This window comes from Mauremys mutica, chromosome 4 (assembly GCF_020497125.1).
Source record: "Mauremys mutica isolate MM-2020 ecotype Southern chromosome 4, ASM2049712v1, whole genome shotgun sequence".
Lineage (NCBI taxonomy): Eukaryota > Metazoa > Chordata > Testudines > Geoemydidae > Mauremys > Mauremys mutica.
The window spans coordinates 158,625,441-158,696,491 of record NC_059075.1 but is presented as its reverse complement, the minus strand read 5'-3'; the positions used below and the strand labels follow the sequence as shown (position 1 = coordinate 158,696,491).

At 53.2% G+C, this 71,051-nt stretch overlaps 1 protein-coding gene and 1 long non-coding RNA gene across 9 annotated transcripts; both read right to left on the bottom strand.

Annotated features, from left to right (window-relative positions):
- Positions 1 to 29,702: 29,702 nt before the first annotated feature.
- On the bottom strand, positions 29,703 to 56,739 carry LOC123368523. 7 transcript variants are annotated; one of them, XM_045013376.1, is made up of 8 exons: positions 56,261 to 56,739; positions 55,704 to 55,865; positions 54,977 to 55,069; positions 54,197 to 54,376; positions 54,028 to 54,114; positions 52,987 to 53,120; positions 47,378 to 47,519; positions 29,703 to 29,725 (listed from the first exon to the last, which is right to left on the bottom strand). In XM_045013376.1, the coding sequence occupies exons 1-6, from the start codon at positions 56,404 to 56,406 to the stop codon at positions 53,060 to 53,062; spliced, it is 729 nt and encodes a 242-aa protein (XP_044869311.1). In that variant the 5' UTR covers positions 56,407 to 56,739; the 3' UTR covers positions 29,703 to 29,725; positions 47,378 to 47,519; positions 52,987 to 53,059. The 7 variants fall into 7 exon arrangements, 4 of the variants coding, with proteins under 4 accessions (XP_044869311.1, XP_044869312.1, XP_044869310.1 ...); XM_045013377.1 differs by lacking the exons at positions 29,703 to 29,725; positions 47,378 to 47,519 and adding an exon at positions 35,927 to 35,939; XM_045013375.1 differs by lacking the exon at positions 29,703 to 29,725 and having other exon boundaries at positions 47,232 to 47,519.
- Positions 56,740 to 57,165: 426 nt separating this feature from the next.
- LOC123368550 lies at positions 57,166 to 59,071 on the bottom strand. 2 transcript variants are annotated; one of them, XR_006578818.1, is made up of 3 exons: positions 59,038 to 59,071; positions 57,674 to 57,810; positions 57,166 to 57,378 (listed from the first exon to the last, which is right to left on the bottom strand). It is a non-coding gene; the product is annotated as an uncharacterized LOC123368550 (long non-coding RNA). The 2 variants fall into 2 exon arrangements; XR_006578817.1 differs by lacking the exon at positions 59,038 to 59,071 and adding an exon at positions 58,369 to 58,460.
- Positions 59,072 to 71,051: the final 11,980 nt, after the last annotated feature.

The following is a 71,051-nucleotide window of genomic DNA, read 5'->3' as shown; positions in this document are numbered from 1 at the left end:
GAAATGTCTCTTAGGATCTTCTTTTCTCCCTCTCACGCACGGCGGGGTTCCGCCCTCTACCCATTACACCTTTAGGACTAAAACTACAAAGCACCTCTTACAACAACACCCAACACAGTCACTCTGCACAGCTGACTCTGGCCCCTCCTCACCCTTAATCCCACAGAGCCCTGTACCCAACAAGAAACCACACCGTCAATGAAGAATACTACAGTGAGTACAGATGACTCTGAGTTCAAAGCACTGAGCCCTTACTCACAGTCAGTTATGCAGAAGGCAGAAACCTGAGGACTATTCTTGTTTCCCTAGCAGGATGTCCAGGCTGCTCAGGTCCACTTCTGACATTCTCATCCGGCTGGGGCTCCTGGACGATTCCTCTGCAAACTAATAAAGCCAAGCAAGAACTGTCACTACACAGAGCTCTATGAATGCCCTCATCCCTGCCTCCCTCTCCCATCTCATCTACATCATCCCGACTCGATTAACAGAGACTGAGTCAACACTGACGGTCACCGCTCCACTCTAGCGCCCATTACCCTGCATGATTTTCATCCCCTCCTACTTCTTCATAGCTCCTGAGACCTAGCCTGTGGGGATGCACACCTAGCACTCCTACCCGTGTCCTATGAAGGGAGACAGCACAAGGAGAGGCAAGGACAGAGACAGAGAGTGTTGGCCAACACACTAGAGAAGAGAGTAAGAGAGAGAGAGAGAGAAACAGAGAAAGGCAAGAAACTCATATGGGCCGTGAGCAGAACCCTCAGCAAAACAGACACTTATCTCACTGACAGGGGCGTCTGCTCGACCCCCACATTGACGGCTGTTGCCTGGCATGAACAATGCTCACAGGCTCGCTGCTCTCACTCACTTTCCATCGCATGAGGGCAGTAGACCTGATGTGTGACTGCTGGGTTTAGTACCAAGGAAGAAGTAAAAGGAAGAAAAAAAAATAAAATTACCATCTCCGTCTCCAATGTCACAGTCTCTTAATTTCACATCTCCCGTATCCCACAGCTCTGACCTCAACCCATCTCCCATTACTTCTTTACAGCTGCAACTAGAAGAGACCCATTTTAACTGCACCCAAAATAGTCACTTTGCTCAGGAGACTCTTGTCCCTTCCCCAGCCTTAATCCCAAAGACCCTCGTACCCAACGAGGAAGCACACGGCCTATGAAGGAAACAAGAGTGAGTACAGATAAGGAATTGAAAACACTGACTTCTTACTCATAGCCAGTTATCCAGAATGCAGAAAGCTGAGGACTGTTCATGTCTCCTTAGAAGGATGTCCAGGCAGTTCAGGTCCACTTCTGCCAGCTTCTTCTCCAGCTGAGACTCCTGGACAATTCCTCTGCAAACTAATAGAGGCAAGCAAGAACTATCACTACACCAGTGGTTCTCAACATTTTGTACTGATGGTCCCTTTTACATAGCAAGCTTCTGAGTGTGACCCTCCCCTTATAAATTAAAAACACTTTTTGTATATTCAACACCATTATAAATGCTGGAAGCCAAGTGATGTTTAGGATGGAGGATGACATTTCACAACCCCCCAAACAACAACCTTGCGGCCCCCTGACAGGACCTAAACCCCAGTTTGAGAACTCCTGCACTACATAGAGCCCAATTAAGGCCCTTTTCCCTGTGTCACTTTCAATCTGTCTTAGCCCCACAACACCCACAGTCACCGCTCCACTCTAGCGCCCACTGCCCTGCATCATTTCGGCCCCCCTACTTGTTCATAGCTCACAAGACCTAGCCTGTGGGGATGCACACGTAACACACCTGCCCGTGTCCTACGAAGAAAGACAGCACAAGAAGAGGCAAGGACAGAGAGAGAGAGAAAGAAAGGCAGACAGACAGAGTGTGTGTTGGCCAACACATTAGAGGAGAGAGAGAGAGAGAGAGAGAGAGAAACGTGGGAGGGAGTCAAGAAACTCACCAGCTGGAGTCATCCCCCTGGATTTAATATGCTGCGGAGGACACACTGGTCCTGGCCAGAGACATGAGCAGCCTCTGAAAATGGGGCTATCGTCTCCTTGTAACCGCAAATAGTCAGGAACCTTTTCTTACAAACCCAGCCCCAGCTAACGGGGCGTCCCTACCGGGAGCAAGATGGGCTTTGAGCAGAGCGATCACCAAAGAAGACACTTATCTCATTGAGAGTGGTGGCGGTTCCGCTCCCAGATGGACGCCTTCTGCCTCGCATCAACAACGCTTGCAGACTCATTGCTCTTGCTCTCTTTCCATTGCACGAGGGCAGTAGACTCTGGCCTGTGACTTCTTTTCTCTTGCTACTAAACCCAGCACAAGGGGGAAAAACAAATCAGTTACCCTTTCAGTCAGCAACTTTGGGTAGGCTCTTATTTTCCCCTCCCGCACACAGTGGGGCTCCGCCCTCAACCCTATTCCCATTACACCGGTAGGATAACAAGTAGAAAGCACCCCTTGCAACGACACCCGAAATAGTCACTTTGCACAGCAGACTTTGGTCACAGAAACCAAATCTCAAGGGGGAAAATAAAACATAGAAATTGGGCTTGTTTTTGGCCTGTAGCTTATTGCTCGTTGTAGCTTGCTGCTTCCGGCAAGCAGGGGCAAAGGGGGGAGAGAGTCAGGGGTGCACAGCGGACCCACCACAGTCCCAGACTGCACGCCAGGAGAGATCTAGTCATTGAGTGCTGGGGTTGTTAGGAATTGGCTTGTTTTGGCCTTATTGGAAATAGGATTAGCTTGATTTTTTGGAATACTGTGAATTCAGGGTTCTTATCTACCCAGTGAAAGTTGGCAAGTATGACTCTGGTCTCTTCCCCAGCCTTAATCCCACAGTGCCCCATACCAAACAAGGAAGGAAACGGCCTATGAAGAAAATTACAGTGAGTACAGATGAGGAATTCCAAGCACTCACCGCTTACTCACAGCCAGTTAGGCAGAAGGCAGAAACCTGAAGACTGTTGAGATCTCCTCAGAAGGATGCCCAGGCTGCTCACGTCCACTTCTGCATATTCTCGTCCGGCGAGAGCTCCTGGATGATTCCTCTGCAAACTAATAAAGTCAGGCAAATACAATCACTACACATAGCACTACTGGCGCATTTAATCTTGCCCTCATCCCTGCCTCCCTCTCCCATCCCATCTACATCTGCTCAACTCGATGAACAGAGACTGAGTCAACATCCACAGACACTGCTCCACTCTAGAGCCCAATACCCTGCATGATTTTCATCCCCTCCTATTTGTTCATAGCTCCCGAGATCTAGCCTGTGGGGATGCACACCTAGCACTCCTATCCGTGTCCTATGAAGGGAGACGGCACAAGAAGCAGCAAGGACAGAGACAGAGTGAGAGAGAGACAGACAGACAGTGTGTGTTGGCCAACACATTAGAGGAGAGAGAGAGAGAGAGTAAAAACACAGGAGGGAGTCAAGAAACTCATAAGCTGGAGTCATCCCCCTGGATCCAACCTTCTGCTGCAGAGGACACACCCCTCCTGGCCAGAGAAATGACCAGCCCCTGAAAATGGGGACCTTGTCTCCTTCATAACCACTAGTTAGGAACCTTTTCTTACAAACCCAGACCTTGCTAATGGGGCGTCCCTACCAGGAGCTGAGCCGTGAGCAGAACCCTCAGCAAAACAGACACTTATCTCAGTGACAGTAGCATCTCCTCGGCTCCCAGATGGACGGCTCTTGCCTGGCCTGAACAATGCTCACAGGCTCGCTGCTCTCACTCACTGTCCATCGCATGAGGACAGTAGACTCTGATGTGTGACTTCTTTTTCCTAGCTACTAAACCCAGCAGAGGGGAGAAAAAGAAAAAAAAAAAGCATCTCGGTCTGCAATGTCGCGTAGTCTCTTCATTTCACGTCTCCTGTATCCCACAGCTCCGCCCTCAAACCATCTCCCGTTACTACTTTACACCTGCAACTAGACAGGACCCATTGTAACTGCACCCAAAATGGTCACTTTGCTCAGGACTCTCCTGTCCCTTCCCCAGCCTTAATACCACTGTGCCCTGTACCCAACGAGGAAGCACATGGCCTGTGAAGAAAACTATAGCAAGTGCAGATAAGGAATTGAAACCACTGACCGCTTACTCACAGCCAGTTGTTCAGAAGGCAGGAAGCTGAGGACTGTTCATGTCTCCTTAGAAGGATGTCTATGTTGCTCAGATCCACTTCTGCCAGTTTCTCCTTGGGCTGGGGCTCCTGGACAATTCCTCTGCAAGCGCAGCTGCAAAAGCCAAGCATGAGCCATAACTACATGCAGCTCTATTGGTGCATGAAATCTTGGCATCATCCCTGCCTCCCTCTTCCATCCCACCTACATCGGCCCCACTCGACGAACAGAGACCGAGTTAACACCAACAGTCACCGCTCCACTTTAGCGCCTACTGCCCAACATGGTTTTCGTCCCCTCCTACTACTCCAGGGCTTCCAAGACCTAACCTGTGGGGATGCACACCTAGCACACCTGCCCATATCCTAAGAAGGGAGACAGCATAAGGAAAGGCAAGGATAGAGAGAGGGTGTGTGTTGGCCAACATACTAGAGAACAGAGAGAGACAGAGAGAGAGAAACACAGGAGGAAGGCAAGCAACTCTCCACCTGCAGCCATTCTCCTGGATCTAACCTTCTGCTGCAGAGGACACACTGCTCCTGGCCAGAGAACTGACCAGCCCCTGAAAATGGGGACCTTGTCTCCCTCATAACCACTAGTCGGGAACCTTTTCCTACAAACCCAGCCCCAGCTAACGGAGCATCGCTACCAGAAGCGAGGGGGCCATGAGCAGAGCAATCACCAAAATAGACACTTATCATTGAGAGTAGCAGCTGTTCCACTCCCAGTTGGACGGCTTTTCCGTAGCATCAATAGCTCTCGCGGTCCGATCACTTTTGCTCACTTTCCAAAGTATGAAGGGAGTAGACTCTGACGCCTGATTTATTTTCCCTTGGTACTAAAGCCAGCACCAGGGGAAAAAACAAGTAAGTTACCATCTCCGTGGGCAATGTTGGGGAGCTCTACTTTTCGCCTCTCCCACACAGTGAGGCTCTGCCCTGAACCCTCATCCCATCACACCTTTAGGACTACAAATAGAAAGCAACCCTTGGAATGACACCTTAAACAGTCACTCTGCACAGCACACTCTGGTCACACACACCACACTTGTGGGGAAAAGCATGTTTTTGGCTTGTAACTTATTGCTTCTTGTAGCTTGTTGCTTCCAGCAAGCAGAGGAAAAGGGGGCGAGAGTCAGGGGTGCACAGCGGGCCCACCACAGTCCCAGACTGCAGACGCCAGGAGAGATCTAGAGACTCTGGTCCCTTCAAGCCTTAATCACACAGAGCGCCATAGACAACGAGGAAGCAAACAGAGTGTGAAGAAAATTGCAGTGAGTACAGATGAATTCCAAGCCCTGACCTCTTACTCACCGGCAGTTATGTGGGAGGCAGAAAGCTGAGGACTGTTAATCTCCACTTAAGAGGATTTCCAGGCGGCTCAGGTCCACTTCTGCCAATTTCTCCTCCGGCTGCTGCTCCTGGATGATTCCTCTGCAAACGCAGGAAGTAACCCAAGAAAAAGCCATCACTACACAAAATTCAACCGGTGCATGAAATCTTGCCCTCATCCCTACCTCCCCGTCCCATGCCATCCACATCAGCCCCACTAGAGCAGAGACTCAGTCAACACCCACAGTCACCGCTGCACTCTAGCGCCCACCACCCTGTGTGATTTTGGTCCCCTCCTACTTGTTCATCGCTCCCAAGACCTAGCCTGTGGGGACGCACAGCTACCACACCTGCCCATGTCCTACGAAAGGAGACAGGACAAGGAGAGGCAAGGACAGAGAGAGAGAGAGACAGACAGAGAGTGTGTTGGCCAACACATTAGAGGAGAGAGAGAGAGAGAGAGAGAGAGAGAAAAACGTGGGAGGAAGTCAAGAAACTCACCAGCTGGAGTCATCCCCCTGGATCCAACCTTCTGCTGTAGAGAACACACTGCTTGTGGACAGAGAAATGACCAGACCCTGAAAACGGGGACCTTGTCTCCCTCGTAACTACAGCTATTCAGGAACCTTTTCCTACAAACTCAGCCCCAGCTAATGACAAGTCCTGGCCTGGAAGCAGGTGGGCCGTTACCAGAGTCCTCCCCAAACCAGACACTTATCTCACTGATGGTGACATCTGCTCCACTCCCAGCTTCATGGCATCTGCATAGCCTGGAATCAACAACGCTCACTGTCTCACAGCTCTTGGGCGCCTTCCATCTCACACGCTCCTGTGTGATAAGAGGACCGGGGGGGGGGGGGGTGAAGGGAACCCAAACCCCGACCAGCCCCAGCCTGAATCCCAGGCCCAGCAGGCGTCTGTGTGAGCCTGTCCGTGAACACACAGCCCTGTTTATACCCCAAACACAGACTGTAATAATGTGATTCCCTCCCGGCCCCACCCCTGCCGGTGCCCCTCACTCTTACCCTTCACTTCTTTCTCCGTTGTACTAAGCACAACACAAGAGGGAAAAACAGAAGTTATCAGCGGAATCTGGTATCAGAGGGGGAGCCGTGTTAGTCTGGATCTGTAAAAGCAGCAAAGAATCCTGTGGCACCTTATAGACTAACAGACGTTTTGCAGCATGAGCTTTCGTGGGTGAATCTGCAGTCTTGTGTAGGTTCTTCTTCTCCCATCTCCCATTACACCTTTATAGATACAATTAAAAAGCACGCAACGCACACTCAGCCTTTGGAGCTCCTGGCCAGAGAATGCTGTGAGAGCCAAGACTATAATGGGGTTCAAGTAAGAACTAGGTACAGTAACTCCTCACTTAACGTTCTTGTTATGTTCTTGAAAAATGCGACTTTAAGTGAAACGATGTTAAGCAAGTCCAATTTCCCCATAAGCATGAATGTAAATGGGGGGTTACGATGCAGGGGATTATTTTTTGCCATACAGTACAGTACTATAGTTGGGGGGGTGCCCCCGCCTTACCCCACACGGGCACAGCCCACTGGCACTGGCGACAATGAGGCAGGCAAGGAGGCTGAAGGTGCTGTAGGCTAGGAGAAGCACGTTGCACAGGAGCAGCGGCAGCTTCCCCTCCCTGCAAGCACCAGGGTCGGGGGCCTCAACCCTCTGCCGCCTCTTCCCCCAAGCCCCGACCCTTAACCTGCCTCTTCTTCCCCCTCCTTCCCCTTTACTTCATACACCGCGTCCTCGCTCCTGCCCGCAGCCATCAGCTGGCTTGCGGTGTTTGGAAGCAGGGGAGGGAGGGGGAGCCTGCACAACGAGTCTTCACTCCCAGTCCCCGGACGCCACAAGCCAGCTGATTGCCACAGGCAGGAGGCCGTGGGGGAAGGCACTGATCCACGGGGTCTGCTGGCGGGCGGGAAGTGCTGGGGTGGGCATAGGAGAGCTGATGGGGGGCTGCCGACTGTGGACAAAGTAGGCAGCCAGATGCCGTTATAGCGAAGCATTGCACAACTTTAAATACAGCATGTTCTGTAACTGAGCGGGGACCTAAGATTGAAACAATGTTAAGCGAGAGGATGTTAAGTGGAGAGTTACTGTCAATTCATGGAGGACGAGTCCATCAACGGCTATGAGTCACGATGAGCAGGGATCGTGTCCCTGGCCTCTGTTTGCCAGGACCTGGGAATGGGTGACAGTGGATGGATCACTTGGTAATTTCCTGTTCTGTTCATTCCTTCTGGGGCACCTGACATTAGCCACTGTTGGTAGACAGGATACTAGGCTAGATGGACCTCTGATCTGACCCAGTCTGGCCATTCTTACGTTCATATGTTAAGCAGCCTGTTGCACCTGCATCCAAGACAGTCACTGAGCAGAGGAGACTGTTGTCCCTTCCCTTGGTCATAATCCCACAGAGCTCCATGGCCAACAAGGAGGCTCACAGCCTCTGAAGAAAACTTTGAGTGGTACGGATGAGGAATAGAGGCCATAATTGTTCACTCACAGCCAGTCATGGAGAAGGCAGAAAGCTGAGGACTCTTCATCTCTGCTTACAAGGATGTCCAGGCTGCTCAGGTTCACTTCTTCCAGTTTCTCCTCCGGCTCCAGCTCCTGGACAATTCCTCTGCAAACTAATAAAGACAAGCAGGAACTATCACTACACAGAGCTCTATTAACACCCTCATCCCTGCCTCCCTCTCCCATCCCATCTCCAGCCGCCCCAGTCGTGGAACAGAGACTGAGCCCACACTATCAGTCACCGCTCCACTCTACAATCCACTGCTCCCCACGGGTTTCATCCCCTAGCTCGCCTGCCCGTGTGCTATGAAGGGAGCGTGTTGGGGAGGAAGGAGAGAAGGGCTGAGGGGCCCCATGGGTGGAGGGAGGAATGGGGGTGCAGGTTGGGGAATGTTGGACAAAGGAGAAAAGGGCACTGGGGGCCCACAGATCTAGGGACAGAGTGGGGTGCAGGCTGCGGTGGGAGGGAGGAAAAAAGGGGACTGAGGGGCCCAATGGATGGGGGAATGAACTGGGGGGCTGTTGGGGAGGAAGGGGCGCTGAGCAGTCCCTACAGGTGGGGGCATGGATGGAGGCGCAGGTTGTGGTGAGCTGGGAGGATGTTGGAGAGAGATGGGGTCTGAGGAGTCCCTTGAATGGAGGAATGAACTGGGGGATACAGATGTGTAGGTTGGGGACAGTTGTTGCAGGCTGGGGGTGTTGGGAAGGGAGGGAGGGAGGGGGGGCGGAAGGGGGCTATGGGAGAAGGCATGTAAGGGGGAAAGTAGGGATGGGGTGCAGGTTGGGGTGGCCTAGGAGGTGTTGGAGGGAGAAGAAAGGACGGAGGGGCCCAACGGATGGGGGGATAGACAGGGGCGGGTTGGTTTCGGCTAGAGGAACGGGCGTTCAGATTGGAGAAGGCTGCAGGCATAGGGGGCGGGGTGGGTGGGTTGGGGACCGGGGAAGCGGGTTGGGGAAGGCTGGGGCGGGCTGGGGGTTACAGGGGGGACGAGGAAAGTCAGGGCGGGCTGGGGGGTGCGGGAGGGAAGAGGAAGGTTGTGGGGGGCTGAGGGGGACTAGAGAATGTCACGGGGAGCTGGGGGGGGTTGGGGGTGTGGAGAGGGAAGGTCACGGTGTGCTAGCAGTGCGGGGACACCGGGGGGGCTGGGGAAGGTCGCGGCGCACTAGGTATAGAGGGGGGCTGGGGGTGCGGGGGCACCAAGGGGGCTTGGGAAATTCGCAGTGTGCTGGGGGCCCTGGGGGGGCCCGTGGGGGGAGGGAAGCCTGTGGCCCATGAGGAGCTGGGGAAGCTCACAGCAGTGCGGAGGCACCGGGGGGGGGGGTCTATGGGGGGTTGGGGAAGGTCGCAGGGGCTGTGGCTGGGCAGGGGGGGAGGAAAGGCACTGGGGGGAGGCGGGGGAGCTGTGGGAGCACTTGGGGGGGTGCTTATCACGGGCGGCCTCCAGCCCGCTGACGTCACTTCCGCTCCCGGCCCCGCCCTGCAAGCGGAGCCTGTCGCGCCCAAAGCGCCGCCCGCTGGGTCCGCGGGGGCTGATGGGAGTTGTAGGCCGGGGCGCACTACAACTCCCACAAGCCCCTGCGTCATCCCACCCTGCGCCCCTCCCCGCAGCGGGGGCTGGGGGCTCTGGCTGGGACCCAGGGCCGTCCTTAGGCATAGGCAGAATAGGCAGCCGCCTAGGGCACCACTAGGTCTGGGGGCACCATTCTGCCGGGAGCCGGGAAGCAGTGGAGCATGTAAGAGCAGGGCTGCTGGGTCCTAGAGCGAGCCGAATGCAGCACAGTCTGAGGGAGGGGATTGGCTGCTGGGGTCTCTGGGAAGGGGAGGGGGTTGGGGTTGGGGTTGGGGAAGGAGCTCACCTGTGAGTGTGACTCTTCCTCCCCCCCCCCGGCTGAGGCAGGCTCTGCGGCTCTGGAACCAGTATCCTTTGTTGTCCCCCATAACATCCATTCTTCTCCCCCCCTGCCCCATGGAGCACCCCCTCCTTTCTCCCTCCTCCCCAGGAGCATCCCTCTCTCTCTCCTCTCTCCCCTCCGTCAGGGCTGGGTTGGGTGAGGTGCTGGGGGGTAGGTGGGGGGAGGAGGCTGGCTGCCTGCCTGCTGAGGAATGAAAGTGAAAGTAACTCACTTCCTCGGCCAGGATTGGAATGTCACACAGGGCTGGGCTGGGGTTAGCCAGATGTGTGAAAAATCAGGACAGGGGATTGGGGTAGGGTGAGCAGATATCCCTATTTTATAGGGCCAGTCCCAATTTTGGGGTCTTTTTCTTATATAGGTTCCTTTTACCCCCCACCCCCTGTCCTGATTTTTCACACTTGCTGTCTGGTCACTCTAGGTGGGGGTAATTGGTGCCTATATAAGACAAAGCACCAAATATCGGGACTGGCCCTATAAAATCAGGACATCTGGATCTGGTCACCCTAGCTGGGGAGCGCCTCTCCCCTGGGCTGGCAGCTGCCAGCGATCCATCTCATCCGGGGGGAGCTGCACTGGGCAGGATTAGCTGCTGTGGCTCCATGGGTGACCTGTCTCTGAGATCAGATGCTGTGCTAACTTCACCATGGTCCGTAAGGCTGGTGGTGGTGCCCATTGGCGTGTGATTGGACCTGAGGGTTTGCTGCTGCTGTTGCCACTCTGCACCCCAAGAGGTGAATTTTGGGGTCTACTGCAGCTGTTGGACCAGCAGGCTGCGGGGTGAGCCAAGCATGAAAGCAGTACTGTGTTGCCATTTAGATTGTCATTTAACAACTTTGTTTGCCAAAAATTCTTGCTAACAATCCTGAATCCAATTTCAATATTTTTTTTAATTAATATCTTAGCCAAAAACAGAAAATTAAGTTGTTGACAATTATTAGTGACAGGTTTGGTTTGAGGCAGGGAGTGGGCCAGTTTTCATCAGAGAAACAAAAAATGTTGACTGACTTTCCTATAGCCTGTTACTCCTGATAAGAGCCCTCCAACAACTGTAATATGCTCATCTCCTTACTAGTGTATAAAGCAGGGGTCGGCAACCTACGGCACACGTGCCAAAGGTGGCAGGTGAGCTGATTTTTGATGGCACGCAGCGGCAGGCTGAGCGGCTCAGCCCATCACTGCTCTGGGGTTCCGGATGCTGCCCTATTGCCAGCTGGGATACCAGCCGCCGGCCCCACTCAGCACCTGCTGCTGGCCTGGGGACCCCCAAGGAACCCCAGACTGGCAGAGGGCTGAGCAGGCCAGCTGAACCACTCAACCTGCTGTCAGCCTGGGGTTCCATTCATTCAGCCGGCAGCGGGCTGGGGGGTTGAGTGGCTCAGTCTGCTGCCAGTCTGGGGTGCCGGCAGCACTCAGCCTACTGCTACTCTGGGGTTCTGGCTGCCGGCCCCTTGCCAATCAGGAGCCCAGCTGCCGGCCCCACTCTGCCTCCTGCCAGCCTGGGTGAGCAGAATCCCAGGCTGGTAGCAGGCTGAGGGGGGTTGGCGGCCGGGATCCTGGGTGGCAGGAGTTGGTAGTCAGAACCCCAGACCAGCAGCGGGCTGAGCAGGGCCTGGGATCCTTGTCTAGGGTTCCAGTCACCAGTCCCGCTCAGCCCGCTGCCGGTCTGGGGTTTCATTTACTCAGCTGGTAGTGGCCTGAGCAGGACCTCAGATAATAACAATAGTTTATTTATATAATATAGACATAGAGAGAGACCTTCTACAAACATTAAAATGTATTACTGGCACGAGAAACCTTAAATTACAGTGAACTTGGCACACCACTTCTGAAAGGTTGCCGACCCCTGCTATAGACTGACCATATGTTGTACTAAGATTCTCCTGCTTTTTTTTTTTTCCTGTGAGTCAGTATAGCTTTTGCCAGCCCAGAAGTTGGGCAGCCAATGTTTTACATTTTCACAATGTTTTCTCCAACTTTCATAAAGTAAATACATAGTTAATATGAGTTAAAAAGGCCAGGGACACTTCCTTGTGAAGAATCTGTGCAGCAGATCATGCTAGAGCTGTGAAAATGTCAGTTTTTGATGGAACTTTAGAGACAGTGATTTATCATGTATTTTATCATGTGAATGTGCTGCTAGTGCCAATGTCTTTCCAAACAAAAATAACGTACAATAGGACTTCTGTAACATTTCTGTGCTACCTTAATCTAGATGAGATGATTCGGTGCTGACTTCATTTTGGTCACTTTGTGCTTTACCTAGCAGTAAAACTAGAGTTATATTTTCCCACTGTTTGGAAACCCAGCATATTAAACTGATTTTGCAGCCAAAAAAGCCAGAAAAATTGCTTTTAATTAAAAACAAATCTTTGTTTCAATACCTCTTCATATAAATTTCCAATAAAATTTTGACAAATTAAAAAAATTATATTATTTGCATCATTCTGTCAAATCAGAATTTTTTCTATAGGGCTACTTCTTTAGTGCTAGTGCATCAGCATTACAGTGTGCTTAATTAAGTTAAACTGGTTTTAATAACGTGAATGTGGCAAGTTTTCCAATACTGTATGCTTATATTTGTGTTGCTAAGAGCAGATTAGGCTCAGGGGCACCAGTTTAATAATCTCGCCTAGGGCACCATAAATCCTAAGGACGGCCCTGCTGGGACCCCCACTATTAACCCCCCGGTGAAGGATTGAACAGCTGGAGACTGGGGCCGTGTGCAGAACAGATGCAGAACTGTGTAATAACAGAGAGAGATGGACATGGATCGATCATATCGGCTTTAAAAACAGAACTAGAGACTGGAGCCAAGGAGGCAACACTGGAAAGGGAACGTAGAGGGGAGGGTTTTGCTAGGGGAACAGCTGCTATTACTTAGAACATACAGACAGGGAACTCACTCCCCCCCCGCGGGATCCCATCCCTCTCCCAGCCTCATCACCCCCCAATTCCTCCCCGCCACGAGCCACGTCATCCCCCGATTCCTTCCCCCTAACCCTCCCCTCCCCGTCTTACCTGGGGCTCCGCAGGCTGCCAGGTCTGATTCCCCTGCAGCGGGGGCGGCGGCTGCTGCTGGGAGACAGCTGCAGAGCCCAGCGTCCTTTGCCCCAGTGCTACCTTCCCCCGCAGCCCCCCGAACCTCATCACCCCCAATTCCTCTCACCCCACGAGCCTCCTCAACCTTGGATTCTCCCCTCCCAGTCTCGTCTTACCTTGGGCTCCTGCAGGCTGATTGAATCAGCTCCAGCAGGCTAAGAGCTGCAGCCTGATTCAATCAGCCGGCCACAAAACCCTCCGAAGTGCCCGGGACCCTACAGCCCGGACGTAGGTATCTGTGCACCCCACGAACCCCCTAAGCCCTCCAGGGACCTCTACAGCCTGGAGGTTGGTATCTTTGCCCCTAATAAAACCCCTAAGCCCTCCGGGACCCTTCCAGCCTAGATGTAGGTATCTGTGCCCCCCACAAACTCCCTAAGCCCCCCAGGTACCCCTACAGCCTGGAAATCAGTATCTCTGCACCCCAAAAACCCCATAAGCCACCCAGGGACCTCTACAGCCTGGACATTGGTATCTATGCCCCCCATAAACCCCTTAAGCCCCCCGGGACCCCTACAGTCTGTACGTAGGTATATGTGCCCCTCAGAAACCCCTTTATCCCCCAGAAACCCTAACAGCTTGGACGTAGGTATCTCTCCCCACCACAAACTCCCTAAGCATCCCATTGACCCTTCCAGCCGGGACGAAGGTATCTGTGCCCCCCATGAACACCCTAACCCCCCTAGCGACCCCTACAACCTGGACATAGGAATATGTGCTCCCCACAAACCCCCTAAGCCCCTGAGGGACTTCTACAGCCTGGAAGTAGGTATCTGTGCCCCCCACGAACCCCGTAAGTTCCCATGGGACCCCTAAAGCCTGGACGTAGGAATATGTGCTCCCCACAAACCTCCTAAGCCCCCGAGGGACCCCTACACCCTGGATGTAGGTATCTGGGACCCCACAAACCATCTAAGCCCCCCAGGGACCCCTACATTCTAAACGTAAGTATGTGTGGCCCCCATAAACCCTGAAAGCCCCCCAGGGACCTCTATAGCCTGGACCTTGGTATTTGTGACCCCCATAAACCCCCTAAGCCCCCTGGGACTCCTCCAATCTGTTCATAAGTATCTGTACCTCCCGCAAACACCCTAAGCCCACCAGGGACCCCTACATCCTGGATGCAGGTATATGTGCCTCCCACAAATCCCCTAAGCCCCCGAGGGAACACTCCAGCCTGGATGTAGGTATCTGGGCCCCCCACAAACCATCTAAGCCCCCCAGGGACCTCTACAGCCTGGACGTAGGTATCTGTGCCCCCAACGAACCCCCTAATCTCCCCGGGACCCCTAAGGCCTGGACCTAGGTATCTGTGCCCCCCACAAAACCCGTAAGCCCCTGAGGGATCCCTACAGCCTGGAGATAGTTATCTGTGCCCTTCCCCGAACCTCATAAATACCCCCAGGTCCACTCCAGGGTGGACGTAGGTATCTGTGCCCCTCACAAACCCCCTAAGCCCCCCAGGGTCACCGAAACCCTGGAAGTTGGTATCTGTGCCCTCAAAAAACCTTGTAAGCCCTCCAGGGGCCCCTACAGACTGGATGTAGGTATTGGTGCCCCCCACAAATCACCTAAGCCTCCCAGGACCCCTCCAGCCTGGACGAAGGTATCTCTGCCCCCCGCAACCACCATAAGCCCCTCAGGGACCACTCCAGCTTAGCCTTAGGTATCTGGGCCCCCCACAAAGCCCCTAAGCCCCCAAGGGACCCCTGCAGCCTGGATGTAGGAATATGTGCTCCCCACGAACACCCTAAACCCCAGAGGAAACCCTACAGCTTGGATGTAGATATGTGTGCCCCCCACGAACCCCCTAAGCCTCCCAGGGACGTCTAAAGCCCAGAGATAGGAATCTGTGCCCCCCCCCTGAAATCCATAAGCTGCTCTGGGACCCCTACAGCCTGGACAGAGGTACCTGTGCCCCCCACGACACCCTAAGCCCCCACCCTGGGGCCCCTACACCCTGGACATAGCTATCTGTGCACCCCCGAACTCCATAAGCACACCCGGGACCCCTACAACCAGGACGCAGGTATCTGTGCCCCCCCAAAACCCCCTAAGCACCCTGGGGGTCCTCCAGTTGGTACATAGGTATCTGTGCCTCCCACAAACCCTCTAAGCTCCCCAAGGACCGCTCCAGCCTGGACGTAGTTATAACCCTTCTGCCAGGCTGAATTGAGAGCAGCAAGGGCCGGGTTCAATACATAGGGGACCCTTCCCTACAACATAATGCAAACCAGCTCGAGCCCCCACCCAGTGACCTGGAAAATCTTACACACACACCCCTGGGTGCCTCAAAGAGGCAATAGCTCCCCTCTCCCAAGCACAGAGTCTGGTGTAGCAGAAAATGTTTAATAACATGAGATAAACAACATAGCATTAAATTGGGAAAACACCTCAACTAGGCCGAGTCCTTTTCTCTGGGCTCTTGAGTCCAGCAACCCCCAAATCACCCCAAGACTCCAAAGTCCAATGCCTCAAATATCCCGAGTCCAGCAACCCAAAAATCAACCACAGTCCCACAGCCCCAGAGTTCATGAGTCTCTCTGCAAGTGTTTCCCCCCTGCCAGCCTGGGTAGAAAGGGGAACCTTACGTGGTCCAGGGCTGACTGGCCTACCTCTCCCTGGGATTCTGCTTCCGCCTTCCCCACGAACTGCTCACCTCTGCTCCACCAGCCTTCCTGTGATCTGCTCCAGCCGTCCCCACAAACTGCTCTGCTCTGGCAGCTGCTCTGCTCCACCAGCCGTCCCTCGATCCGCTCCAGCCGTCCCACAAACTGCTCCGCTCTGCCAGCTGCTCTGCTCCACCAGCCATCCTGTGATCTGCTCCAACTGTCCCACAAACTGCTCCACTCTGCCAGCTGCTCTGCTCTGCAATATAGCTTCAGGCTCCCCCACTACTTAGAACAGCTCTTTAGGAATTTCAGCTCTTTAGTGATTTCAGTTCAGGAACCTAGAACTTAGATTCTTAAGAGAATCCAAAATCAGCTCTGGTATTCAACACCAGGGAGAAAAAACAGGTGCAATTGGTGTTTCTGGCTCACCCAAGGAGCCCACTCCCTTGTCTAGCGAGTGCCACTCCACTGATGGTGAGATTCCCTGTCACAAAGCAGTTTCACAGTTCCTCATCCACACAGTCAGGGTGACAACACTCCCCTTCTGCCGCCCTAACAACAAAGAAACTGGGGATCCCACAGCTGCCAAAGGAACCATCCCAGGATGCCGTGGGCTGTGCCTATGCAAACACCATCAGCCCCTGAAATTATTTTCCACACTCGCCATAATTCACCACCAGATGTCAGGGTAGAGCTCATCCTGACTCTGCTTACATAGGTATCTGTGCCTCCCACAAACCCCTAATCCCCGCGGGACCCATCTAGCCTGGACGAAGGTATTTCTGCCACCCACAACCCCCTAAGCCTCCCAGGGACCACACCACCATGGACATAGGTATCTGTGCCCCCCACAAACCCCGTAAACCCCCAGGGAACACTGCACACTGGATGTAGGTATCTGTGCCCCCACTAAACCCCTAATCCCCCCAGGAATGTCTACAGCCTGGATATAGGTATCTGGGCCCAGACCCAAACCCACTAATCCCCTCGGGACCCATCCAGCCTAGACGTAGGTATCTCTGCACCCCACGAATCCCCTAAGACCACCTGAGACCCCTAAAGCCTGGAGGCTGGTATCTGTACACCTCAGAAACCCCCTAAACCCCAAGGGACGCCTCCAGCCTAGACGTAGTTATCTGTGCCTCCCACGAACCCCCTAAGCTCCCCAGGAACCCTACAGCCTAGAGAGAGGTATCTGTGCCCCCCACGAACCCCCTAAATCCCTTCTGGACCCCTACAGCCTGGAGGGAGGACTGGGGGCCCCCCCGGAATGCCCTAAGCTACCCCGTGACCCATACAGCCTGGAAAGAGGACTGGGGACCCCCCTGGAATCCCCTAAGCCCCCCGGGACCCCTACAGCCTGGAGAGAGGGCTGCGGGGTCCCCCCGAACTCCCTAAGCTCCCCGGGACCCCTACAGCCTGGACAGAGATCTAGGGGGCCCCCCTGAACCCCTGATCCCCCCGGGACCCCTACAGCCTGGAGAGACATCTGGGGGGACTCCCGGAACACCCTAAACCACCCCGGGACCCCTACAGCCTGGAGAGAGGGCTGGGGGTCACCCCCAGAACCCCCTAAGCCCCCCCAGGACTCTACAGCCTGGAAAGAGGGCTGGGGGGCCCCCAGAAAACCCTAAGCCCCCCTGGGATCCCTACAGCCTGGAGAGGGCGCTGGGGCCCCCCCGATGCCCGAAGCCCCACCGGGACCCCTACAGATTGGAGAGATGGCTGGGGGCCCGCCTGGGACCCCTACAGCCTGGAGAGGGGGCTGGGAGCCCCCCCAGAACCCCCTCAGCCCCCTGGGACCCCTACAGCCAGGAGAGAGGACTGGGGAGTCCCCCAGAACCCCCTAAGCACCCCCAGGACACCTACAGCCTAGAGAGTGGGCTGGAGGCCCCCCCAGAACCCCATAATACCCCCTGGAACCCCTACAGCCTGGAGAGAGGCCTGGGGGCCCCTCCGGAACCCCCTCATGCCCCCCGGGACACTTGCAGCAGCGGAGAGAGTGCTGGGGGGCCCCTCCAAACCCCCTAAGCACCATCGGGACGCCTACATTCTGGAAACAGGGCTGCGAGGGCCCCTGGAACCTCCTAAGACACAGTGACGGCTGCACTGACACCATGTGGCCACGAAGGGTAATGCACAGAGCATTTCTCTCAGTGGAACAGTGACACCGTGTGGCCACGAAGGGAAATGCACAGAGCAGTTCCTGCATGGAGCAACAGTGACACCATGTGGCCACGAAGGCTAATGCACAGAACAGTTCCTGCATTTAGCTACAGTGACACCGTGTGCCCACGCAGGGTAATGAACAGAACGGTTCCTGCATGAAGCTACAGTGACATCATGTGGCCACGCAGGGTAATGCACAGAGCATTTATCTCAGTGGAACAGTGACACCGTGTGGCCACGAAGGGTAATGCACAGTACAGTTCCTGCATAGAGCCACAGTGACACCATGTGGCCACGCAGGGTAATACAGAGCATTTCTCTCAGTGGAACAGTGACACCGTGTGGTCACGAAGGGTAATGCACAGAGCAGTTCCTGCGTGCAGCTACAGTGACACCGTGTGGCCACGCTCGGTAATGCACAGGCCATTTCTCATGGAGCAACAGTGACACCGTGTGGCCACGCAGGGTAATGCACAGAACAGTTCCTGCATAGAGCCACAGTGACACCATGTGGCCACGCAGGGTAATACAGAGCATTTCTCTCAGTGGAACAGTGACACCGTGTGGTCTCGGAGGGTAATGCACAGAGCAGTTCCTGCGTGCAGCTACAGTGACACCATGTGGCCACGCAGGGTAATGCACAGAGTATTTCTCATGGAGCAGCAGTGACACCATGTGGCCACCCAGAGTAATGCACAGAGCGGTTCCTGCATGGAGCAACAGTGACATCGTGTGGCCATGACGGGTAATGCACAGAGCAGTTCCTGCGTGCTGCTACAGTGACACCGTGTGGCAATGCACGGTAATGCACTGAGCACTTCCTGCATGGAGCAACAGTGACATCGTGTGGCCACGACGGGTAATGCACAGAGCAGGTCCTGCGTGCATTTACAGTGACACCGTGTGGCCACGCAGGGTAATGCATACAGCAGTCCTATACGGAGCTACAGTGACACCATGTGGCCAGGAAGGGTAATGCACAGAGCAGTTACTGCGTGCAGCTACAGTGACACCGTGTGGCCATGACGGGTAATGCACAGTGCAGTTCCTGCGTGCAGCTACAGTGACACCGTGTGGTCACGCAGGGTAATGCATAGAGCAGTTCCTATACGGAGCAACAGTGACACCATGTGGCCACCCAGAGTAATGCACAGAGCGGTTCCTGCATGGAGCAACAGTGACATCGTGTGGCCACGACGGGTAATGCACAGAGCAGTTCCTGCGTGCAGCTACAGTGACACCGTGTGGCTATGCAGGGTAATGCACAGAACATTTCTCTCAGAGGAACAGTGACACCGTGTGGCCATGCAGGGTAATGCACAGAGCAGTTCCTGCGTGCAGCTACAGTGACACCGTGTGGCCACGCAGGGTAATGCACAGAACATTTCTCTCAGAGGAACAGTGACACCGTGTGGCCATGCAGGGTAATGCACAGAGCAGTTCCTGCATGGAGCAAAAGGGACACCATGTGGCCACGCAGGGTAATGCATAGAGCAGTTCCTATATGGAGCTACAGTGACACCATGTGGCCATGAAGGGTAATACACAGAGCAGTTCCTGCGTGCAGCTACAGTGACACCGTGTGGCCACGCAGGGTAATGCACAGAGTATTTCTCATGGAGCAACAGTGACACCATGTGGCCACGACGGGTAATGCACAGAGCAGTTCCTGCGTGCAGCTACAGTGACACCGTGTGGCCACGCAGGGTAATGCACAGAGCGGTTCCTGCATGGAGCAACAGTGATATCGTGTGGCCACGACGGGTAATGCACAGAGCAGTTCCTGCATGGAGCAAGCGTGACACCGTGTGGCCACGCAGGGTAATGCATAGAGCATTTCTCTCAGAGGAACAGTGACACCGTGTGGCCATGAAGGGTAATGCACAGTACAGTTCCTGAATGGAGCAAAAGGGACACCATGTGGCCACGCAGGGTAATGCACAGAGTATTTCTCACGGAGCAAGAGTGACACTGTGTGGCCACGCAGGGAAATTCACAGACCATTTCTCATGGAGCAACAGTGACACCGTGTGGCCACGCACGGTGATGCACAGAACAGTTCCTGCATGGAGCAACAGTGACACCATGTGGCCATGAAGGGTAATGCACAGAGCATTTCTCACGGAGCAATAGTGACACTGTGTGGCCACGCAGGGTAATGCACAGAACATTTCTCTCACAGGAACAGTGACACCGTGTGGCCATGCAGAGTAATGCACAGAGCGGTTCCTGCATGGAGCAACAGTGACATCGTGTGGCCACGCAGGGTAATGCACAGAGCAGTTCCTATACGGAGCTACAGTGACACCATGTGGCCATGAAGGGTAATGCACAGAGCAGTTCCTGCATGCAGCTACAGTGACACCGTGTGGCCACGCAGGGTAATGCACAGAGTATTTCTCATGGAGCAACAGTGACACCATGTGGCCACCCAGAGTAATGCACAGAGCGGTTCCTGCATGGAGCAACAGTGACATCGTGTGGCCACGACGGGTAATGCACAGAGCAGTTCCTGCGTGCAGCTACAGTGACACCGTCTGGCCACACACGGTAATGCACTGAGCAGTTCCTGCATGGAGCAACAGTGACATCGTGTGGCCACGACGGGTAATGCACAGAGCAGTTCCTGCGTGCAGCTACAGTGACACCGTGTGGCTATGCAGGGTAATGCATAGAGCAGTTCCTATACGGAGCTACAGTGACACCATGTGGCCATGAAGGGTAATGCACAGAGCAGTTCCTGCGTGCAGCTTCAGTGACACCGTGTGGCCACGCAGGGTAATGCTCAGATTATTTCTCATGGAGCAACAGTGACACCATGTGGCCACCCAGAGTAATGCACAGAGCGGTTCCTGCATGGACCAACAGTGACATCGTGTGGCCACGATGGGTAATGCACAGAGCAGTTCCTGCATGGAGCAACAGTTCCACCGTGTGGCCACGCAGGGTAATGCACAGAGTAGTTCCTGCATGGAGGAATAGTGACACTGTGTGGCCACGCAGGGTAATGCACAGAGTATTTCTCACAGAGCAAGAGTGACACCGTGTGGCCACGCAGGGAAATTCACAGACCATTTCTCATGGAGCAACAGTGACACCATGTGGCCATGACAGGTAATGCACAGAGCAGTTCCTGCGTGCAGCTACAGTGACAACGTGTGGCCACGCAGGGTAATGCATAGAGCAGTTCCTATATGGAGCTACAGTGACACCATGTGGCCACGCAGGGTAATGCACAGAGCGGTTCCTGCATGGAGCAACAGTGACACCATGTGGCCACGCACGGTAATGCACAGAACAGTTCCTGCATGGAGCAACAGTGACACCATGTGGCCACGCAGGGTAATGCATAGAGCAGTTCCTATACGGAGCTACAGTGACACCATGTGGCCACCCAGGGTAATGCACAGAGCATTTCTCACGGAGGAATAGTGACACCGTGTGGCCACGCAGGGTAATGCACAGAACATTTCTCTCACAGGAACAGTGACACCGTGTGGCCACGCAGGGTAATGCACAGAGTATTTCTCATGGATCAAGCGGGACACCGTGTGGCCACGAGGGTAATGCACATGGGATTTCTCATGGCGCTACAGTGACTCCATGTGGCCACGCAGGGTAATGCACAGAGCATTTCTCTCAGAGGAACAGTGACACCGTGTGGCCAAGTAGGGTAATGCATAGAGCATTTCCTATATGGAGCAACAGTGACACCATGTGCCCATGAAGGGTAATGCACAGATCATATCTCTCAGAGCAACAGAGACAGCGTGTGGCCACGAAAGGTAATACACAGAGCAGTTCCTTCATGGAGCTACAGTGACACTGTGTGCCCACGCAGGGTAATGGTGTCACTGTTCCTCTGAGAGAAATGCTCTGTGCATTTCCCTGCGTGGCCACACAATGTCACTGTTGCTCCATGAGAAATGGTCTGTGCATTATCCTGCGTGGCCACACGGTGTCATTATTGCTCCATGCAGGAACTGCTCAGTGCATTACCCCACATGGCCACACGGTCTCACTAGTTATTTCCCTCATGGAGCCACAGAGACACTAGGTCAGGGGTCAGCAACCTCTGGCAGCCGCGTGCCAAAGACGTCACGGGAGCCAATTTTCAATGGCACGCGGCTGCCTGCCAGGACTCCAGGGTGCCATTAACAATCCTGCCAGCACGGCAAGCCACAGGGTCCGCGCTCCCAGGCTGGAGCACCGGGTCGAGCACAGCAAGCCCCCAGCCCCTCCCCCAGATCCCTGCCGCCACGCGCAGAGCTCTGGGTCCGGGGCTGCGCGCTCCCGTGGGGCAGCATAGGCTGGCTCTGCTTGGAGGCTCATGGTAAGGGGATCTGGTGCTGGGGGGCTTTGGTAAGGGGTGGGGGCAGTTAGGGAACAGGGAGCAGGGTTGGTTGGATAGGGGGTGGGATCCTGGGGGGTGGCTAGGGTTGGGGGTCTCTGGAGGCAGCAGACAGGGAACAGGGGGGTGGATGGGGGTCAGGGGACAGTTAGTGGGGGGGTCTCTGGAGGAGGTGGTCAGGGGACAAGGAGCTGGGGGGTTGGATGAGTCAGGAGTTTGGGTGGGCTGTCAGGAGGCAGGGGGGTGGAGGGGGTTGCGGCAGGCAGGGAGCAGGGGGAGGGTTGTACGGGTTGGGAGTGCTGGGGGTCCTGTCGGGGGTGGGGAGTGGTTGGATGGGGCATGGAAGTCCAGGGGTCTATCTTGGGGTGTGGATAAGGGTTGGGGCAGTCAGGGGACAGGTAGGGGGTAGACTCCTAGGGGGGCAGTGAGGGGACAAGGAGCTCGGGGGGTTGGATAAGTCAGGAGTTTGGGGAGGGGCTGTCAGGAGAAGGGTTGTATGGCTCAGGAGTTCTGGGGGTCCTGTCAGGGGGTGGGGGTGTGGATAAGGGTTGGGGCAGTCAGGGGACAGGTAGGGGGTAGGCTCCTAGGGGGGCAGTCAGGGGACAAGAACAGGGAGGCTTAGATAGGGGATAGGGTTCTGGGGGACAGTTAGGGGCAGGGGTCCCAGGAGGGGGTAGTCAGGGGACAAGGAGCAGAGGGGGTTGGAGGTTCTGAGGGGGGCAGTCACCCAGCCCTCTGCCCTGAGCCCTGACACCCCCCCAACACACACACAGGCCCCTGCCCTGAGCCCTGTACCTCCCTCATACACACCCAGCCCTCTGTTGACTCCTTCACCCTCCCCCAACCCCAGCCCTGACTCTGGCACCCCCACACATACCCAGCCCTGATACCTGCACCCCCCTCACATGGCCCCAGTCCTCTGCCCTGAATCTTGCACCCCTGCACATCCCCACCCCCACCCTGAGCACCAAACAGGAGCGCCTGCACCCCCACTCACATTCCCACCTGCACCCCTCACACCAAATGGGAGCTGCCCAGCTAAGTGTCCCCACACCCAGACCTCCTGCCCCAACCCTGAGCCCCCTCCCTCATTCTAGCTCCTGGGCCAGACCCTTCAGCCCCAGCCTTGTGCTCGGTCCACTCCCACCCTCATCTCAGTGCAGAGAGAGCAAGAGAATGGGCCAGAACCAGGGAGAAGGTAGCTACCCGCTGTATGTGGGCAGGGCCCCGCACAGCCTGCTGGCAGCCTAATGGAACAGAACCCCAGACCAGCAGCAGGTTGAGCAGGCCAGCGGTGTAAGATCAACATTTTAATTTAGCTTCATTTAAAATTACTTAAACATTTTGGAAACCTTGTTTATTTTACAATACAACACTAGTTATATAATATATAGACATAGAAACTAAAGAGACCTTCTGAAAAACATTAAGGTTTCGCGTGCCAGTAATAAATTTTAGAGTGACTAAATGAAGACTCCGCACACCACTTGTGAAAGGTTGCCGTCCCCGATGTAGACAATAACGCTATCTCACTCCAGTGTCTTCCGAAATGTTAATATTGCTTTTTTGATCTTTGAATCACAGCTATAGCAATAGACAAGACCCGAGCTAACATTTACCCTTCTATCTCTAACAATGCAGGCTGCATTTCAAACCTCTATTCCTTTACAGATCTTCCTAACCAGTCTTTAAAGTTCGGCCATGGGTCAGGTCAGTTTGTGAGTTAATTAACTCTTGCTGGCCTCGTCACCTTACAATGAGATATTACATTACACGCAGATCACCACAAGGTCTCTGTGGCTTTGAGCTCCTTAGGACCTAGCCTTTAAAACGCTCTTTGCCACTGACCAATCCCTGTGAGAAGGGTGCAGGTCTCCCCTTTCTAGCTCCTCTTGGGCTGCTGGCACTTGCTGGGCAATGAGACCACGCTCTCCTGAGGGAAGGGAGGTCTCTCCTTTACAATGCTTTTCTCTCTGCCCCATTCAAACGCCCCTGGCTTAAGGACCACCGTGTAAGGAAGGTTTGGGTCTCCTTTGCCAAGCAAATTAAACCACAGGTCACTTTGACACGCCTGGCAAAATGACTGCCCTGTAACCAGGCTGTAACGTCTTATCCCTCGCACGCTTAAACTAGGGGAGCCTTTTTGTGCCTGTGGCTGAGCGACACCCCACCCCTTGAGAAGGCTTGAGCTTCCGTTTCTCTTAGTGACAGGAAATTCCCCCACAATTATTTCTACTGGACTTTTTTGAGATTTGAAATGAAATCTTACTTGCGACCTATCTAGGTCAGATGCAACATAGTGTGGCGAAGGGGCAGCTGTAAGGGGATGGTGGAAGCCGTGGGAAAATGCGCCCCTTTTCTCAAAAAAGCCAAGAAATGGCCCAACCATGCAAATGTCACTCCGTCTGGAAATGAACAGGTGAGGTGGGGGGCTCCTTTCAGACCCTCACTTCCACCTCATCCTTCCTCAAGTCCTTTTGTCCTGCCCAATTTACACCGCTCAACCAATCACAACTTTAACCCTTTGTTTTCTTGTGCACAAGAAAGACACCGTCGCACTGATGAGTGCTCAACTGTACAGATTCGGACAGCTCCCTCAGCTGTGTTCAAATTCCAGGCCTTGTGTCTCTTTGGAGATAGACAGAGGAGATTCCTAGGGCTACGTCCGAAGGGATTGATGTGGCGGTCCTTTCTGAAATGTTTTGATGTTCAGGTGTTGTAAGCACATGCGGTGGTATTCAGAGCCAGCACGTGGGTGCACCTAACCCTACTAACAGGACTGCGTCACAAGGAAGAGGGGTCTTTTCTGGTAAAGGTTAGGGAGCACCAAGTTATTTTCTTGGTGAGGTAGGAAGGTAAGTCCGGAAGGGTGTCGCTGAGAGATGGAGGATTGATCGGAAAGGAGACACTCAGCAGGATCCCTCCCTTACCTGTTCATTTCCAGATCTTTTCACATTGGGGACTTCCCCCCCGCACCGAGTTTAAAGGAGGAGTATTTTACTAAAGAAAGGGTGACCGCCCTGTAATCAGGGTTCAGGCCCCTTTTCTCCTCTCTGCATTGGCCCTCTTAATGGCACCCAACAGTCACTCCGCAGATCAGATTCTGGGCCCTCCCCAGCCACAGAGCCCCGTACCCAAGGAGGAAGCACACAGCCTGTGAAGAAAACTACAGCAAGTACAGATGAGGAACAGCCAGTTATGCAGAAACCCGAGGACTATTCATGTCTCCTTAGAAAGATGTCCAGGCTTCTCAGATCCACTTCTGAATATTCTCCTCCGGCGAGGGCTCCTGGACGATTCCTCTGCAAACTAATAAAGCCAAGCAAGGACCATCATTACACAGAGCTCTATGAATGTTCTCATCCCTGCCTCCCTCTCCCATTCCATCTATATCCGCCGGACTCAATGAACAGAGACTGAGTCAACATCCACAGACACTGCCTCACTCTAGTGCCCACTATCCTGCATGATTTTCATCCCCTCCTACTTCTTCATATCTCCCGAGACCAAGCCTGTGGGGATGCACACCTAGCACTCCTGCCCCTGTTCTATGAAGGGAGACGGCACAAGGAGAGGCAAGGACAGAGACAGAGAGAAAGAGAGTGTTGGCCAACACACTAGAGGAGAGAGAGAGACAGACAAACACAGGAGAAAGGCAATTAACTCACCATCTGGAGTCATCCTGGATCCAACCTTCTCCTGCGGAGGACACACTGCTTGTGAACAGAGCAATGACAAGCCCCTGAAAATGGGGACCTTGTCTCCCTTGTATCCCCAGCTAGTCAGGAAACTCTTCTGACAAACCAGCCCCAGCTAACAGGGCGTCTGTACCTGGAGTCAGATGGGCTGTTAATAGAACCCTCAGCAAAACAGACACTTATCTCACTGACAGTGGCATCTGCTTGGCTCCCAAATGAACGGCTCTTGCCTGGCATGAACAATGCTCACAGGCTCGCTGCTCTCCCTCACTTTCCATTGCATGAGGGCAGTAGACTCTGACATGTGACTTATTTTTCCTTGGTACTAAACCCAGCAGAGGAGAGAAAAAACAAACAAATTAGCATCTCCATCGGCAATGTCACGTAGTTTCTTCATCTCCCATATTCCACGGCTCCGCCATCAAACCATCTTTTATTACTACTATACATCTGCAACTAGAAGGGATCCATTGTAACTGCACCCAAAATAGTCACTTTGCTCAGGAGACTCTTGTCCCTTCCCCAGCCTTAATACCACAGTGTCCTGTACCCAGCAAGGAAGCACAAGGCCTGTGAAGTAAACTACAGCGAGTACAGATAAGGAATTGAAAGCACTGAACGCTTACTCACAGGCAGTTGTTCAGAAGGCAGAAAGCTGAGGACTGTTCCTGTCTGGTTAGAACCGTGTCCAAGCTGCTCAGATCCACCTCTGCCAGTTTCTCCTCCGGCTCGAGCTCCTGGACAATTCCTCTGGAAATGCAGCTGCAAAAGCCAAGCATGCGCCATCTCTACACACAGTTCTAATGGTGCTTGAAATGTTGCCCTCAATCCTGCCTCCCTCTTCCACCCATCTACATCAGCCCCACTTGAACAGAGACCGATTCAACACTGACAGTCACTGCTCCACTCTCGCACCCACTACCCCTCATGGTTTTCGTCCCCTCCTACTACTTCAGGGCTTTCAAGACCTAACCTGTGGAGATGCACATCTCGCAGGCCTGCCTGTGTCCTAAGAAGGGAGATGGCACAAGGAAAGGACAGATTAAGAGAGAGCGTTGGCCAACACACTAAAGAGACAGAGCGAGAAAATGAGAAACACGGGAGGAAGGCAAGCAACTTGTCACCTGGAGTCATCCTCCTAGATCCAACCTTCCGCTGCAGAGGACACACCGGTACTGGCCAGAGGACTGAGCAGCCCCTGAAAATAGGGACCTTGTCTCCCTCGTAACCACAGCAGAGCCTTCACCTAACAAGACACTTATCTCACTGACAGTGGTCCTTGCTCCACTCCCAGCTGGATGGCTCTTCCCTGGCATCAACAATGCTTAGAATCTCCCAGCTCTCGCTCCCTTTCCATGGCATGTGCGGAGTGGACTCTGACTCTCCACTTGGTACTAAACCCAGCACTAGGGGGAAAAACAAATCAGTTAGCATCTCAGTCTGCAACGTGCATAGGTTCTTCTTCTCCCATCTACCACACCTCAGGGCTCCGCCCTCAACCCTCCTCCCATTACAGCTTTAGCACTACAACTAAAAAGCACCCCACTGCACCTACATCCAAGATACTCACTCTGCACAGGAGACTTGTGCCTTTGCCTCGTCTGAATCCCACAGAGCACCGTGTCCAATGAAGAAATTCAGAGCCTCTGAACAAAACCGGAGCCAGTACAGATGAGGGATTCCAAGCACTGACCGCTTACTCACAGCCAGTTGTGCGGGAGGCAGAAATCTGAGGACCATTAATGTCTGCTTAGAAGGATGTCCAGGCTCCTCAGGTCCGCATCTGCCATTTTCTCCTTCAGCTGCTGCTCCTGGACAATTCCTCTGCAAGCGCAGGAAATGAGCGAAGCAAGAGCCATCACTACACAAAATTCAATTGGTGCAGGTAATCTTGCCCTCATCCCTGCCTATCTACATCAGGCCCACTTGAAGAGAGACAGTCAACATCCACAGTCACCCCTCCACTCTAGCGCCCACTACGATGCTCCCCTCCTACTTGTTCATAGCTCCCGAGACCTAGCCTGAGGGGATGCACACATAGCACTCCTGCCCGTGCCCTATGAAGGGAGACAGCCGAGAGAGAGAGTGTGTGTTGGCCAACACAGTAGAGTAGACTAGAGAAGAAAGAGAGAGAAACAGAGGAGGAAGGCAAGCAACTCACCACCTGGAGTCATCCCTCATGGATCTAACCTTCTCCTGCCGAGGACACACTGATCCTGGCCAGAGAAATCAGCCCCTGAAAATGGGGACCGTGTCTCCCTCAAAACCACAGCTAGTCAGGAACCTTTTCTTACAAACCCACTCCACCTAACGGGGTGTGTATACCTGTAGCCAGGTGGGCCGTGAGCAGAACCCTCAGCAAAACAGATACTTATCTCAGTGATAGTAGCAGCTGTTCTGCTCCCAGATGGATGGCTCCTGCCTGGCACCAACAACGCTCGCAGTCTCGTCACTCTCACTCATAAGGGCAGTAGACTTTGACATGTGACGTCTTTTTCCTTGGTACTAAAACCAGGGGATAAAACAAGTAAGCTACCGTCTCAGTCAGAAATGTCTCGTAGGCTCTTCTTTTCCCCTCTCACGCACGGCGGGGTTCCGCCCTCTACCCATTACACCTTTAGGACTAAAAGTACAAAGCACCTCTTACAACAACACCCCACAGAGTCACTCTGCACAGCAGACTCTGGCCCCTTCCCACCCTTAATCCCACAGAGCCCTGTACCCAACAAGAAACCACATGGTCAGTGAAGAATACTACAGTGAGTACAGATGACTGAGTTCAAAGCACTGAGCCCTTACTCACAGCCAGTTATGCAGAAGGCAGAAACCTGAGGACTATTCTTATTTCCTTAGAAGGATGTCCAGGCTGCTCAGGTCCACTTCTGACATTCTCATCCGGCTGGGGCTCCTGGACGATTCCTCTGCAAACTAATAAAGCCAAGCAAGAACTGTCACTACACAGAGCTCTATGAATGCCCTCATCCCTGCTTCCCTCTCCCATCCCATCTACATCCGCTCGACTCGATGAACAGAGACTGAGTCAACATCCACAGACACTGCTCCACTCTAGCGCCCAATATCCTGAATGATTTTCATCTCCTCCTATTTGTTCATAGCTCCTGAGACCTAGCCTGTGGGGATGCACACCTAGCACTCCTGCCCGTGTCCTATGAAGGGAGACAGCACAAGGAGAGGCAAGGACAGAGACAGATTGTTGGCCAACACACTAGAGAAGAGAGAGAGAGAGAGAGAGAGAGAGAGAGAGAAACACAGAGAAAGGTAAGAAACTGATATGGGTCGTGAGCAGAACCCTCAGCAAAACAGACACTTATCTCACTGACAGTGGCGTCTGCTCGACCCCCACATTGACGGCTGTTGCCTGGCATGAACAATGCTCACAGGCTCGCTGCTCTCACTCACTTTCCATCGCATGAGGACAGTAGACTCTGATGTGTGACTGCTGGGTTTAGTACCAAGGAAGAAAAAAAATAAAATTACCATCTCCGTCTGCAATATCACGTAGTCTCTTCATTTCACATCTCCCGTATCCCACAGCTCCGCCCTCAACCCATCTCCCATTACTACTTTACAGCTGCAACTAGAAGAGACCCATTTTAACTGCACCCAAAATAGTCACTTTGCTCAGGAGACTCTTGTCCCTTCCCCAGCCTTAATCCCAAAGACCCTCGTACCCAACGAGGAAGCACACGGCCTATGAAGGAAACAAGAGTGAGTACAGATAAGGAATTGAAAACACTGACTTCTTACTCATAGCCAGTTATCCAGAATGCAGAAAGCTGAGGACTGTTCATGTCTCCTTAGAAGGATGTCCAGGCAGTTCAGGTCCACTTCTGCCAGCTTCTTCTCCAGCTGAGACTCCTGGACAATTCCTCTGCAAACTAATAAAGGCAAGCAAGAACTATCACTATGCCAGTGGTTCTCAACCTTTTGTACTGATGATCCCTTTTACATAGAAAGCTTCTGAGTGTGACCCTCCTCTTATAAATTAAAAACACTTTTTGTATATTCAACACCATTATAAATGCTGGAAGCAAAGTGATGTTTAGGATGGAGGATGACATTTCACAACCCCCCAAATAACAACCTTGCGGCCCCCTGATGGGACCTAAACCCCAGTTTGAGAACTCCTGCACTACATAGAGCCCAATTAAGGCCCTCTTCCCTGCGTCGCTTTCGATCTGTCTTAGCCCCACAACACCAACAGTCATCGCTCCAGTCTCGCACCGACTGCCCCGCATGATTTTCGTCCCCTCCTACTTCTTTATGGCTCCCAAGACACAACCTGTGGGGGTGCACACCTAGCTCGCCTGCCGATATCCTAAGAAGGGAGACAGCACAAGGAAAAGCAAGGACAGATTGAGAAAGAGTGTTGGGCCAACACACTAGAGGAGAGAGAGAGAAACATGAGACAAAGGCAAGCAATTCACCACCTGGACTCATTCTCCTAGATGCAACTTTCTGCTGCGTAGGACACACTGCTCCTGGCCAGAAAACTGAGCAGCCCCTAAAAATGGGGATCATCTCTCTCTGTCAAAACCACAGCTAGTCAGGAACCTTTTCTTACAAACACAGCCTCAGCAAACGGGGCATCCCTTTCAGGAGCAAGGTGGGCCGTGAGCAGAGCAATCACCCAAACAGACACTTATCTCATTGACAGTGATGACTGTTCCATTCCCAGTTGGACGGCTTTTTCAAGGCATCAATAATTCTTGCAGTCCCATCACTCTCGCTCGCTTTCCATCGCATGAGGGCAGTAGACTCTGACTTGTCACTTCTTTTCCCTTGGTACTAAATCCAGCGGAAAAACAAGTCAGTCACCATCTCAATTGGCAATGTTGGGTAGCCGCTTCTTTTTGCCTCTCCCACATGGTGGGGCTCTGCCCTGAACCCTCCTCCCATCACGCCTTTCTGACTACAAGTAGAAAGCACCCCTTGCTACGACACCTGAAATAGTCACTCTGCACAGACGACTCTGGTCAGACACACCAAACCTGTGGGGAAAACACGAAGAAATTGTGCTTCTTTTTGCCTTGTAACTTATTGCTTCTTGTAGCTTTTTGCTTCCAGCAAACACGGACAAGGAGGAGCAAAGGGGACGGCTAGTTGAGGTGCACAGCGGGCCCACCACAGTCCCAGACTGCACGCCAGGGGAGATCTACTCATTGAGTGTTGGGGTTCTTAGGGATTGGCTTGTTTTGGCCTTGTTTTCAAATGGGTTTATCTTGATTTTTGGCTTATTGTCAAAGTCGGGGTGCTTATTTCCCCAGTGAAAGTTAGCAATTGTGACTCTGGTCCCTTCCCCAGCCTTAATCCCAAAGAGCCCCACACCCAACAAGGAAGCAAACAAAGAGTGAAGAAAATCACAGCAAGTACAGATGAGGAATTCCAAGCACTGACCACTTACCCACAGCCAGTTATGCACGAGGCAGAAAGCTGAGGACTGTTCATGTCTCCTTAGAAGAATGTCCAGGCTCCTCAGGCCCATGTCTGCCAATTTCTCCTCCGGCTGCTGCTCCTGGACAATTCCTCTACAAGTGCAGCAAATACGCCAACCAAGAGCCCTCACTACAAAAAATTCAATTGGTGCGTGAAATCTTGCCCTCATCCCTGCCTCCCACATCAGCCCCACTAGAGCAGAGACTCAGTCAACACTCACAGTCACCGCTTCACTCTAGCGCCCACTGCCCTGCATCATTTCGGTCCCCTACTTGTTCATAGCTCACAAGACCTAGCCTGTGGGGATGCACACCTAACACCTGCCCGTGTCCTACGAAGGAAGACAGCACAAGAAGAGGCAAGGACAGAGAGAGAGAGTGAGACAGACAGACAGAGTGTGTGTTGGCCAACACATTAGAGGAGAGAGAGAGAAAAACGTGGGAGGGAGTCAAGAAACTCACCAGCTGGAGTCATCCCCCTGGATCTAATATGCTGCGGAGGACACACTGGTCCTAGCCAGAGACATGAGCAGCCCCTGAAAATGGGGACATCGTCTCCCTTGTAACCACAACTAGTCAGGAACCTTTTCTTACAAACCCAGCCCCAGCTAACGGGGCGTCCCTACCGGGAGCAAGATGGGCCTTGAGCAGAGCGATCACCAAAGAAGACACTTATCTCATTGAGAGTGGTGGCGGTTCCGCTCCCAGATGGACGCCTTCTGTGTCGCATCAACAACGCTTGCAGACTCATCGCTCTTGCTCTCTTTCCATTGCACGAGGGCAGTAGACTCTGGCCTGTAACTTCTTTTCTCTTGCTACTAAACCCAGCACAAGGGGGAAAAACAAATCAGTTACCCTTTCAGTCAGCAACTTTGGATAGGCTCTTATTTTCCCCTCCCGCACACAGTGGGGCTCCGCCCTCAACCCTATTCCCATTACACCGGTAGGACTGCAAGTAGAAAGCACCCCTTGCAACGACACCCGAAATAGTCACTTTGCACAGCAGACTCTGGTCACACACACACCAAATCTCAAGGGGGAAAATAAAACATACAAATCGGGCTTGGTTTTGGCCTGTAACTTATTGCTCGTTGTAGCTTGCTACTTCTGGCAAGCAGGGGCAAAGGGGGGAGAGAGAGTCAGGGATGCACAGCGGACCCACCACATTCCCAGACTGCACGCCAGGAGAGATCTAGTCATTGAGTGCTGGGGTTCTTAGGAATTGGCTTGGTTTTGGCCTTATTGGAAATAGGATTAGCTTGATTTTTGGAATATTGTGAATTCAGGGTTCTTATCTACCCAGTGAAAGTTGGCAAGTATGACTCTGGTCTCTTCCCCAGCCTTAATCCCACAGTGCCCCATACTAAACAAGGAAGGAAATGGCCTATGAAGAAAATTACAGTGAGTACAAAAGTTCCAAGCACTCACTGCTTACTCACAGCCAGTTAGGCAGAAGGCAGAAACCTGAGGACTGTTGAGGTCTCCTCAGAAGAATGTCCAGGCTGCTCACATCCACTTCTGCATATTATCGTTCGGCGAGGGCTCCTGGATGATTCCTCTGCAAACTAATAAAGTCAAGTAAGTACCATCACTACACAGCACTACTGGTGCATTTAATCTTGCCCTCATCCCTGCCTCCCTCTCCCATCCCATCTACATCCGCTCGACTCGATGAACAGAGACTGAGTCAACATCCACAGACACCGCTCCACTCTAGCGCCCAATACCCTGCATGATTTTCATCTCCTCCTATTTGTTCATAGCTCCCGAGATCTAGCCTGTGGGGATGCACACCTAGCACTCCTATCCGTGTCCTATGAAGGGAGACAGCACAAGAAGAAGCAAGGACAGAGACAGAGTGAGAGACAGACAGACAGAGTGTGTGTTGGCCAACACATTAGAGGAGAGAGAGAGACAAAGAAAAAAACATGGGAGGGAGTCAAGAAACTCAAGAGCTGGAGTCTTCCCCCTGGATCCAACCTTCTGCTGCAGAGGACACACCCCTCCTGGCCAGAGAAATGACCAGTCCCTGAAAATGGGGACCTTGTCTCCTTCATAACCACTAGTTAGGAACCTTTTCTTACAAACCCAGACCTTGCTAATGGGGTGTCCCTACCAGGAGCTGAGCTGTGAGCAGAGCAATCACCAAACCAGACACTTATCTCAGTGACAGTGGCCTCTGCTCGCCTCCCAGATAGACGGCTCTTGCCTGGCATGAACAATGCTCACAGGCTCGCTGCTCTCACTCACTGTCCATCGCATGAGGGCAGTAGACTCCGACGTGTGACTTCTTTTTCCTTGGTACTAAACCCAGCAGAGGGGAGAAAAGCAAAAAAAGAAAACAGCATCTCTGTCTGCAATGTCGCGTAGTCTCTTCATTTTACAGCTCCTGTATCCCACGGTTCTGCCCTCAACCCATCTCCCATCACTACTTTACACTTGCAACTAGAAGGGACCCATTGTAACTGCACCCAAAATAGTCACTTTGCTCAGGAGACTCTTGGCCCTTCCCCCACCTTAATGCCAAAGAGCCTCATGCCCAACGAGGAAGCACACGGCATGTGAAGAAAAGTACAGCAAGAACAGATGAGGAATTCAAAGCACCGACAGCTAACTCACAGCCAGTTATGTGGGAAGCAGAAAGCCGAGGACTGTTAGTGTCTGCTCAGAAGGATGTTCAGTTTCCTCATGTCCACATCTGCCAACCTCTCCTCTGGCTACGGCTCCTGGGAAATTCCTCTGGAAGTGGATCTGCAAAAGCCAAGCATGAGCCATCACTACACACATCTCTATTGATGCTTGAAATCTTGCCCTCATCCCTGCCTCCCTCTTCCAGCCCATCTACATCTACCCCACTTGATGAACAGAGACCAAGTTAACACTGACAGTCACCCCTCCACTCCCGCGCCCGCTACCTTGCACAATTTCCTCCCCTCCTACTTCATCATGGCTCCCGAGACCTACCCTGTGGGGATGCACACCGAGCACACGTGCTCGTGTCGTACGAAGGGAGACAGCACAAGGAAAAGCAAGGACAGAAAGAGAAAGGGTGTGTGTTGGCCAACGTACTGGAGAAGAGAGAGAGAGAGAGAGAGAAAGAAAACACAGGAGGAAGGCAAGCAACTCGCCACCTGGAATCAACCTCCTGGATCCAACTTTTTCTGCAGAGGACACAGCGCTTGTGAACAAAGAAATGAGCAGCCCCTGAAAATTGGGACCTTGTCTCCTTCAGAACCACACCTAGTCAGGAATATTTTGTTACAAACCCAGTCCCAGCTAATGGGGCATTTGTATCTGGATTCAGGTGGGCAGTGAGCAGAGCAATCACCAAAACAGATACTTATCTCATTGACAGTGGCGGCTGCTCTGCTCCCAGCTGGACGGCTCTTGCCTGGCATCCAAAATGCTTGCGATCTCGTCGCTCTCACTCACTTTCCGTATCGTGAGGTGAGCCGACGCTGACCCTCCACTTCTTTTCTCTTGGTCCTGAACCCAGCACAAGGGGGTGGAGGAGAAACAAACGAGTTAGCATCTCAGTTGGCAACATCACATAAGTTCTTCTCCCATTTACCGCACCCCAGACCTCCACCCATAACCCTTCTTCCGTTACGCCTTCAGGACCACAACTAGAAAGCAGCCTGTTGCACCTACACTCAAAATAGCCACTCTGCACAGGAGACTTGTGCCTTTCCCTCCTCTTAACCCCACAGAGCCATGTACCCGACCAGGAACAAAACTGGAGCGAGAACAGATGAGGAATTCGAAGCACCGACCGCTTACTCACAGCCAGTTATGTGGAAGGCAGAAAGCTGAGAACTGTTAATCTGTGCTTAGAAGGATGTCCAGGCTGCCCAGGTCCGCTTCTGCTAGTTTCTCCTCCTGCTGCTGCTCCCCGATGATTTCTCTGCAAGTGCAGCAAATAAGCCAAGCAAGAGCCATCGCTACACAAAATACAATTGATGCGTGAAATCTTGCCCTCATCCCTGCCTCCCTCTCCCATTCCATCCACATCAGCCCCACTAGAGCAGAGACTCAGTCAACACCCACAGTCACCGCTCCACTCTAGCGCCCACTGCCCTGCATCTTTTCGGTCCCCTACTTGTTCATAGCTCACAAGACCTAGCCTGTGGGGATGCACACCTAACACACCTGCCCGTGTCCTACGAAGGGAGACAACACAAGGAGAGGCAAGGACAGAGAAAAAGAGAGAGAGAGAGAGAGAGAGACAGTGTGTGTTGGCCAACACATTAGAGGAGAGAGAGAGAAAAATGTGGGATGGAGTCAAGAAACTCAACAGCTGGAGTCATCCTCCTCGATCCAACCTTCTGCTGCGTAGGACACACTGTTTGTGGATAGAGAAAAGACCAGCCCCTGAAAATGGGGACCTTGTCTCCCTCGTAACCACAGCAGGTCAGGAATCTTTTCCTACAAACCGAGCCCCAGCTAATGACAAGTCTCAGCCTGGAGGCAGGTGGGCCGTTACCAGAGTCCTCCCCAAACGAGACACTTATCTCACTGATGGTGACGGCTGCTCCACTCCCAGATCGACGGCATCGCCATAGGCTGGCATCGACAACGCTTGTCGTTTCCCGGCTCTTGGTGCTTTCCATCTCACAACGGGGGTGGGCTCTTACCCTTCACTTCTTTCTCCGTGGTACTAAGCACAACAAAAGAGGGAAAAACAGAAGTTATCAGAATCTGCAGTGTTGTGTACGTGGTTGTTCTCCCATCTCCCATTACACCTTTATAGCTCCATGGAGTCATGAAGAATCCCCTAGCTACCACCTGAGCTGGAACAAGAGCTGTACCAGGGAAAGAATTGTGCCCAAGCCTGGATGGGGTCCAGTCTGAGGAAAAAACTTACTGAAGCATCTCTGAGGGTGAGATTATCTGTGTTCAGTTTGATTAGACATAGATTTGCGCTTTTTAATTCGCTTGGTGACTCACTTTGTTCTGTCTGTTACTATTTGGAACCACTTAAATCCTACTTTCCGTATTGATAAAATCACTTTTTACTTATTAATTAACCCAGAGTTAACCTGGAGGGGGGGCAAACAGCTGTGCATCTCTCTATCAGTGTTATAGAGGATGAACTATTTTTGAGTTTACTCCCTATAAGCTTTATGCAGGGTAAAACGGATTTATTTGTGTGTGTACACCATTGGGAGTTGTGCATCTGAGTGCTAAAGACAAGCACACTTCTGTGAGCTGTTGTTTTCAGGGAAACCTGCAGCTTTGGGGCAAGTAATTCAGACCTTAGGTCTATGTTGGAGCAGATGGGAGTATCCGGCTCAGCAAGAGAGGGTGCTAGAGTCCTGAGCTAGCAGGGAAAGCAGGGGCAGAGGTAGACTTGGCACATCAGTTGGCAGCTCCCGGGGGTGGTGTCTGTGATCCAACCCGTCACAGGGGCCGTCACTGCCCAAAGTTCTATTGGTGTGTGAGATGCCGCCCTCCCTCTCCCACACATCAGCCCCACTTGATGAACAGAGTCAGAGTCAACTCCCACAGTCACCCCCACCACTACCAATGGAGGATCTAGTACCCATCATGCTTCTCTTCCCTCTCCCAATGCCCCAGTGGGATGCAGGCTCTCCAGCCCTAGACTGTGAGCATCCACCATTGCCCATGTTCTATGCAAGGAGACAAGGAGAGAGACAGAAAGAGAGAGCGCGCACATGTTGGCCAACATATGAGAGCAGAGATACACGTACAGGAAGGAGGCAAACTCAGCACCTGTAGTCACCTTCCTGGCTCTCCACAAAGAGAGTTATCGCACTTTGGGAAGACTCCATAGCACCTGACAATTCCTTGAGAGGGCACAAAGGATTCCCCCGAGCTTATCGTGCCCCCGTGAGATGCTGAGGCTTTTCCTCAGGGGCCCTCCCCATACTCACAAATTCTCTCCACTGAGAAGAGTATTTGCAGCCCTCCCTCAATACTGAACTTCAGCAAGTTTCCATTTGCTCTTACTCTGCAGATCATTGTCCAGCTTCCATCCCTAGGGATGGGCTCCGGGTGGCTGTTCCTTCCTTGGTCTCTGCCACAGGTTGGCCGATCTCTCATCTGACCAATCTCAGTACGACTGAAAAGAGAGAGAGAGCACGAACACTTGTAAGCTAGGTCACCACTTGTGCATGGAAGAACAACGGAGACACACGTCACTGGCTGCTGCTCCCTCCTTTATTCTTCTTCACCTTACCCAGGCCTAAAATACTCACCACTCGTAAGGAGCTACAGCCCTCCAGGAAAGGGACAATCCCAGACCACTGCCAGCCACAGGCAGAGCTGGACCTTCCCCAGGACCCATCCCATGGATAGGAGAAGCATCTCTCTGCTCTCCACGAGGCACCTCACTATGCAGATACTGGATAGAGAAATATCATTTCACAAAAACACGCACCTGCTCCTCCAACATTACAAGAGCGCTCCTCGGCTCCACTGCAAAGCGAAACAGCTAGATTGTGCAGGTCCGCTTCCTGCAGATGCTCCGCTGCCCTCTGCAAGAACAGCAAACCACCTATGGAAGAGCCATCACTGCCAAAAACACTACAGGTGCACAAGACCTTCCAGTACCTGCCTCCACTCTCACACCCACTTCCCTGCATTATTTTCGTCCTCTCCTACTTCGCCATGCTTCCCGAGACCTGGCCTCTGGGGATACACAGCTAACTCACCTGCCTGTGTGCAATGAAGTGAAACAGCAGAAAAAGAGGCAAGGACAGACTGACAGTGTGTTGGCCAACACTAGAGAAGAGAGAGAGGGAGAAACACGGGAGGAAGGCAAGCAACTCGCCACCTGGAACCTACCTTTTCTGCAGAGGACACATCTCTTGTCAGCAGAGAAATGAGCAGACCCTGAAAATGGGGACCCAGTCTCCCTCATAACCACAGCTAGTCATGAACATTTTGTTACAAACCCAGGCCCAACTAACAAGACGTCCCTACCTGGAGCCAGGTGGGCCGTGAGCAGAGCTCTCACCAGAACAGACACTTATCTCACTGACAGCAGTAGCTGCTCCGCTCCCAGATGCATGCCTAATGCTTGATTTTGACAATGCTCGTGGTCTCGTCACTCTCGCTCACTTTCCATCGCATGAGGACAGTAGACTCTGACCGTGACTTCTTTTTCCTTGGTACTAATCTCAGCAGAGGGAGGGAAACAAAAAAAAAATTAGCATCTCCAACTGCAATGTCACGTAGTCTCTTCATTTCACGTCTCCCGTATCCCAGCCCTCAACCCATCTCCCTTTACTACTTTACAATTGCAACTGGAAGGCACCCATTGTAAAGGCACCCATAAAAACATAAGAATGGCCAAACTGGCTTAGACCAAAAGATCCATCCAGCCCAGTATCCTGGCCATTGCCAGGTGCCCCAGAGGGAATTAACCCAACGGGTAATTATCAAGTGATCTCTCTCCTGCCATCCATCTCCACCCTCTGAAAAACAGAGGCTAGGGACATCATTCCTTACCCATCCTGGCTAATAGCCATTAATGGACCTAACCTCTATGAATTTATCCAGTTCTCTTTTAAACCCTGTTATAGTCCTGGCCTTCACAAGTTCCACAGATTGACTGTGCGCTGCGTGAAGAAGAACTTCCTTTTATTTATTTTAAGCCTGCTGCCCATTAAATTTCATTTGGTGGCCCCTAGTTCTTATATTATAGGAAGTAAACTTATTTTTCCTTGTTCACTTTTTCCACACCTCTCGTGATTTTATATACCTCTATCATATGCCCCCTTAATCTCCTCTTTTCCAAGCTGCAAAGTCCTAGCCTCTTTAATCTCTCCTCATATGGGATCCATTCTGAACCCCTAATCATTTTAGTTGCCCTTCTCTGAACCTTTTCTAATGCCAGTATATCTTTTTTGAGATGAGGAGACCACATCTATACCCAGTATTCAAGATGTGGGAGTACCATGGATTTATATAAGGACAGCAAGATATTCTCTGCCTTATTCTCTATTCCTCTTTTAATGATTCCAAACATCCTGTTTGCTTTTTTGACTGCCGCTGCACACTGCGTGGACATCTTCGGAAAACTATCCACGATGACTCTAAGATCCCGTTCCTGATTAGTTGTAGCTAAATTAGCCCCCATCATATTTTATGTATAGTTGGGGTTGTTTTTTCCAATGTGCATTACTTCACATTTATCCACATGAAATTTCATTTGCCATTTTGTTGCCCAATCGCTTAGTTAAATCCAATGAACACTGAATAACTTCAAAAAGTTCCCATAAACTATCTTGAGCAATTTAGTATCATCTGCAATCTTTGCCACCTCACCTTTCTCCAGATTATTTATGAATAAATTGAATAGGATTTGTCCTAGCATTGACCCTTGGGGAACACAACTAGTTACCCCTCTCCATTCTGAAAATTTACCATTAATTCCTACCCTTTGTTCCCTGTCTTTTAAGCAGTTCTCAATCCATGAAACGATCTTCACCAAAGGCTCGTATGAAAATAAAGTTATCACTGGAAAAGGGTGAAGGACCTTATCAAAGGCTTTCTGGAAATCTAAGTACACTTTGTCCCAAAATAGTCACTTTGTTCAGGAGATTCTTGTCCCTTCCCCAGCCTTAATCCCAGAGTCTCATAACAAACGAGGAAGCACACGGCCTGTGAAGAAAACTACAGCGAGCAGAGGTGAGGAATTGAAAGTGCTCCTCTCTTACTCACAGGCAGTTATGCAAAAGGCAGAAAGATGAGGAATATTCATGTCTCCTTAAAAGGATGTCCAGGCTGCTGAGGTCCACTTCTGCATATTCTCGCCCGGCGAGGGCTCCTGGATGATTCCTCTGCAAACTAATAAAGTCAAGTAAGTATCATCACTACACAGAGCTCTATTAGTGCATTTAATCTTGCCCTCATGCCCGCCTCCCTCTCCCATCCCATCTACATCAGCCCCACTTGATGAACAGTAACCAAGTCAACATCGACAGTCTACACTCCACTCTAGTGCCCACTACTCTGCATGATTTTCATCCCCTCTTTCTTGTTCATAGCTCCCGACACCTAGCCTGTGGGGATGCACACGTAACACACCTGTCCGTGTGCTATGAGGGGAGACAGCACAAGGAGATGCAAGGACATAGACAGAGAGAGAAAAAGTGTTGGCCAACACACTAGAGAAGAGACAGAGAGAGAAAGAGCAAGGCAAGAAACTCACCAGCTGGATTCATCCCCCTGGATCCAACCTTCTGCTGCAAAGGACACACTGCTTGTCAACAGACCAATAACCAGCCCCTGAAAATGGGGACCTTGTCTCCCTCATAACAGCAGCTAGTCAGGAATCTTTTCTTACAAACCCAGGCCCAGCTAATGGGGCATCCCTACCTGGAGCCAGGTGGGCCATGAGCAGATCCCTCACCAAACCAGACATTTCTCTCACTGACAGCGGTGACTGCTCCGCTCCCAGATGTACAGCTAATGCCTGATTTCGACAATGATCGCGGTCTCGTCGGTCTCGCTTTCCTTCGCATGAGGAGAGTAGAATGATACGTGACTTCTTTTCCCTTGGTACTGAACCCCGCACAAGGAGAAAAACAAGCAAGTTACCATCTCAGTAGGCAAATGTCACATTGGCTCTTCTTTTCCCCTCTCCCACACGGGGGAGCTCTGTCCTCAACACTCTTCCCATTACACCTTTAGCATTACAACCAAAAAGCAGCCCTTGCAACAGCACCCGACATAGTCACTCTGCGTAGCAGACTCTGGCCCCTCCCCAGCCTTAATACCACAGAGCCCCGCACCCAACAAGGAGACATACGGCCTGTGAAGAATACTACACCGAGTATTGAGGAGGTATTCCACTGGCACCGACCGCTTACTCACAGCCAGTTATGCAGGAGGCAGAAAGCTGAGGACTGTTCATGTCTGCTTAGAAGGATGTTCAGGTCCACTTTTGAGAGTCTCTCCTCCAGACAGCGCTCCTGGACAATTCCTCTGCCAGTGCAGTTGCAAAAGCCAAGGATGAGTCAGCATTACACAAAGCTCTGAAGGTATGTGAAATCTTGCCCTAATCTCTGCCTCCCTCTCTCATTTGGTCTACATCAGCCCCAGGCGATGATTAAAGACCAAGTCAACACCCACAGGCACTGCTCCACTGTGGCACCCACTAATATGCATGATTTTCATACCCTCCTAATTTTTCATGGGTCCCAAAGACGTAGACTGTGCGGATGCACACCTAGCACCCTTTTCCCGCGTCCTACGTAGGGAGACGGCACCAGGAAAGGCAAGGAAGGGAGAATGAAAGAGCGAGAGTGTTGGCCAACACAATAGAGAAGACAGAGAAACATGGGAGGAAGGCAAGTAACTCGACACCTGGAGTCATCCTCTAGATGCTACCTTCTGCTGCGTAGGTCACACTGCTCCTGACCAGAGGAATCATCAGCCCCTGAAATTGGGAACCTTGTCTCTCTTACAACCACAGCTAGTCAGGAACCTTTTCTTACAAACCCAGCCCTAGCTAACGGGGCATCCCTACCAGCATCAACGTGGGCCATGAGCCGAGCCCTCACCAAAACAGACACTTATCTCACTGACAGCGACGGCTCTTCTGCTGCCAGATGGACAGCTTTTGCGTGGCATCAACCATGCTCACAGTCTCATCGCTCTCGCTCGCTTTCCATCACATGAGGGCAGTAGACTGGCAAATGACTTCTTTTTCTTTGGTATCAAATCCAGCAGAGGAGGGAAAAACAAAAAAATATAGCATCTCCATCTGCAATGTCGCATAGTCTCTTCATTTCCCATCTCCCATATCCCAGGGCTTCACCCTCAACCCATCTCCCATTACTGCTTTACAACTGCAAGTCGAAGATACCCATTGTAACAGCACCCAAAATAATCACTTTCTCAGGAGACTCTGGCCACTCCCTAGCCTTAATCCCACAGAGCCTTGTACCCAACGAGGAAGCACACAGCCTGTGAATAAAAGTACAGCGCTTACTCACAGCCATTTATGCAGGAGGCAGAAAGCTGAGGACTGTTCATGTCTGCTTAGAAGGATGTTCAGGCTGATCAGGTTCACTTCTGAGAGTCTCTCCTCCAGGTAGGGCCCCTGGACAATTCCTGTACCAGCGCAGCTGCAAAAGCCATGCATGATCCAGCATTACACAGTTGTGAAGGTGTGTGAAATCTTGCCCTCATCTCTCGCTCCCTCTGCCATTCCATTTACATCAGCCCCACCTGATGAACACAGATCGACTCAAAACCAACAGTCTCCAATCCACTCTCATCCCTTCTACCCCACATAATTTTTGTCCCCTCCTACTTCATCATTACTCCCGAGACCCAAGCCTGTGGGGAGCACACCTAGCACACCTGCCCATGTGCCATGAAGCAAGACAACGCAAAATGAGGCAAGGACAGATTTAGAGAGAGTGTGTTGGCCAACACACAGAGAAAAGAGAGAGAGAGAGAGAGAGATTAACACGGGAGGAAGGCAAGCAACTCCTCACCTGGAATCATCCTCCTGGATCCAAGCTTTTCTGCAGAGGACACACCACTTGTGAATGGAGAAATGAGCTGATGCTGAAAATGGGGACCTTGTCTCCCACATATCCACAGCTCATTTTGTTACACACCGAGCCGTAGCTAACTGGGCATCCGTACCTGAAGCCAAGTGAGAAGTGAGCAGAGCCCTCACCTAACAAGACACTTATCTCACTGACAGTGACGGCTACTCGGCTCCAAGCTGGACGGCTCTTGCCTGGCATCAGTAATGTTCGCTGTCTCCCCGCTCTTACTTGCTTTCCATCGCATGAGGGGAGCAGACTCTGACCCTCCACTTCTTTTCCCTTGGTACTAAACCCACAGAGCACCGTGTTCAACGAGGAAATTCACAGCCTCTGAACCAAACTGAAGCGAGTACAGATGAGGGATTCCAAACACCGACTGCTTAATTAGAGTCACATGCTTAACAGCCTCACCTGAGTCTTAGCAGGTTAATTGGAGTCAGGTGTTCTCATTAGCCTGGAGCAGCCCCTGCTCTGGTCACTCAGGGAACAGAAAACTACTTATCCAGTGGCAGGTTTATTTCCCTTCTACTACTCTGCTGTTCCCAACTGGCCTGGGTCTATCACAGCAGATACTGGATAGAGTGAGATTTCACAAACACACACACCTGCTCCTTGAATATCACGACAGCACTCCTTAGCTCCACTGCCAAGTGAAAAACATCTAGATTGTGCAGGTCTGGTTCCTCCTGATGCTTCTCCTCTGTCTGGGGCAGCTCCATTCGACTTGAGCGGGCCTCTGCAAGAACAGCAAACCATCTATGGAAGAGCTATCACTGTCCAACATGCTACTGTGCTAGATATTTTACAATACCTGCCTCCACTCTCACACCCACGACCCCACATGATTTTCATCCCCTCCTACTTCTTCCTGGCTCCCGAGACCTAGCCTGTGGGGATCCACACCTACCCGTGTCCTATAAAGGGAGAAAGCACAGGGAGAGGCAAGGACAGACAGAAAGAAAGAGCGTGTGTTGGCCAACACAGTACAGAAAAGAGAGAGAGAGAGAGAGAGAGGGAGAGAAACACAGGAGAAGAGGAAGGAACTCGCCAGCTCGAGGCATCCCCCTGGATCCAACCTTCTCTTGCGGAGGACACACTGCTTGTGGATGGAAAAATGAGCAGCTCCTGAAAACGGGGACCTTGTCTCCCTCGTATCCACAGCTAGTCAGGAACCTTTTCTTACAAACCCAGCCCCAGCTAACAGGATGTCTCTACCTGGAGTCAGATCGGCTGTGAGCAGAACCCTCAGCAAAACAGACACTTATCTCAGTGACAGTAGCATCTCCTCGGCTCCCAGATGTACGGCTCTTGCCTGGCCTGAACAATGCTCACAGGCTCGCTGCTCTCACTCACTTGCCATTGCATGAGGGCAGTAGACTCTGACGTGTGACTTCTTCTTCCTTGGTACTAAACCCAGCAGAGGGGAGAAAAAGAAAAAAAATAGCATTTCCGTCTGCAATGTTGCGTAGTCTCTTCATTTCACATCTCCTGTATCTCACAGCTCCGCCCTCAAACCATCGCCCGTTACTACTTTACACCTGCAACTAGAAGGGACCCATTGTAACTGCACCCAAAATGGTCACTTTGCTCAGGAGACTCCTGTCCCTTCCCCAGCCTTAATACCACTGTGCCCGGTACCCAACAAGGAAGCACATGGCCTGTGAAGAAAACTACAGCAAGTACAGATAAGGAATTGAAAGCACTGAGCGCTTACTCACAGGCAGTTGTTCAGAAGGCAGAAAGCTGAGGACTGTTCATGTCTCCTTAGAAGGATGTCCAGGCTGCTCAGATCCACTTCTGCCAGTTTCTCCTTGGGCTGGGGCTCCTGGACAATTCCTCTGCAAAAGCCAAGCATGAGCCATAACTACACACAGCTCTATTGGTGCTTGAAATATTGGCCTCATCCCTGCCTCCCTCTTCCATCCCATCTACATCGGCCCCACTCGACGAACAGAGACCAAGTTAACACCAACAGTCACCGCTCCACTTTAGCGCCTACTGCCCAACATGGTTTTCGTCCCCTCCTACTACTCCAAGGCTTCCAAGACCTAACCTGTGGGGATGCACACCTAGCACACCTGCCCACGTCCTAAGAAGGAAGACAGCATAAGGAAAGGCAAGGATAGAGAGAGGGTGTGTGTTGGCCAACATACTAGAGAACAGAGAGAGAAACACAGGAGGAAGGCAAGCAACTCTCCACCTGCAGCCATTCTCCTGGATCTAACCTTCTGCTGCAGAGGACACACTGCTCCTGGCCAGAGAACTGAGCAGCCCCTGAAAATGGGGACCTTGTCTCCCTCATAACCACTAGTTGAGAATCTTTTCCTACAAACCCAGCCCCAGCTAACGGAGCATCGTTACCAGAAGCAAGGGGGCCATGAGCAGAGCAATCACCAAAACAGACACTTATTATTGAGAGTGCCAGCTGTTCCACTCCCAGTTGGATGGCTTTTCCGTAGCATCAATAGCTCTTGCGGTCCGATCACTTTTGCTCACTTTCCAATGTATGAAGGGAGTAGACTCTGACACCTGATTTCTTTTCCCTTGGTACTAAAGCCAGCACAAGGGGAAAAAATAAGTTAACATCTAAGCAGGCAACGTCGCGTTAGCTCTTCTTTTCACCTCTCCCACACGGCGGTGCTCCGCCCTCAACACTCTTCCCATGACACCTTTAGCATTTCAGCCAAAAAGCAGCCCTTGCAACAGCACCCGACAGTCACTCTGAACAGCGGACTCTGGCCACTCCCCAGCCTTAATACCACAGAGTCCTGTACTCAATGAGGAAGCACACGACCTGTGAACAATACTAGAGCAAGTAAAGATGAGGAATTAAAAGTATAAGTTTTAAACAAACAGTTTAATACTGTAACCAGTAATGATGATTGTGAAGCTTGGTTGAGGTGGTGCAGTCAGAGGGTGGGATATTTCCCAGGGAATGCCTTACTGCTAAATGATGAACTAGCACTCAGCTGAACCCTCAAGGGTTAACGCATTGTTGTTAATGTAACCTCACACTCTACAAGGCAGCACGAACGGAGGGAGGGAGGGGAGACAGCATGGCAGAGAGAGAGACACCCTGTGTGTGTGGGGGGGAGAGCGAGAGATGCACATTGCCCCTTCAAGTGCGCTGACACCACTTTAAGGACATTGCCTTTTTAAGTAGGTCAGGAAGTTGAGACAGCAGCTGCGGGCAGCAGGCTCTCTCCACCCTGAGCCCTGTCCTGTCCCCACCCTGCTCTAGACGGAGAAGGGGTAAGTGGGGGGCAGGAGTAGGGGGAGGGGGACACCCTGACATTAGCCCCCCTTTCCCCTTTCCCCTGCACAGCAAGCAGGAGGCTCCGGGGAGCAGCTCCAAGGCAGAGGGCAGGAGCAGCACATGGCAGTGGGGGGAGGAACTGCCGGCAATTGATAGCCTGCTGGGTGGCTGCCGCACAGAGAACTTAGGGGGGCGGGGAGCTGATGGGGGGCTGCCGGTCCACCCTGGTTCCAAGCCCCCACCAGCTAGCTGAAACCGGCTGCTCTTCCTGCAAGGACTGGATAAACCAGGCAGCTGCCAAGCAACGTTATAAGGGAGCATTGCGCAATGTTACACGAGCATGTTCCCTAATTGATCAGCAACGTAACAACGTTAACCGGGGCGACTTTAAGTGAGGAGTTCAGTGCTTTGAATACAGTATCGCTTACTCACAGCCAGTTATGTGCAAGGCAGTAAGCTGAGGACTGTTAATCTCTGCTTAGAACAATGTCCAAGCTGCTCAGGTCCACGTCTGCCACCTTCTCCTTCGGCTGCTGCTCCTCCATGATTCCTCTAGAAGCGCAGCTGCAAAAGCCAGGCATGAGACATCACTACATATAGCTCTATTGGTGCGTGAAATCCACTCAATGAATACAGACCGAGTAAACACTGAGTCACCGCTCCATTCTCGCACCCACTGTCCAGCATGATTTTCATCCCCTCCTACTTCTTCATGGCTCCCGAGACCTAGCCTGTGGGGATGCACAGCTAGCACCACTGCCCATGTCCTATGAAGGGAAACAGCACAAGGAGAGGCAAGGACAGAGAGAGATAGACACAGGGAGAGAGTGTTGGCCAACACATTAGAAGAGAGAGAGGGAAAAAAAAAAACACAGGAGGAAGGCAAGAAACTGGAGTCATCCCCTTGGATTGAACCTACTGCTAGCAGGGCCGGCTCCAGGGGTTTTGCTGCCACAAGCAGCCAAAAAAGCCACGATCGCGATCTGTGGCAATTCAGCGGGAGGTCCTTTGCTCCTAGTGAGGGACCCTTCGCCGAATACCTGAAAGTGCCGCCCTGCTCAGGAGTTTCCGCCCCAAGCACCTGCTTGATAAGCTGGTGCCTGGAGCCAGCCCTGACTGTAGAGAGGACACACCATTTATGGACAGAGAAATGAGCAGCCCTTGAAATGGGGACCTTGTCTCCCTCCTAACCACAGCTACTCAGGAACCTTTTCCTACAAACTGAGCCCCAGCTAACGACAAGTCTCAGCCTGGAGGCAGGTGGGCCGTTACCAGAGTCCTCCCCAAACCAGACACTTATCTCACTGATGGTCACGGCTGCTCCACTTCCAGCTCGACGGCATCTGCATATCCTGGCATCAGCAATGCTCGCTGTCTCACGGCTCTTGTGCGCTTTCCATCTCACAACTGGGGTGGGCTCTTACCCTTGACTTCTTTGTCTGTGGTACTAAGCACAACACAAGAGGGAAAAACAAAAGTTATCATCAGAATCTGCAATATTGTGTATGTTCTTCTTCTCCCATTACACCTTTATAGATACAATTAAAAAGCACACAACGCACATTCAATTTCTGGAATTCCTGGCCAGAGAACGCTGTGAAAGCCAAGGCTATAACAGGTTTCAAAAAAGAACTAGGTAAATTCATGGAGGATCGGTCTATCAATGGCTATTGGTCAGGATGGGCAGGGATGGTGCCATTATCCTCTGTTTGCCAGAAACTGGGAATGGGCGACACAGGATGGATCACGTCTCGATTCCCTGTTCCATTCCTTCCCTCTGAAGCACCTGGCATTAGCCACTGTCAGAAGACAGGACACTGGGCTAGATGGATCCTTGATCTGACCAAGTACTGCCCTTCTAATGTTTATATGTTGAGCAGCCTGTTGCACCTGCACCCAAGAGAGTCACTATGCAGAAGAGACTATTGTCTCTTCCCCTGGATGTAACCCCACAACTACTCCCAAAATAGGGAAATTCTCCTCCCACACCCAAAACAAGGAGGAAAACTTTTATAAGAAACCAAACCCACCTAAAGTGAAGCAGCCGCCTGTACTCAGCCTCTACCATGCATTTATCTTAACTGTCAGCCGTGCTGCTAAAAGTCATGAAGTGTTATGTGCGAGGCAGGAAGCTGAGGACTGCTCATGTCTGCTTAGAAGGATGTTCAGGCTGATCAGATCCACTTCTGCCAGCTTCTTCTCGGGCTGGGGCTCCTGGACACTTCCTCTGGAAGTGCACCTGCAAAACCCACGCATGAGCCGTCAGTACAAAAAGTACTATTCATGCATGAAATCTTGCCCTCATCCCTGCCTTCCTCTCCCTTGTCATCTACCTGAGCCCGACTCGATGAACAGAGATGAGTAATCAGAGTCACCGCACCACTGCCCCTCATGATTTTTCTCCGCTCTTCCTTCTCCATGGCTCCCAAGACCTAGCCTGTGAGGATGCACACCAAGCACCCTGCCCGTGTCCTATGAAGGGAAATGGTGCAAGAAAAGGTAAGGAGAGAGAGAGAGGGTGTGTGTTGGCCAACATACTAGACGACAGACAGAGAGAGAAAGAGAAAAACACGGGTGGAAGGCAAGCAACTCACCACCTGCAGTCATCCTCCTGGATCCAACCTTCTACTGCAGAGAACTCGCCACTCCTGGCCAGAGAACTGAGCAGCCTCTGAAAATGGGGACCTTATGCCCTTCATAACTACAGCTAGTCAAGAACATTTTCTTACAAACCCAGCCCCAGCTAATGTGGCATCCCTACCAGGAGCAGGGAGGGCCGTGAGCAGAGCAATCACCAAAACAGACACTTATCTCATTGAGAGTGGTGGCTGTTCCACTCCCAGTTGGACGGCTTTTGCGTGGCATCGACAATACTCGCAGTGTCATCGCTCTCCTTCACTTTCCATCGCATGAGGGCAGTAGATTCTGGCACGTGACTTATTTTCCCTTGGTACTAAACCCAGCACAAGGGGAGAAAACAGATCAGTTACCACCTTAGTTCATAATGTCTTCTAGGCTCTTCCCTTCAACTCTCCCGCATGGCAGGGCTCCGCCCTCAACCCTCTTCCCGTTACACCTTTAGCATTGCAACCAAAAGCACCCCTTGCAACGGCACCCGACATAGTCACTCTGCACAGCAGACTCTGGCCCCTCCCCAGCCTTAATACCACAGAGCCCCATACCCAATGAGGAAGCACACGGGCTGTGAAGAATACTACAGTGAGTACAGATGAGGATTTCAAAGCACTGACTTCTTACTCACAGCCAGTTAAACGGGAGGCAGGAAGCGGAGGACTATTCATGTCTCCTTAGAAGAATGTCCAGGCTGCTCACGTCCACTTCTGCATATTCTCACCCAGCTAGGGCTCCTGGATGATTCCTCTGGAAACTAATAAAGCCAAGCAAGTACCATCACTACACAGAGTTCTATTGGTGTATTTAATCTTGCCCTCATCCCTGCCTCCCTCTCTCATCCCATCTCAATCCGCCCGACTCGATAAACAGAGACTGAGTCAACATCCACAGACACAACTCCACTCTAGCGCCCACTGTCCTGCATGATTTTCATCCCCTCCTACTTGTACATAGCTCCTGAGACCTAGCCTATGGGGATGCAAACCTAGCACTCCTGCCTGTGTCCTACGAAGGGAGACAGCATAAGAAGAGGCAAGGACAGAGACAGACAGAGTGTGTGTTGGCCAACACAGAGGAGAGAGAGAGAAAAACATTGGAGGGAGTCAAGAAACTCACGAGCTGGAGTCATCCCCCTGGATCCAACCTTCTGCAGCAGAGGACACACTGCTTGTGGACAGAAAAATGACCAGCCCCTGAAAATGGGGACCTTGTCTCCCTCGTAACCACTAGTTAGGAACCTTTTCTTACAAACCCAGCCCCAGCTAATGTGGCATCCCTACCAGGAGCAGGGAGGGCCGTGAGCAGAGCAACCACCAAACCAGACACTTCTCACTGAGAGTGGTGGCGGTTCCACTCACAGATGGACGGCTTTTGCATCACATCAACAGCGCTCGTGGTCTTGTCACTCTTGCTCCCTTTCCATTGTGTGAGGACAGTAGACTCTGACGCGTGACTTCTTTTCTCTTGGTACTAAAACCAGCACAAAGGAGGTAAATAATTAAGTTACCCTCTCAGTCAGCAGTGTCCGGTAGGCTTTTTTCACCTCTCCCACACAGTGGGACTCCGCCCTCAACCCTTTTCCCATTACACATTTAGGACAAAAAGTAGAAAGGAGCCCTTGCAACAACCACCGAAAAAGCCACTCTGCACTGCAGACTCTGCACAGAAATGCCAAACCCGCAGAGAAATATGCAGCAATTGGGCTTGCTTTTGGCTTAATTGGCTCGTGAGTTGCTTGTTGGCTAGTTTTTGGCTTGTAGGTTGTTCCTCGTTGTAGCTTCTTGCCTTTTTTTTTTTGGATCAGCTCCCAGCAGTCGGGGGCAAGCAGGAGGAAAGAGGGGAAGAGAGTCCACAGCGGGCCCACCGCAGTCCCAGACTGCACACCAGGCGAGATCTAGTCACAGAGCTTTGGGGTTCTTAGGGATTGGCATGTTTTGAAATGGAATTAGCTTGATTTTTCACTTAGACTCATAGACTTTAAGGTCAGAAGGGACCATTATGATCATCTAGTCTGACCTCCTGTACAAAGCAGGCCACAGAATCTCACCCATCCACTTCTATAACAAATCCCTAACCTATGTCTGAGTTACTCAAGTCCTCAAATTGTGGTTTGAAAACCTCAAGTTGCAGAGAATCCTCCAGCAAGTAAACCGTGCCCCATGCTGCAGAGGAAGGCAAAAAATCTCCAGGGCCTCTGCCAATCTGCCCTGGGGGAAAAATTCCTTCCCGACCCCAAATATGGCGATCAGTTAAACCCTGAGCATGTGTGCAAGACTCACCAGCCAGCATCCAGGAAAAAATTCTCTGCAGTCACTCAGATCCCACCCCATCTAACATCCCATCGGGCATATTTACCTGCTAATAATCAAAGATCAATTAATTGCCAAAATTTGGCTAGCCCATCATACCATCCCCTCCATAAACTTATCAAGCTTAGTCTTGAAGCCAGATATGTCTTTTGCGCCCACTACTCCCCTTTGAAGGCTGTTCCAGAACTTCACTCCTCTAATGGTTAGAAACCTTCGTCTAATTTAAAGTCTAAACTTCCTAGTGTCCAGTTTATATCAATTTGTTCTTGTGTCCACATTGGTACTGATCTTAAATAATTCCTCTCCCTCCCTAATTTTTATCCCTCTGATATATTTATAAAGAGCAATCATATCCGCCCTCAACCTGCTTTTGGTTAGGCTCAACAAGCCAAGCTCTTCGAGTCTCCTTTCATAAGACAGATTTTCCATTCCTCGGATCATCCTAGTAGCCCAGGCAACTGCAACTCTGGTCCCTTCCCCAGCCTTAATCCCACAGAGCCCTGTACCCAACGAGGATGCACATGGTGTCTGAAGAAAATTACAGCAAGTACAGATAAGGAATTCCAAGCACTGACCATTTACTCACAGCCAATTATGCAGGAGGAAGAAAGCTGAGGACTGTTCATGTCTGCTTAGAAGGATGTTCAGGGTGATCAGGTCCACTTCTGAGCATCTCTCCTCCGGGTAGGGCTCCTGGACAATTCCTCTGCCAGCGCAGCTGCAAAAGCCATGCATTAGCCAGCATTACACACTCAAACAGATAGTCAACATCAAGAGTATCCACTCCACTCTTGCGCCCGCTACCCTGCATGATTTTGGTCCCCTACTTGTTCATTGCTCACAAGACCTAGCCTGTGGGGATGCACACCTACACCCCTGCCCATGTCCTACGAAAGGAGACAGCACAAGGAGAGGCAAGGACAAAGAGAGAGAGGGACAGAGAGTGTGTGTTGGCCAATACATTAGAGGAGAGAGAGAGAGAGAGAAAAAAACGTGGGAGGAAGTAAAAAACTCACCAGCTGGAGTCATCTCCCTGGATCCAACGTTCTGCTGCAGAGGACACACTGCTTGTGAACAGAGAAATGACCAGCCCCTGAAAATGGGGACCTTGTCTCCCTCGCAACGACAGCTACTCGGGAATCTTTTCCTACAAACCGAGCCTCAGCTAATGAGAAGTTCCAGCCTGGAGGCAGGTGGGCCACTAGCAGAGTCTTCACCGAATCAGACACTTATCTCACTGATGGTGACGTCTGCTCCACTCCCAGCTCGATGGCATCTGCATAGCCTGGAATCAACAACACTCGCTGTCTCACGGCTCTTGTGCATTTTACATCTCAAAACGGGGGTGGGCTCTTACCCTTGACTTCTTTGTCTGTGTTACTAAGCACAAGAGAGAAAAACAAAAGTTATCATCGGAATCTGCAATGTTGTGTAGGTTCTTCTTTTCTCATCTCCCATTACACCTTTATAGATACAATTAAAAAGCACACAATGCACACAAACTGTAGAACTCCTCGCCAGAGAATGTTGTCAAGCTCAAGCTTAAGCTTAACGGGGTTCAAAAAAGGACTATGTAAATTCATGGAGGAGAGGTCCATCAACAGCTATTAGTAAGGATGAGCAGGGATGGCATCCATAGCCTCTGTTTGCCAGAAGCTGGGAATGGGCAACAGGAGATGGATCACTCGGTGATTCCCTGTTCTGTTCATTCCCTCTGACCGAAGCCACTGTCGGAAGGGAGGATACTGGACTACACGGACCTTTCATCTGACCCAGTATTGTTGTTCTTACATTTGTATGTTAAGCAGCACTTTGCACCTGCATCCAAGAGAGTCACTGTGCAGAGGAGACTATTGTCCCTTCCCCTGGTCATAATGCCACAGAGCCCCATGGCCAACGAGGAGGTTCATGGTTTCCGAGGAAAACTAGAGTGGTACGGATGAGGAATAGAGGCCGTAATTGTTCACTCACAGCCAGTCATGGAGAAAGCAGAAAGCTGAGGACTCTTCATCTCTGCTTACAAGGATGTCCAGGCTGCTCAGGTTCACTTCTTCCAGTTTCTCCGCTGTCTGGGCTCCTGGACAATCCCTCTGCAAACACGGCTCCTGCTTGGGTTACATGCTATCACCGCGCAAAGTTCTACTGATGTCTGAGATGCCACCCTCCCTCTCCCATCCACTCTACATCAGCCCCACTTGATGAACAGAGTCAGAGTCAACTCCTACAGTCACCCAGGCCACTACCAATGGAGAATCTAGTACCCATCATGCTTCTCTTCTCCCTCCCAATGCCTCAGTGCGATGCAGGCTCTCCAGACCAAGCCTGTGAGCATGCACCACTGCCCATGTTCTATTCAAGAAGACAGTACAAGGAGAAACATTTTGGAGCATGAGCTTTCGTGGGTGAATACCCACTTCGTCAGATGCATCCGACGAAGTGGGTATTCACCCACGAAAGCTCATGCTCCAAAATGTCCGTTAGTCTATAAGGTGCCACAGGACTCTTTGCTGTTTTTACAGATCCAGATTAAGGCTACGTTTACACTTACCGCGCGGGTCGACACGGTGAGTTCGACTTTTCGGAGTTCGAACTATCGCGTCTGATCTAGACGCCATAGTTCGAACTCCGGAAGCGCCGCGGTCGACTCCGGTACTCCACCTCGGCAGAAGGAGTTGGCGGAGTCGACCTTGGAGTCGAACTCCGGTTCCGCCGTGTCTGGACGGGTGAGTTTTTCGAATTAGGGTAGTTCGAATTCAGCTACGCTATTCACGTAGCTGAATTTGCGTACCCTAATTCGACCCCCGCCCGTAGTGTAGACCTGGCCTAACACAGCTACCCCTCTGATACTTGACTCCAGGGAGAGAGAGAGAGAGAGAGAGAGAGAGAGAGAGAGAGAGAGAGAGAGAGAGAGAGCGCGCGCGCATACTGGCCAACATATTAGAGCTTAGAGAGAGAGAGACAGACAGACACAAACACACACATAGGAAGGACCAACTCAGCATCTGTACTCACCTTCCTGGTTGCAGGCCACTGCTCAGAAGAACCCGCTCCTCTCTGTCCTGGAAGATCAGCAGCTTAGAAGATAGGGAAATTCTCCTCCTGCACCCACAACAAGGAGGAAAACTTTTATAAGAAACCAAACCCACCTAAAGGGACGCAATCGTCTGTACTCAGCCTCTACCCTGCATTTATCTTGGGCTTTAGCCGTGCCCCTAAAAGTAGTGAAGTGTAGTTATGCAGGAGAGAGAAAGCTGAGGACTGTTCATGTCTCTTCAGAAGGATGTCCAGGCTGCTCACGTCCATTTCTGCCAGATTCTCCCTGGGCTGGGGCTCCTGAAGAACAATTCCTTTGCAAGCGCACCTACAAAAGCCAAGCATGAGCCATCACAACACAAAGCTCTATTGGTGCTTGAAATCTTGCCCGCATCCCTGCCTTCCTCTTCCATCCCATCCACATCATCCCCACTCGAACAAAGAAAATCAACATCCGCAGTCACTGCTCCACTCTAGTGCCCACTACGCTGCATGATTTTCATCCCCTCCTACTTCTTCATAGCTCCTGAGACCTAGGCTGTGGGGATACACATCTAGCACTCCTGCCCATGTCCTATGAAGGGAGACAGCACGAGGAGAGGAAAGGGGAGAGGGAGAGGGAGAGGATGTGTGTTGGAGAAACACAGGAGGAAGGCAAGCAACTCACCCCCTGGAGTCATCCTCATGGATCTAACCTTCTCCTGCGGAAGACACACCGATCCTGGCCGGAGAACTGAGCAGCCTCTGAAAATGGGGACCTGGTCTCCCTCATAACCACTAGTCAGGAACCTTTTCCTACAAACCCAGCCCTAGCTAAGTGGGTGTCTGTACCAGCAGTCAGCTGGGCCGTAAGCAGAACCCTCAGCAAAACAGACACTTATCTCAGTGACAGTGGTGTCTGCTCAGCTCCCAGATGAATGACTCTTGCCTGGCATGAACACTGCTTGCAGTCTCATCCCTCTCGCTCGCTTTCCATCGCATAAGGGCAGTAGAATCTAACATGTGACTTTTTTCCTCAGCACTCAACCCAGCAAAGAGGAGAAGAACAAAGTAAATTAGCATCTCTGCAATGTTGCATAGTCTCTTCATTTCACAGCTCCTGTGTCCCATGGCTCCGCCCTCAACTACTTTACACCCGCAACTAGAAGGGACCCATTGTAACTGCACCCAAAATAGTCACTTTGCTCAGTAGACTCCTGTCCCTTCCCCAGCCTTGATCCCAAAGAGCCTCGTACCCAACTGTGACCAAGTGGGAATGTTCTGAATGTTTTCTCTGAATACTGTGTGGGTGCCTCAGTTTCCCCTACGCCTTTCTTAAATATCTAGGTGTGGGGGATCAGGGTGTATGATTTTTCCAAAGCTTAGAGGGCCCCTGTGATACTGTCTGCATAGAGAATGGCCGACACTCTCTCCTGGCAACTAACGGCCTGGGCCCCTCCTCTGCAAAGGGCCCAACTGAAGGTGTCAGAGAACAAAGAGATCAGGTGAGGGTGACCTCCTGGCCCGGCAAAGGAAGAAAGGCCAGAGAGGAGGGGCTGGAGAGTCTCCAATTGGAGCTGGCTGGGAAAATGGAGGGGAGCCCAGACGGGGCTCTGGCCTCCTGGGGGCCCCCCCCCCCAAGACGGACCTAACTGAGGGGGTCCTGTTATCTGTACCTGCAAGACCTGTCTTGGACTGTGTTTTTGTCGTCTAAATAAGCCTTCTGTTTTACTGGCTGGCTGAGAGTCTTCGTGAATGGCAGGAAGCCGGGGGTGCAGGGCCTTGTCTCCACCAAACTCCATGACACCAATGAGGAAGCACACAGCCTGTGAAGAAAACTACAGCGAGTACAGATAAGAAATTGAAAGTACTGACCGCTTACTCTCAGCCAGTTATGAACAGTCCTCAGCTTTCTGCATTCTGAATGTCTCCTTAGAAGGATGTCCAAGCTGCTCAGATCCACCTCCTCCAGTTTCTGCTTCGTCTGCAGGGCCGGCTCCAGACCCCAGCACGCCAAGCACGCGCTTGGGGCGGCGTCCTGTGGGAGGGCAGCAGACAGCTCCAGTGGACCTCCCGCACCTGCACCCAAAATGGTCACTTTGCTCAGGAGACTCCTGTCCCTTCCCCAGCCTTAATACCACTGTGCCCAGTACCCAACGAGGAAGCACATGGCCTGTGAAGAAAACTACAGCAAGTACAGATAAGGAATTGAAAGCACTGACCACTTACTCACAGGCAGTTGTTCAGAAGGCAGAAAGCTGAGGACTGTTCATGTCTCCTTAGGATGTCCAGGCTGCTCAGATCCACCTCCTCCAGTTTCTGCTCCGTCTGGGACTCCTGGACAATTCCTCTGCAAGCGCAGCTGCAAAAGCCAAGCATGAGCCATCATTACACAAAGCTCTACTGATGCTTGAAATCCTGCCCTCATCCCTGTCTCCCTCTTCCATCCCATCTACATCGGCAATACTCAATGAACAGAGACCAAGTTAACACCAACACTAACTACTCCACTTTAGCGCCCACTGCCCCACATGATTTTCGTCTCCTCCTACTTCTTCATTGCTCCTGAAACACAGCCTGTGGGGTTGCACACCTAGTACGCGTGCCCGTGTGCTATGAAGGGAGATAGCACAAGGAAAGGCAAGGAGAGAGAGAGAGAGTGTGTGTGTGTTGGCCAACATACTAGAGCGGGGAGAGAGAGAGAGAGAGAGAGAGAAACACGGGAGGAAGGCAAGCAATACGCCACCTAGAGTCATCCTCCTGGATCTAACCTTCTGCCGCAGATGATACACTGCTCCTGGCCAGAGAACTGAGCACCCCCTGAAAATAGGGACCTGGTCCAGGGGCGACTGCAGGCCCCAGCACGCCAAGCGCGTACTTGAGGCGGCATGCCGCGGGGGGCGCTCTTCCGGTCGCCGGGAGGGCAGCAGGCAGCTCCGGTGGACCTCCCGCAGGCGTCCCTGCGGAGGGTCCGCTGGTCCCGCGGCTTCGGTAGAGCATCCGCAGGCAAGCCTGCGGGAGGTCCACCGGAGCCGCGAGACCGGCGACCGACACAGCGCCCCCCATGACATGCCACCATGCTTGGAGCGGCCAAATGGCTAGAGCCGCCCCTGACCTGGTCTCCCTCATAACCACAGCTCGACAAAAACATTTTCTTACAAACAGCCCCAACTAATGGGACATCTCTACCAAGAACAAGGTGGACTGTGAGCAGAGCAATCACCAAAACAGACACTTATCTCATTGAGAGTGGCGGCTGTTCTGTTCGCAGTGGGACAGCTTTTTCGTGGCATTAATAGTTCGAGGTCCTCTTGCTCTCACTTGATTTCCATTGCATGAGTGCAGGAGACTCTGATGTGACACCCAGCGGGGTGGGAGGAGCAGGGGAGAAGAAAAAAAATTAGCACCTCCCTCTACAATGTCACAGTCTCTTCATTTCACAAATCCTGCATCCCACAGCTCTGCCCTCAACCCATCTCACATTACACCTTTAGCATTACAACCAAAAAGCAGCCCTTGCACCCAACATTGTCACTCTGGCACCCCCCACCAGCATGAATCCCACAGAGCCCCGTACCCAAAGACGAAGCACACAGCCTGTGAAAGATACTACAGCGAGTACACATGAGGAAGTGAAAGCACTGACCATTTACTCACAGCCAGTTACGCAGAAGGCAGAAAGATGACAACTATTCATGTCTCCTTAGAAGGATGTCCAGGCTGCTCAGGTCCACTTATGCATATTCTCACCCATCGAAGGCTCCTGGATGATTCCTCTTCAAACTAATAAAGTCAAGCAAGTACCATCACTACACAGAGCTCTACTGGTGCATTTAATCTTGCCCTCATCCCTGCCTCCCTCTCCCATCCCATCCACATCCGCCCGACTCCATGAATAGACTGAGTCAACATCCACAGACACCGCGCCACTCTAGCGCCCACTGCCCTGCATGATTTTCATCCCCTCCTACTTGTTCATAGCTCCCGAGACCTAGCCTGTGGGGATGCACACCTAGCACGCCTGCCCGTGTGCTATGAAGGGAGACGGGATAAGGAGAGGCAAGGACAGAGACAGAGAGAGAGAAACAGTGTTGGCCAACATACTAGAGAAGAGACAGAGAGAGAGAGAGAGAGAGAGAGAGAGAGAAACATGGGAGGAAGGCAAGCAACTTGTCACCTGGAGTCATCCCCCTGGATCTCACCTTCTGATGCAGAGGACACACTGCTACTGGCCAGAGAACTGAGCAGCCCCTGAAAATGGGGACCTTGTCTCCCTCATAAACACAGCTAGTCAAAAACACTTTCTTAGAAACACAGCCCCAGCAAATGGAGCATCCCTACCAGGAGCAAGGTGGGCCGTGAGCAGAGCAATCACCAAAACAGACAGTTATCTCATTGAGAGTGGCGACTGTTCCACTCCCAGTAGGACGGCTTTTCCTTGGCATCAGTTGTTCTTGAGGTCCCATCGCTCTCGCTCGCTTTCCATGACATGAAGGCAGTAGACACTGACACGTGACTTCTTTTCCCTTGGTACTAAACCCAGCACGAGGGGAAAAAACAAAGTTACCATCTCAGTGGGCAATGTTGGGGAGGCTCTACTTTTCGCCTCTCCCACACAGTGAGGCTCTGCCCTGAACCCTCATCCCATCACACCTTTAGGACTACAAGTAGAAAGCAACCCTTGGAATGACACCTTAAACAGTCACTCTGCACAGCAAACTCTTGTCACACACACCACACCTGTGGGGAAAAGCATGTTTTTGGCTTGTAACTTATTGCTTCTTTTGGCTTGTTGCTTCCCGCAAGCAGAGGCAAAGGGGGGCGAGAGTCAGGGGTGCACAGCGGGCCCACCACAGTCCCAGACTGCAGACGCCAGGAGAGATCCAGAGACTCTGGTCCCTTCAAGCCTTAATCACACAGAGCCCCATAGACAATGAGAAAGCAAACAGAGTGTGAAGAAAATTGCAGTGAGTACAGATGAGGAATTCCAAGCCCTGACCTCTTACTCACAGGCAGTTATGTGGGAGGCAGAAAGCTGAGGACTGTTCATGTCTGCTTAGAAGGATTTCCAGGTGGCTCAGGTCCACTTCTGCCAATTTCTCCTCCGGCTGCTGCTCCTGGATGATTCCTCTGCAAACGCAGTAAGTAACCCAAGAAAAAGCCATCACTACACAAAATTCAACTGGTGCATGAAATCTTGCCCTCATCCCTACCTCCCTGTCCCATGCCATCCACATCAGCCCCACTAGAGCAGAGACTCAGTCAACACCCACAGTCACCGCTGCACTCTAGCGCCCACCACCCTGTGTGATTTTGGTCCCCTCCTACTTGTTCATCGCTCCCAAGACCTAGCCTGTCGTGACGCACAGCTACCACACCTGCCCATGTCCTACGAAAGGAGACAGGACAAGGAGAGGCAAGGACAGAGAGAGAGAGAGAGAGAGACAGACAGACAGACAGACAGAGAGCGTGTTGGCCAACACATTAGAGGAGAGAGAGAGAGAAAAACGTGGGAGGAAGTCAAGAAACTCACCAGCTGGAGTCATCCCCCTGGATCCAACCTTCTGCTGCAGAGAACACACTGCTTGTGGACAGAGAAAAGACAAACCCCTGAAAATGGGGACCTTGTCTCCCTCGTAACTACAGCTATTCAGGAACCTTTTCCTACAAACTCAGCCCCAGCTAATGACAAGTCCTGGCCTGGAGGCAGGTGGGCCATTACCAGACTCCTCACGAAACCAGACACTTATCTCACTGATGGTGACATCTGCTCCACTCCCAGCTTCATGGCATCTGCATAGCCTGGAATCAACAACGCTCACTGTCTCACGGCTCTTGGGCGCCTTCCATCTCACAATTGGGGTGGGCTCTTACCCTTCACTTCTTTCTCCGTGGTACTAAGCACAACACAAGAGGGAAAAAAAGAAGTTATCATCAGAATCTGCAGTGTTGTGTAGGTTCTTCTTCTCCCATCACACCTTTTATAGATACAATTAAAAAGCACGCAACTCACAATCAGCCTTTGGAGCTCCTGGCCAGAGAATGCTGTGAAAGCCAAGACTATAATGGGGATCAAGAAAGAACTAGGTACAGTAACTCCTCACTTAACGTTCTTGTTATGTTCTTGAAAAATGCGACTTTAAGTGAAACGATGTTAAGCAAGTCCAATTTCCCCATAAGCATGAATGTAAATGGGGGGTTACGATGCAGGGGATTATTTTTTGCCATACAGTACAGTACTATAGTTGGGGGGGTGCCCCCGCCTTACCCCACACGGGCACAGCCCACTGGCACTGGCGACAATGAGGCAGGCAAGGAGGCTGAAGGTGCTGTAGGCTAGGAGAAGCACGTTGCACAGGAGCAGCGGCAGCTTCCCCTCTCTACAAGCACCAGGGTCGGGGGCCTCAACACTCGGCCGCCTCTTCCCCCAAGCCCCGACCCTTAACCTGCCTCTTCCTCCCCCCTCCTTCCCCTTTACTTCATACACCGGGTCCTCGCTCCTGCCCGCAGCAATCAGCTGGCTTGCGGCATTTGGAAGCAGGGGAGGGAGGGGGAGCCTGCACAACGAGTCTTCACTCCCCGCCCCCGGATGCCACAAGCCAGCTGATTGCCACAGGCAGGAGGCGGTGGGGGAAGGCACTGATCCGCGGGTTCTGCTGGCAGGCGGGAAGTGCTGGGGGGTGGGCATAGGAGAGCTGATGGGGGGCTGCCGACCGTGGACAAAGCAGGCAGCCAAACGCCGTTATAGCGAAGCATTGCACAACTTTAAATACAGCATGTTCTGTAATTGAGCAGGGACATAAGATTGAAACAATGTTAAGCGAGAGGATGTTAAGTGGAGAGTTACTGTCAATTCATGAAGGATCAGTCCATCAATGGCTATGAGTCAGGATGAGCAGAGATCGTGTCCCTGGCCTCTGTTTGCCAGGAGCTGGGAATGGGTGACAGTGAATGGATCACTTGGTAATTCCCTGTTCTGTTCATTCCTTCTGGGGCACCTGACATTAGCCACTGTTGGTAGACAGGATACTAGGCTAGATGGACCTTTGATCTGACCCAGTCTGGCCATTCTTACGTTCATATGTTAAGCAGCCTGTTGCACCTGCATCCAAGACAGTCACTGAGCAGAGGAGACTGCTGTCCCTTCCCTTGGTCGTAATCCCACAGAGTCCCATGGCCAACAAGGAGGCTCACGGCCTCTGAAGACAACTTTGAGTGGTACGAATGAGGGATAGAGGCCATAATTGTTCACTCACAGCCAGTCATGGAGAAGGCAGAAAGCTGAGGACTCTTCATCTCTGCTTAGAAGGATATCCAGGCTGCTCAGGTTCACTTCTTCCAGTTTCTCCTCCGGCTCCAGCTCCTGGACAATTCCTCTGCAAACTAATAAAGACAAGCAGGAACTATCACTACACAGAGCTCTATTAACACCCTCATCCCTGCCTCCCTCTCCCATCCCATCTCCAGCCGCCCCAGTCGAGGAACAGAGACTGAGCCCACACTAGTCACCGCTCCACTCTACAATCCACTGCTCCCCACAGGTTTCGTCCCCTAGCTCGCCTGCCCGTGTGCTATGAAGGGTGAGTGTTGGGCAGGAAGGAGAGAGAAGGGCTGAGGGGCCCCATGGGTGGAGGGAGGAATGGGGGTGCAGGTTGGGGAATGATGGACAAAGGAGAAAAGGGCACTGGGGGGCCCACAGATCTAAGGACATAGTGGGGTGCAGATTGCAGTGGGAGGGAGGAAAAAAGGGGACTGAGGGGCCGAATGGATGGGGGAATGAACTGGGGGGGCTGTTGGGGAGGAAGGGGCACCGAGCGGTCCCTACAGGTGGAGGCGCTGGTTGTGGTGAGCTGGGAGGATGTTGGAGAGAGATGGGGTCTGAGGAGTCCCTTGAATGGAGTATTGACCTGGGGGATACAGGCGTGTAGGTTGGGGAAAGTTGTTGCAGGCTGGGGGGTGTTGGGGAGGGAGGGAGGGAGGGAGGGGGCGGAAGGGGGCTATGGGAGAAGGCATGTAAGGGGGAAAGTAGGGATGGGGTGCAGGTTGGGGTGGCCTAGGTGTTGAGGGAGAAGAAAGGACTGAGGGGCCCAACGGATGGGGGGATAGACGGGGGCGGGTTGGTTTCAGCTAGAGGAACGGGCGTTCAGATTGGAGAAGGCTGCAGACATAGGGGGCGGGGTGGCTGGGTGGGTTGGGGACCGGGGAAGCAGGTTGGGGCGGGCTGGGGGTTACAGGGGGGACGAGGAAAGTCAGGGCAGGCTGGGGGGTGCAGGAGGGAAGAGGAAGGTTGTGGGGGGCTGAGGGGGACTAGAGAATGTCACGGGGAGCTGGGGAGGTTAGGGGTGCGGGGGGGAAGGTCACGGTGTGCTAGCAGTGCGGGGACACCGGGGGGGCTGGGGAAGGTCGCGGCGCACTAGGGATGCAGGGGGGCTGGGAGTGCGGGGGCAACAAGGGGGCTTGGGAAATTCGCAGTGTGCTGGAGACACCGGGGGGGCCCATGGGGGGAGGGAAGCTTGCGGCCCATGAGGAGCTGGGGACGCTCACAGCAGTGCGGGGGCACCGGGGGGGGCCATGGGGGGTTGGGGAAGGTCGGAGGGGCTGTGGCTGGGCGGGGGGCTGTGGGGGAGGAAAGGCGCACTGGGAGGCTGTGGCTGGATGAGGGAAGCGGTGGGGATGGGGAGGCTGTGGCTGGGCGGGGGGGGGCTGTGGCTGGGTAGGGGGGGAGGAAAGACGCGCTGGGGGTGCCGGGGGGGGAGGTGGTGGTGGGAACGGGGCTGTGGCTGGGGGTGCCGTGGCTGGGCGGGAGGGGGAAGGCAGAGGGGTTGAAGGGGCTGTGGCTGGACAGGGGGGAAGGAAAGGGGTGCTGGGGGGCTGTGGGAGCACTTAGGGGGGAGGAAAGACACACCGGGGGGGCTGTGGCTGGGTGAGGGAAGCTGTGGGGATAGGGAGGCTGTGGCTGGGCGGGGGTGGGAGGAAAGACGCGCTGGGGGTGCCGTGGGGGCTGTGGCTGGGCAGGAGGGGGAAGGCAGAGGGGTTGAAGGGGCTGTGGCTGGACAGGGGGAAGGGAAGGGGTGCTGGGGGTGCCGGGGGGGGCTGTGGCTGGGTGAGGGAAGCAGTGGAGATGTGGGGGCTGTGGCTGGACGGGGGGAAGGAAAGGGGTGCTGGGGGGGCTGTGGGAGCACTTAGGGGGGAGGAAAGACGCGCCGGGGGGGCTGTGGCTGGATGAGGGAAGCTGTGGGGATGGGGAGGCTGTGGCTGGGCGGGGGTGGGAGGAAAGACGCGGGGGTGCCGTGGGGGCTGTGGCTGGGCAGGAGGGGGAAGGCAGAGGGGTTGAAGGGGCTGTGGCTGGACAGGGGGGAAGGAAAGGGGTGCTGGGGGTGCCGGGGGGGCTGTGGCTGGGTGAGGGAAGCAGTGGAGATGTGGGGGCTGTGGCTGGACGGGGGGAAGGAAAGGGGTGCTGGGGGGGCTGTGGGAGCACTTAGGGGGGAGGAAAGACGCGCCGGGGGGGCTGTGGCTGGATGAGGGAAGCTGTGGGGATGGGGAGGCTGTGGCTGGGCGGGGGGGGGGAGGAAAGGCAAGCTGGGTGTGCCGGGGGGGGAGGTGGGGGGGGGAAGGGGGCTGTGGCTGGGCAGGGGGGGGCTGTGGCTGGGCGGGGGTGGGAGGAAAGACGCGCTGGGGGTGCCGTGGGGGCTGTGGCTGGGCGGGAGGGGGAAGGCAGAGGGGTTGAGGGGGCTGTGGCTGGACAGGGGGGAAGGAAAGGGGTGCTGGGGGGGCTGTGGCTGGATGAGGGAAGCAGTGGAGACGGGGGGGCTGTGGCTGGGCAGGGGGGAAGGAAAGGGGCACTGGGGGTGCCGGGGGGGCTGTGGGAGCAGTTAGGGGGGAGGACAGACGTGCAGGGCGGGCAGAGGCTGGCGGAGGGAAGCAGTGGAGATGGGGGGGCTGTGGCTGGATGGGGGGAAGGAAAGGGGCGCTGGGGGGGGCTGTGGGAGCACTTAGGGGGGAGGAAAGACGTGCCGGGGGGGCTGTGGCTGGGTGAGGGAAGCTGTGGGGATAGGGAGGCTGTGGCTGGACAGGGGGGAAGGAAAGACGCGCTGCGGGGTGCCGGGGGGGGAGGTGGGGGTGGGAAGGGGGCTGTGGCTGGACAGGGTGGGAGGAAAGGGGTGCTGGGGGTGCCGGGGGGGCTGTGGCTGTGTGAGGGAAGCAGTGGAGACGGGGGGGCTGTGGCTGGGCGGGGGGGAAGGAAAGGGGCGCTGGGGATGCCGGGGGGGTTGTGGGAGCACTTAGGGGGGAGGAAAGACGTGCCGAGGGGGCTGTGGCTGGGTGAGGGATGTGGGGGTGCCGGGGGGGCTGTGGCTGCGTGAGGGAAGCTGTGGGGATAGGGGGGCTGTGGCTGGACAGGGGGGAAGGAAAGGGGTGCTGGGGGGGCCGGGGAGGTGGGGGTGGGAAGGGGGCTGTGGCTGCGCGGGGGGGAGGTGGGGGTGAGAGGGGTTGTGGCTGGGCGGGGGTGGGAGGAAAGGGGTGCTGGGGGGCTGTGAGAGCACTTAGGGGGGAGGAAAGACGCGCCGGGGGGGCTGTGGCTGGGCGGGGGTGGGAGGAGAGACGCGCTGCGGGGTGCCGGGGGGAGGTGCTGGCGAGGGGGCTGTGGGAGCACTTAGGGGGGAGGCGGGGGCCGGTCCCAAACACCCCGCGGAGGGGGGCGGGGTCGCTGTGGCGGCCCCATGTCCCGGGGCCGCAGCGCCTCCCGCCCAACGCTCCCAATTCCCCCGCTTATCACGGGCGGCCTCCAGACCGCTGACGTCACTTCCGCTCCCGGCCCCGCCCTGCAAGCAGAGCCTGTCGCGCTCAAAGCGCCGCCCGCTGGGTCCGCGGGGGCTGATGGGAATTGTAGGCCGGGGCGCACTACAACTCCCACAAGCCCCTGCGTCAACCCGCCCTGCGCCCCTCCCCCTAGCGGGGGCTGGGGGCTCTGGCTGGGACCCCCACTATTAAACCCCCCGCCCCCGGGTGAAGGATTGAACAGCTGGAGACTGGGGCCGGGTGCAGAACTGTGTAAAACCCACCGATGGCGCAGAGAGAGATTGACACGGATCGATACTATCGGCTTTAAAAACAGAACTAGAGACTGGAGCCAAGGAGGCAACACTGGAAAGGGAACGTAGCGGGGAGGGTTTTGCTAGGGGAACAGCTGCTATTACTGAGAACATACAGACAGGGAACTCACTCCCCCCCCCGCGGGATCCCATCCCTCTCCCAGCCTCATCACCCCCCAATTCCTCCCCCCCACGAGCCACATCATCCCCCGATTCCTTCCCCCTAACCCTCCCCTCCCCGTCTTACCTGGGGCTCCGCAGGCTGCCAGGTCTGATTCCCCTGCAGCGGGGGCAGCGGCTGCTGCTGGGAGACAGCTGCAGAGCCCAGCGTCCTTTGCCCCAGTGCTACCTTCCCCCGCAGCCCCCCGAACCTCATCACCCCCAATTCCTCTCACCCCCCGAGCCTCGTCACCCCCAGAGTCTCCCTTCCCAGTCTCGTCTTACCTTGAGCTCCCGCAGGCTGATTGAATCAGCTCCGGCAGGCTGAGAGCTGCAGTCTGATTCAATCAGCCGGCCAGAGCCCAAGGTAAGAGGAGACTCGGAGGGCAGGAATCCGGGGGTGACGAGGCTCGGGGGGGCTGCCGGGCAAACCGGGGGAAGGTAGCGCTCGGGAAAAGGAGGCTCTAGCTGCACAGAGCCAGGGGTCCTGTCTCCCCCCAGCTGCTCGCTGTATGGTAACCTAACAACAGGTTCTAAACCGGCTTCAAATTTAGCAACCAGTTCCAGTGAACCGGCTCCAGCTCGCGACTGTACGTAGGTATCTGTGCCCCCCACGAACCCCCTAATCCCGCCCATGACCCAATCCAGCCTGGACCTAGGTATCTGTGCCTCCCACGAACCCCCTAAACCCCCAGGGATCCCTCCAGCCTGGACATAGGTATATGTGACCCCCAGGAACCCATAAGCCCCCCCAGGGACCCTTAGAGCCTTGAAGTACGTATCTCTCCTCCCCAGAAACTCCCTAATCCCTTCCAGGACCCCTCTATACCCAGGGACCCTTACAGCCTGGAAATGGGTATCTGTGCCCCCTAGAAATCCCCTAATCCCACCCGAGACCCTGACAGCCTGGACGTAGGTATCTGTGACCACAGGAACCCCCTAAGACTTTGAGGGACCCAACAGGCTGGACGTAGGTATCTGAGCTCCCCACAACCCCCCTAAGTCCCCCAGGACCCCTACATCCTGGACATAGGTATCTGTGCCCCCCGACCCCCTAAGCCCCCCTGGGACCCCTACTGCCTGGACATAGGTATTTTGGCCCCCCACAATCCCCCTAAGTCCCCCAGGGACCCCTACAGGCTGGACATAGGTATCTGTGCCCCCACTACCCAGGCTGGGACCCCTACAGCCTGGAGAGAGGGCTGTTTGCCCCCCCAGAACCCCCTAAGCCCCTCCGGTACCCCTACAGCCTGGAGAGAGGGCTGGGGGGGCCCCCGGAACACCCTAAGCCACCCTGGGACCCCTACAACCTGGAGTGAGGACTGGGGGCCCCCCCAGAACCCCATAAGTCCCCCAGGACCCATACAGCCTGGACAGAGGGCTGAGGGGCCCCCAGAACCCCTTAAGTCCCCCGGTACCCAACAGTCTGGAAAGAAGGCTGGGGGGGTCCCTCCAAGCCCCATAAGCACCCCCGTGACCCCTACAGCCTGGAGAGAGGGCTGGGGGACCCCCGGAACCCCCTAAGCCCACCCGGGACCCCGACAGCCTGGAGAGCGGCCTGGGGGCCCCTCCGGAACCCCCTAAGCCCCCCCGGGACCCTTGCAGCAGAGGAGAGAGGGCTGGGGGCACCTCCAAACCCCCTAAGTCCCCCCGGGACCCCTGGAGCCTGGAGAGAGTGCTGGAGGGCCCCTCCGAACCCACTAAGGCCCCCTGGAACCCCTACATTCTGGAGAGAGGGCTGGGGGTGCCTCCGGAACCTCCTAAGCCCCAGTGACGGATGCAGTGACACCATGTGGCCACGCAGGGTAATGCACAGAGCATTACTCACGGAGCAACAGTGACACTGTGTGGACAAGAAAAGTAATGCACAGAGCAGTTCCTGCACGGGGGAACAGTGACACTGTGTGGCCATGAAGGGTAATGCACAGAGCATTTCTCATGGAGCAACACTGACACTGTGTGGCCACGCAGGGTAATGCACAGAGGATTTCTCACGGAGCAACAGTGACACCGTGTGGACACGAAAGGTAATGCACAGAGCATTTCTCACGGAAGATCAGTGACACCTTGTGGCCACGCAGGGTAACGCACAGATCATTTCTCACAAAGCAACAGTGACACCGTGTGGCCATGCAGGGTAATGCACAGAGGATTTATCACGGAGCAACAGTGACACCGTGTGGCCATGAAGGGTAATGCACAGATGATTTCTCACGGAGGAACAGTGTCACCGTGTGGCCACGCAGGGTAATGCACAGGGGATTTATCACAGAGCAACAGTGACACTGTGAGGCCATGAAAGCTAATGCACAGAGCATTTCTCACGGAGGAACAGTGACACCGTGTGGCCATGAAGGGTAATGCACAGAGGATGTCTCACGGAGCAACAGTGACACCGTGTGGACACGAAAGGTAATGCACAGAGCATTTCTCACGGAAGATCAGTGACACCGTGTGGCCACGCAGGGTAATGCACAGAGCATTTATCACAGAGCAACAGTGACACCGTGTGGCTACGCAGGGTAATGCACAGGGGATTTCTCACAGAGAAACAGTGACACCGTGTGGCCACGCAGGGTAATGCACAGAGCATTTCTCACGGAGGAACAGTGACACCATGTGGCCACGCCGGATACTGCACAGAGCAGTTCCTGCATGAAGCAACAGTGACACCGTGTAGCTACGCAGGGTAATGCACAGAGCATTTCTCATGGAGCAACAGTGACACCGTGTAGCTACACAGGGTAATGCACAGAGCATTTCTCATGGAGCAACAGTGACACCATGTGGCCACGCAGGGTAATGCACAGGGGATTTATCACGGCACAACAGTGACACCGTGTGGCCATGAAAGGTAATGCACAGAGCATTTCTCACGGAAGATCAGTGACACCGTGTGGCCACGCAGGGTAACGCACAGAGCATTTCTCACAGACCAACAGTGACACCGTGTGGCCACGAAGGGTAATGCACAGGGGAATTATCACGGAGCAACAGTGACACTGTGTGGCCATGAAAGGTAATGCACAGAGCATTTCTCACGGAGGAACAGTGACACTATGTGGCCATGCAGGGTAATGCACAGAGCATTTCTCATGGAGCAACAGTGACACCGTGTGGCCATGCAGGGTAATGCACAGAGGATTTCTCACGGAGCAACAGTGACACTGTGTGGCCATGAAGGGTAATGCACAGAGCATTTCTCATGGAGCAACAGTGACACCATGTGGCCACGCAGGGTAACGCACAGAGGATTTCTCACGGAGCAACAGTGACACCATGTGGACACGAAAGGTAATGCACAGAGCATTTCTCACGGAAGATCAGTGACACCTTGTGGCCACGCAGGGTAACGCACAGAGCATTTCTCACAAAGCAACAGTGACACCGTGTGGCCATGCAGGGTAATGCACAGAGCATTTCTCACAAAGCAACAGTGACACCGTGTGGCCATGCAGGGTATTGCACAGAGGATTTATCACGGAGCAACAGTGACACCGTGTGGCCATGAAGGGTAATGCACAGAGGATTTCTCACGGCGCAACAGTGACACTGTGTGGCCATGAAGGGTAATGCACAGAGTATTTCTCATGGAGCAACAGTGACACCGTGTGGCCACGCAGGGTAACGCACAGAGAATTTCTCACGGAGCAACAGTGACACCGTGTGGACATGAAAGGTAATGCACAGAGCATTTCTCACGGAAGATCAGTGACACCTTGTGGCCACGCAGGGTAACGCACAGAGCATTTCTCACAAAGCAACAGTGACACCGTGTGGCCACGCAGGCTAATGCACAGGGGATTTCTCACAGAGAAACTGTGACACCGTGTGGCCACGCAGGGTAATGCACAGAGCATTTCTCACGGAGGAACAGTGACACCATGTGGCCACGCCGGATACTGCACAGAGCAGTTCCTGCATGAAGCAACAGTGACACCGTGTAGCTATGCAGGGTAATGCACAGAGCATTTCTCATGGAGCAACAGTGACACCGTGTGGCCACGCAGGGTAATGCACAGGGGATTTATCACGGCACAACAGTGACACTGTGTGGCCATGAAAGCTAATGCACAGAGCATTTCTCACGGAGGAACAGTGACACTGTGTGGCCATGCAGGGTAATGCACAGAGCATTTCTCATGGAGCAACAGTGACACCGTGTGGCCATGCAGGGTAATGCACAGAGGATTTCTCACGGAGCAACAGTGACACTGTGTGGCCATGAAGGGTAATGCACAGAGCATTTCTCATGGAGCAACAGTGACACCGTGTGGCCACGCAGGGTAACGCACAGAGGATTTGTCACGGAGCAACAGTGACACCGTGTGGACACGAAAGGTAATGCACAGAGCATTTCTCACGGAAGATCAGTGACACCTTGTGGCCACGCAGGGTAACGCACAGAGCATTTCTCACAAAGCAACAGTGACACCGTGTGGCCATGCAGGGTAATGCACAGAGCATTTCTCACAAAGCAACAGTGACACCGTGTGGCCATGCAGGGTATTGCACAGAGAATTTATCACGGAGCAACAGTGACACCGTGTGGCCATGAAGGGTAATGCACAGAGGATTTCTCACGGAGCAACAGTGACACTGTGTGGCCATGAAGGGTAATGCACAGAGTATTTCTCATGGAGCAACAGTGACACCGTGTGACCACGCAGGGTAACGCACAGAGGATTTCTCACGGAGCAACAGTGACACCGTGTGGACATGAAAGGTAATGCACAGAGCATTTCTCACGGAAGATCAGTGACACCTTGTGGCCACGCAGGGTAACGCACAGAGCATTTCTCACAAAGCAACAGTGACACCGTGTGGCCACGCAGGGTAATGCACAGAGCATTTCTCACGGAGGAACAGTGACACCATGTGGCCACGCCGGATACTGCACAGAGCAGTTCCTGCATGAAGCAACAGTGACACCGTGTAGCTATGCAGGGTAATGCACAGAGCATTTCTCATGGAGCAACAGTGACACCATGTGGCCACGCAGGGTAATGCACAGGGGATTTATCACGGCACAACAGTGACATTGTGTGGCCATGAAAGCTAATGCACAGAGCATTTCTCACGGAAGATCAGTGACACCGTGTGGCCACGAAGGGTAACGCACAGAGCATTTCTCATGGAGCAACAGTGACACCGTGTGGCCATGCATGGTAATGCACAGAGCATTTCTCATGGAGCAACAGGGACACCGTGTGGCCATGAAGGGTAATGCACAGAGGATTTCTCACGGAGCAACAGTGACACTGTGTGGCCATGAAGGGTAATGCACAGAGGATTTCTCACGGAGCAACAGTGACACCGTGTGGACACGAAAGGTAATGCACAGAGCATTTCTCACGGAAGATCAGTGACACCTTGTGGCCACGCAGGGTAACGCACAGAGCATTTCTCACAAAGCAACAGTGACACCGTGTGGCCATGCAGGGTAATGCACAGAGCATTTCTCACAAAGCAACAGTGACACCGTGTGGCCATGCAGGGTATTGCACAGAGGATTTATCACGGAGCAACAGTGACACCGTGTGGCCATGAAGGGTAATGCACAGAGGATTTCTCACGGAGCAACAGTGACACTGTGTGGCCATGAAGGGTAATGCACAGAGTATTTCTCATGGAGCAACAGTGACACCGTGTGGCCACGCAGGGTAACGCACAGAGGATTTCTCACGGAGCAACAGTGACACCGTGTGGACATGAAAGGTAATGCACAGAGCATTTCTCACGGAAGATCAGTGACACCTTGTGGCCACGCAGGGT

Bases quoted from the DNA above. Each gene is read 5' to 3' on its own strand.
- LOC123368523 (XM_045013376.1), bottom strand. From the start codon at position 56,406: ATGCTTGGCTTTTGCAGCTGCGCTTGCAGAGGAATTGTCCAGGAGTCC. The intron at 54,377-54,976 runs GCAAGAGTCATT...TGGCTTTTGTAG, and splicing joins GCAAGCAGTGTTCATGCCAG to GTGCGCTTGCAAAGGAATTG. The intron at 54,115-54,196 runs GTAGAGGCTGAG...TTGTGGGTGCAG, and splicing joins AAGCCCAAGATAAATGCAGG to GAGGAGAATTTCCCTATCTT.